Source organism: Henckelia pumila, chromosome 3 (genome assembly GCF_033568475.1).
Source record: "Henckelia pumila isolate YLH828 chromosome 3, ASM3356847v2, whole genome shotgun sequence".
NCBI lineage: Eukaryota > Viridiplantae > Streptophyta > Magnoliopsida > Lamiales > Gesneriaceae > Henckelia > Henckelia pumila.
In genome coordinates, this window is record NC_133122.1 from 56,059,644 (window position 1) to 56,131,732 (window position 72,089).

General features: G+C 37.4%; 3 protein-coding genes across 3 annotated transcripts; 2 read left to right on the plus strand and 1 right to left on the minus strand.

Moving 5' to 3' along the window:
* The first annotated feature begins 6,182 nt into the window (after positions 1 to 6,182).
* LOC140888754 (uncharacterized) lies at positions 6,183 to 7,466 on the plus strand. Its single transcript, XM_073296452.1, has one exon. It carries the CDS (start codon positions 6,183 to 6,185, stop codon positions 7,464 to 7,466), a length of 1,284 nt encoding a protein of 427 aa, XP_073152553.1.
* Positions 7,467 to 28,437: 20,971 nt separating this feature from the next.
* Positions 28,438 to 39,861, plus strand: LOC140888755 (uncharacterized). The gene has a single exon (XM_073296453.1). The coding sequence runs from the start codon at positions 28,438 to 28,440 to the stop codon at positions 39,859 to 39,861; it is 11,424 nt and encodes a 3,807-aa protein (XP_073152554.1).
* Positions 39,862 to 60,997: 21,136 nt separating this feature from the next.
* Positions 60,998 to 66,232, minus strand: LOC140890466 (cycloeucalenol cycloisomerase). The gene is made up of 8 exons (XM_073298262.1): positions 65,936 to 66,232; positions 65,688 to 65,833; positions 64,593 to 64,676; positions 64,338 to 64,379; positions 62,964 to 63,074; positions 62,689 to 62,880; positions 62,253 to 62,350; positions 60,998 to 61,389 (listed from the first exon to the last, which is right to left on the minus strand). Exons 1-8 carry the CDS (start codon positions 65,940 to 65,942, stop codon positions 61,206 to 61,208), a joined length of 864 nt encoding a protein of 287 aa, XP_073154363.1. The 5' UTR covers positions 65,943 to 66,232; the 3' UTR covers positions 60,998 to 61,205.
* Positions 66,233 to 72,089: the final 5,857 nt, after the last annotated feature.

A 72,089-nucleotide genomic window follows, 5' to 3' on the forward strand; every position in this document is an offset into this window, starting at 1 on the left:
GGTGTACGACAACGGCGTCCATAAAGAGCCTCAAATGGTGCCATGCCAATGCTGCGATAAAAACTATTGTTGTAGGCGAACTCCACCAAAGGTAAATGATCATGCCACGCTGGACCAAAATCCATCACCGCCGCGCGAAGCATATCCTATAGAGTACGGATAGTCCTCTTCGATTGTCCATCAGCCTCTGGATGATAAGCCGTACTCAAGCTCAAAGTAGTACCAAGGGCTCGCTGGAAACTACCCCAAAATCTCGAGGTGAACCTCAGATCTCTATCGCTGACAATGCTTAATGGAATCCCATGCAATCGCACAATCTCCTGCACATAAAATTGTGCCATCCTATCAAAGGTGTAATCGCGGTTATAGGGAAGAAAATGCGCTGATTTCGACAACCGATCCACGACAACCCAAATAGCATTGCAATTCCTGGAAGACATAGGCAAGTGGGTGACAAAGTCCATCGTCACATGCTCCCACTTCCATTCAGGAATCTCTAAGCTGTGAAGTAACCCTCCGGGTCGTCTAAACTCTGCCTTGACTTGTTGGCACACAAGGCATCGAAATACGAACTGATAAACGCTGCGCTTCATCCCTTTTCACCAAAATCGAGTGCGAAGATCCTTGTACATCTTCATGCTGCCGGGATGTACAGAGAATTGACTGCGGTGAGCTTGCGATAAGATGTCATCCCTCAAAGTAGAATCCTCGGGTACCACAACTCAACCAGAAAGACACAACAGACCGTCTCCTTGCAGATGAAAACCAGAAGTGTTATCACCCTCAGCCAGTCGGGCCAACTTCTGAGTCTTCAGATCAGAATTCTGAGCTTCCCGGATTCGTATGTATAGCGCTGGCTCTGCTAGCATAGAAGAGACACGAATCCCTTGTTGTTCTTTCTTATGACGGAAAGTGAATCCCAAAGAACAACACTCCTCCACTGCCTTCGAAATCGAACTGGTACGAAGGGAACTCACATAAACTTTGCGACTAAGTGCATCAGCGACGGGATTTGAAGAACCTGGATGGTACTTGATCTCACAATCGTAATCCTTCAACAGATCCATCCAACGACGCTGCCGCATGTTCAACTCAGCCTGAGTGAACAGATACTTCAAACTCTTATGATCGGTGAAGATCTCAAATCGTTCTCCGTACAAATAGTGACGTCATATCTTAAGAGTAAAGACAATGGCTGCAAGCTCTAAATCATGTACGGGATAGTTCTCCTCGTGAATCTTCAATTGTCTGGAGGCATAAGCAATCACGTGGCCATTCTGAGTCAACACACACCCCAAACCTGGAGAGAAGCATCAGTGAAGACTACAAAACCACCTGATCCAGACGGTAAAGCAAGAACTGGAGCTGTCTTCAGACGACGTCTCAACTCACAAAAACTATCTTCACAAGCATCAGACCAGACGAAAGAAACGTCTTTCTTCGTCAACTGAGTCAAAGGCTTAGCTATCTGAGAAAAATTTTCCACAAAACGACGATAGTATCCGGCTAAACCAAGGAAAATACGAATCTCAGAAGCTGTAGTCGGTCGTGACCAATTCAAAATAGCTTCTGTCTTGCTAGGATCAACAGATACGCCCTTTTGAGAAATGACATGACCAAGGAACACTACTCGGTCAATCCAGAAGTCACACTTACTCAGCTTCGCGTACAATTGTCTCTCCCTCAAGACCTGCAGTACAGTATAGAGATGGTAGGCATGCTCATCCATGCTGCGAGAGTACACCAAAATGTCATCGATGAACACCACCACGAACTTATCCAGAAATTCGCGGAAAACTCTGTTCATCAGATCCATAAAAACAGCTGGAGCATTCGTCAAACCAAACGGCATCACTAGGAACTCATAGTGTCCATACCGCGTACGAAATGCTGTCTTAGGAACATCCTCTTGTCGAACTCGCAACTGATGATACCCAGACCAAAGATCAATCTTCGAATAGAAAGAAGTACCCTGCAACTGATCAAAGAGATCATCTATCCGCGGAAGAGGATACTTATTCTTCACTGTCTCTTGATTCAATTGGCGGTAATCGATACACAACCGCATTGAACCATCCTTCTTCTTGACAAATAGTACTGGGGCTCCCCATGGCGAAACGCTAGGTCTAATATAACCCTTATCAAGAAGATCTTGCAATTGCTTATGCAGCTCTTTCATTTCTGACGGTGCCAATCGGTAAGGAGTTCTGGAAATCGGTGCTGTCCCTGACACTAACTCAATGCCAAACTCAATCTCCCTAACTGGTGGCAAACCTGGAATCTCTTCCGGAAATACATCTGGAAAGTCTCGAACCACTGGTATCTCCTGGATATCTGGCTCTCCTAAGGATGCTTCAATGGCGTAGATAAGGTAGCCTTCCTCGCCAGACTCTAAAGCACGCCGGTCCTTCAGAGCTGAAACCACTGGCATCGGGGGTCGCGCTCCCTCACCATAGAAATACCATGACTCGTCATCCTCTGGACGAAACTGGACAAACCTCTGATAGCAATCCACTATCGCTCGGTAGGTAGTCAATAAATCTATCCCAATGATGCAATCGAAATCCTCCATCGCTAGAATCATTAGGTTAGCACTAAGCTGATGTCCCTCAAAATCCAAAACACAACCCCCAACTAGACGCTTGGCTAAAACCTCGCTCCCCATAGGAGTAGAAACCACTAGCAACACGCCTAAAGGATTAAATGACAATCTATACTTCTTAGCGAAACGTGCTGAGACAAAAGAATGCGATGCGCCGGTATCAATTAAAAAACATGTAGGAAAACCACATAAACTACAGATACCTGCAATCATCCGATCGCTGTCAGCCTCTGCCTGCTCCTGGTTAAGCGCAAAGACCTGACCCTGGGTACGTGGCCTCAAAGAAGAATGACCCCGAGAAGGAGTCTGAGTAGGCTGTCTCTGAGACTGCTGCGGATGCTGGCGCTGCTGCGAATACTGCTGCTGGAAAGGTGGCTACTGATACTGAGGTGGTTGAACGGATGCCTGAGAACCTCCAGATCCACTCGCTGCCCCAATCAGCATAGGACAATCTCTCTTCATGTGACCCTCCTGGCCACACTGGAAACATGCAGTGGCCGATCGACCACACTGCCCTGGCGGATGTCTGCGTCAACACTGAATACACCGGTTCGGTCTCTGTCCACCAAAACGATGCACTCCACCAGATCTAGAAGAAGAAGAAGAAGTACCTCCTGGCTTCTTGAAGGACTGTCCTCTCGGACCCAAAGGACTAGAGCTCGCTGGCCTGGAAGAAGAAGAGTAAAGTCCCCTGTTCCTCCGAATACTGTCCTCGGCCTAGCGACAACGGTTCACCAAATCCTCGTAAGTCCCATCGCCGCCCACAGCAACCATACGATGAATGTCAGGATTTAAACCCTGAAGGAAATGATCAAACTTCGCCATAGAACTATCAGCAATATGAGGACAAAAGGGTAGCAGATCAAAGAACTTCTGCTGGTACTCCTCGATCGTCATCGTCCCCTGTCGCAAACTCAACAACTCGCTGGCTTTCGCCTGACGAAGAGCTGGAGGAAAATAAAATCTCTGATAAGCAGTACGAAACTCAACCCAAGTAGCTGCACCTCTAGCTGCTATGAACGGTGCGAAAGTAGATCTCCACCACTTCCTCGCTCTGCCCTCAAGCATAAAGGCAAGAATCTCCATCCTATCCTCAGCCGTGCAACGGAACTCCTGGAAGCACTGCTCCATCCTCTCCATCCAATCCTCCGCCTCTTCGGCTGTCTCACCACCCATCAAAGGCTTCGGTCTAACTTTCTTGAATCTACGCATGCTTACTTGCTTGCGCTCCTCGGGCTGTCCCCGACGTCTACGATCATCTGGATCGCCCCAACGACCGCCGTCTACGCTACCGTGACTCTCGTCATAATCTGTCATCTGTTACATAAGAACAGATAATTACTTAATCTGCTTTACGATATTCCCAGTGCAATGCGTCACTATGATACCAAAAATGTAGTGACCCAACCCGGATCCACTAACAAATCAGAGTTATAGTAAAAGCGCACGCAATAAAAGCTTAAAGCGTAAAGTGCGGATAATTAAAATACAACAAATCCAATCGGCAGAATACAACCAATGTTATCACAATTGTATAAATACTGTCATACAACCAAATCGAAGGTTCAGGGTAAATAAATCCCTATCCTCTACAACTTCGCACTCCCCAAGCTCAATCCTGCTGAGAGCTGCCTGGACCGTCCAGCCTCAAACCTGCCCTGCTACAAGGTACACAATACCCAACCACGGGGGCGTGAGCTAGAACGCTCAATACGAAGCAATGATATAAATACAAATATACGCACACAGATGATTTAAAACTCACATGAAAACACTTGCTCATGGTGCCGAGAATATACAGCACCGGCTAGAGAGCTACTCCGCGGGGTACTCATATATTCCATATCAGGGCTGAGCCAACCCTATCCTGACCCGAATCCAAAACAGGATACGATTCCCATATGGAAACTGTCATACCTGACTCGAGTCCAAAATGAGATCATCGTTCCCTATGGAGACTGTCAATAACTCACATCTCTCCGGATGCAGTCATACGTAAAATCATGTATGTGCTAAGGCGGTAAAAAATGCTAAAACATGATAAAATATATAGCACATACTCATGAAACATATAAGCAAATATATCATGCCGGCTATCTCGGTCAGTACTTACGTACCTCTAACACTGCTGGTCAAACCTAGCTCTGCTGGCCTAGACTCCAAGCCTATTAGTCCAGTCTACTAGCTACTACAATGCAAATATCCATGCATCAACAATTAAGCTCTAAAAGCCTTAACTAAACTATTGCATACTCCTAAATATTTTTAGGATGCCAAAGCTATACCTGCGTCCGTCGTTAGCCCTTTGCTGACGATAGCCTCAAAACTAGGCCGTAGCTCCGCGACGACGTCTAGATCACTAAGCCACTTCCGGATTCCCCGTAGGATGCCTAGATCTCCCTAGATCTGATTTAGAAGGCTTAGGATCAGAGAGAAGAGAGGAAATTGTTGTGAGAAATGAATTCTCGGGCCCTCTATTTATAGACAGCGTTCGGAACCTCCGATCCCAGTTCGGAACGTCCGATCACGATCGGAACCTCCGATCGCACCTTCGGAGCGTCTGATCGCTCAATATTACGTCAGCCATGATGTCAACTTGCTGATGTAAGCAATGACGTGTGCCCTGGTCCAGATCGGAGCTTCCGATCTTGCCGACGGAGCATCCGATCTCGATCGGAGCCTTCGATCCTGGCACGGAGCTTCCGATCCACTTCGGATCGTCCGAACTCCTCTTCGGACCGTCCGATCCTTCTGAACCAATTAAACTAATTCGAGTGCTCTGAATCCATTTCTGAAGTTCGTTATCCCAACAGGAACTTACTTAATCATGTTTTTACTTAATCTATACATGATCACGTGATTAATTACTCATTTAATCACTAATCAGAAATGCGGGTTACTATAGTTAAAATTTTTATGTTCAAGTTTTGAGGCTGGTCACTGTATATTATTTAATGGTTTGCTTGGATTTAACAGAGAATATGCTCGATATACATTACTTTACCAGTTGTGAGTTGTCAAGATGTCGATTAGTAGAAATCACTAACAAGTATCACTCCCAAAGTTATCTTTATTTTTTATTTTCTGTCCATTTCAGGATGATAGCTGTATTGAATCAGTCCTTAAATTTGTTAGAAACGTGTAGGCTATAAATTGTAATCTTGTTTCCAAATGATTGACAGAGCCTTGATTTATTCTACTTGTAGTAACCTATGCAATTATTTGTTTCTATTTAAATGAATATGCTGCTCAATTAGTGAAATAGAAGATGGATTATTTGTTGTGTGTTCCCTGAAATTGCCAATGATATGTATAAAAATCAGAATCAGAAAATACTAAAGCTCTTTAAGATGTTTTAAAGAGTACTAAAATGTTTTTCTTTTGTGCATAATCAAATATCGATGTTGATTATCATCAGCTTGAAAATATACATATTAACATTATATATTTTATTCTCTATAGTGTTACTTACTAAAAGAATGGACAGAGAATGGATGTCAAAGTCTTGGTTATCATTAGCTTGAAAATATACATATTAACATTATATATTTTATTCTCTATAGTGTTACTTACTAAAAGAATGGACAAAGAATGGATGTCAAAGTCTCGGTTATCAAGTGAATATGAGCATGGAGTAGAGTCTTTCTTGAAATTTGCAATAAAAAATGCCGAGGATCGGGAAGCAATATCTTGTCCGTGTACAAAATGTGGTAATCTGAAGAAGAAAAAGATAGAGACTATAAGGTCACACATGTATTCTAATGGTATAGATTTGACATATCATACTTGGATATGGCATGGTGAAAGGTCTGCGATGAAGAACTCAAATAATGATCGTGATCAAGAAAGGGAAGATGTACCAAATTTTGACGCCAAGGAACCAATAGATATGGTACATGCTGCATTTGATAGTTATGCTGAGAATCCAACCACATTCAAAAATCTACTTGAAGATGCTGAGAAACCTTTATATCCTGAATGCAGTAAATTTACAAGGTTATCTGCAGTTGTAAAATTATTCAACTTGAAAGCCAAATATAGTTGGAGTGACAAAAGTTGCACCGACCTACTCAATTTGTTAGGAGAAATGCTTCCAGATGACAACGAATTGCCTTTATCTTTCTACGATGCAAAGAAAAGCTTTTGTGCATTAGGGATTACTTATGAGAAAATCCATGCTTGTCCTAATGATTGCATCTTATACCGGAAGGAGTATGAGGATATGAACAGTTGTCCTACTTGTGGGATGTCAAGGTGGAAGATGGGCCAAAAAGATACGATAAAGGAAAGAGTTCCTGCAAAGGTTCTATGGTACTTCCCTCCAATTCCGAGATTTGTACGAATGTTTCGGAATAAGGAGTTTTCCAAGGAGCTGACTTGGCATGCTGATAAAAGACTTAATGACGGATACTTACGCCATCCAACTGATGCACCTTCTTGGAAATTAGTAGATCACACGTGGCCAAATTTTGTTGCCGATTCAAGAAATCTTAGATTGGCCATTTCAGCTGACGGGATCAATCCCCATGGTATGATGAGTTCTACATATAGTTGTTGGCCAGTTTTAATGATCACTTACAATCTTCCCCCGTGGTTGTGTATGAAGAGAAAATTTATGATTCTCACAATGTTTATTTCTGGTCCCAAACAACCAAGAAATGATATCGATGTTTACTTAGCACCTCTAATCGATGACTTGAAATTCCTATGGGATACAGGTGTTGAAGCATATGATGAATATAGACAAGAAACCTTCTCGCTCAGAGCTATCTTGCTGTGGACCATCAATGACTTTCCTGCATATGGAAACATGTCAGGATGTATTGTGAAAGGATATCACGCATGTCCGATTTGTGGTGAATAAACATATTCAACAAGGTTGAAACATAGAAGGAAAATGTCGTACACAGGCCATAGAAGGTTTCTACCTGCAAATCATCCTTATCGAAGGCAAAGAAAGGCATTTAATGGGGACCAAGAGTTCAACCCTGCACCCAAACCATTGAGTGGCGATGAAGTGTTAAAAAAAGTCGATGGAATTCATTGTCATTGGGGGAAAATGAGAAAGAAGATTCAGTCCACGAAAGATGATGTAAAACCATCCTTCAAAAAGAAATCAATTTTCTTTAAACTTGAGTATTGGAAACATCTATATGTTAGACATGTTCTTGATGTGATGCATATAGAAAAGAACGTCTGTGAAAGTCTTCTCGGTACGTTGCTTGACATTCCGGAAAAAACAAAGGATGGAATTGCAGCTAGATTAGACCTTGCTGAAATGAATTTGAGGACAGATTTGGCTCCAGTGATGGGGGAGAAGAAATCTTTTCTGCCAGCAGCATGTTATACACTTACAAAAGATGAGAAAAGAAAGATTTTGAATTCTTTGTCTGGAATGCAATGACCTACATGTTACTCATCCAACGTTAAAAACTTTGTTTCGATGAAGGACTTGAAACTTGTTGGCCTTAAGTCACACGACTACCACACTTTAATGCAGCAATTACTTCCAGTGGCCATACGTGGTGTCTTGCCCAAACATTTTAGAGACTCTATCACTCGTTTGTGCTTCTTCTTCAATGATCTATGTAATAAAGTGATGGATCCCTCAAAGTTGGATGAGTTGCAGAGAGAGATTGTGATCATATTGTGTTTACTTGAAAAGTATTTTTCACCTTCGTTTTTTGACATAATGATTCATTTAACAGTTCAGCTTGTGCGAGAGGTGAAATTATGTGGCCCATTTTGGTATAGGTACATGTATCCCTTTGAAAGATACATGAAGATTTTGAAAGGTTATGTGCGAAATCGCAATAGACCGGAAGGTTGCATGGCTGAATGTTATGTTGCTGAAGAGGCAGTTGAATTTTGCTCAGACTATCTTGGTAGTTTACACACAATTGGGATCCCTACAAGTCATCGACAAATAGAACTTACTAAACCTTTGTCGGCTGCAGTTGTGCAATCCATTACTGAGGATGAGTTGCAACAAGCACATCGTTATGTATTGGAAAATGATGTTGACACTGATCGCTATATCGAGTAATTTCTTCCACTTACTAATATGTTCATTAAGTTTTCTTAAATCTACATGTTAGCTTACTCTTAATAATAATTTGAATAGGGAACACATGGCATATTTGAATGCAAGATTTCCACAAAGGGCTAAGTCCAAGAGGTGGTTACAGGATGAGCATAACCGAACGTTTAGTACCTGGTTGCTTGATCGTGTGAGTTCATTAATTATCACAATTGGCGTACATTTATTATCATGACTGTGCATAAATAATAAGTTATCAGGTAAATGATATAGGTTGCACGTGTAGATGATCATTCTACTTATCAAGTATTCAAAAGATTAAAGTGGATGGCGCGTGGACCTTCCAAGCAAGTCTTAAAGTACTCTAGTTATTTGATTGATGGGGTTACTTATGCTACAAGAGAGCGTGATGATATGCGAGTTGTTCAAAACTCCGGAGTCAGCTTAGTTGCAAAGACAATGCAAGTTTCTAGTGCAAAGGATAAACATCCTATCGTGTCAGATATGGTTTTTTATGGAGTAATACAAGAAATATGGGTGGTTGATTACCACAAATTTCAAATTCCAATGTTTAAATGTAATTGGGTGGAGAATAGTAATGGTATCAAGGTAGATGATCTTGGATTCACGTTGGTCAACCTCCATAGAATTGGATACAAATCTGATTCATTTATTTTAGCGAGCCAAGCGAAGCAAGTTTTTTACATTGAAGCTCCTGAAGATCCTTTATGGAGTGTTGTACTTGCGACTCCAAGTAGGGAGTACTTTGAATACACAAAGGGTGAAGAGTTGGAAGAAACTGCAATGCATTATCAGTCTTCTAGCAGAGGGTTAGCACCAATGGATGTTGATGTTGCAGATGACAATGAACCATGCATTCGTGAAGACTGTGATGGGATTTGGGTTGAAAATAATTAAGTACTTAAGTTTCACATTTGAGATGAGTTTGTAAAAAATTTACATTGATATGTTATTTACGCTTTGAAGATGCTTGTTTGACATTGTTAGTTATGATCAGATATTTTTTGACATTCAGTAATCGAACAATGGAAAATTAGTAGTTTTTGGATATTGAGAGTACTTCTATCTTACATGAATTGTTCTTGTTTTTTTTGTTGTTGCCTATATTTCTTTCTTATTTCTAGACAATGCATTTATTTGTGATTATATAATGTATCTAAAAGTTTACAGGAAAGAGTTCGACAACTAGCGAATACTTATCAGTGCTTGTATTTGCTATAGGTTTTGGCTTCTGAAAAGCTGTTGGAGAACAAATATAAAGCTGCCCAACGAAGCAAAGCAGTTCCTGATTAGCGTCTGCTGTTTCAAGGTTTTTTCTACTTTTTTGGGGCTAAATCTGGTTTGAACTGTAAAGCTTACAGCTTACATTTTGTTCTGAACTTTTTAGTACTTTGAAGCAAGCTTTGGTAGATGATCTCAATCCCGTTGGAACTGCTTTCGTTGTCCTTGTTCCGGATCATCTTGAGTTGATAAAATGCTTAATTTGTTGGTTTTTGGAATTCTGAACCCGATTCTGTTGTTTTTTCTCGTTTTTAGGTCTATTTCTCGTCTGTTTTATGTATATGTTAATTCGAAGGGATATTTATTTCTTGAGTTGATGAATTTTCAGGATTTTTCTTTTTAATTTTGTCTTTCTTGTGTTTGATTTGCGTAAACACCTGGGCTTAAGCGATGATCGATTCAGGGAGATGCTTTTGTGAAGCGGTGATTTAGATTTTAGCCTGTCCTATAAATTTGGCTGCAGGTTTCCATACTACTGGCATTCTGTTTTTTAAGTTATGTACACCTTCATGAAACAGGAATAAGTTATGACACAAAGTAGAACTTGTATAACAGTATAATACCTCTTGATGCAGGTTTTTGGCTGTGAACATCTAACGGTTTTCATGAGAAGTGTTAATTTTAAATTGCTAATGACATTGTCTCTGCACTTTTCTCTTCATGTATGCATCATAATATAGGAATAAAAGTGTTATAGTTTCCAACATTGTTTGAGTTTTTCGATCCCATGGACATTTCTCAGCCTCAATCTTGTTCTTAGTGACCGAGAATTCGATAATTCATGATAAGAAATTTAGAGGTTGCTCTAAGATTGTTCAATTGCATATACAGTGGCTCTCAATTCAGCAATCAAACAAATTATTTCGTTTAGTGCCTCAATGTTGATACAGTGGCTCTCAATTCAGCAATCAAACAAATTAGATTCTATTAACTTCAGTCTTGTTAAAACCTTTTGTTAGAATCACTCACTTTGCTAATGGCAGATTAAATTTTTTCCAGAATCAGATTAGTGAAGTTGGTTCTGCCCTCTACAATTGCAAACAATAAATATTAGTGAAAGAAGCAAAAATGGGAAAGGGCAAAGAGAAAGTAGAATATGCTGCCACTATAGAAGACGCAAAGTTGGGCAAGGGTAAAGAGAAAGTAGAATATGCTGCCACTAGAGAGAGTTGGTGTGGTAACACTGGGTTGGATTCTGCTGACACCGACACCACTAGAACTCCTAGAGGTCGCACAAAAATGGATAGTCTTGCAATACAAAGAGTTAAAGGAATTAAAAAGGATGTTGCATTCAACAAACTGGGACAACCAGTTGGAGAAGCTGCTATTGGAATGCAGAGTTACATTGGCATGGTTGCACGGGAAAAGGTCAAAATTTCTTACAAGACATGGAAGCAAGTTCCAATAGATGTTAAAGAATTGATATGGGATTCGGTTAATGTAAGTACTTTATCATGTATTAAAATATAGGATATATTTAATATTATTATGTTATTAAATCTTTCTAATGTATTCCCGCTTTTGTTATTTGTAGTTGTCATATAATGTTGACGCAAAGTGGAAGAAGGGCTGTTTGAGATCAGCAAACAGTAAGTGGCATCAATACAAAGCCCATCTTACTCAGACGTTTATTTTAGGCAAGCTTGATAAACCTGAGGAGTTGTATGAGCCACCTGCTGGTCATGGTATACCAAAAGATGATTGGAGTGTGTTTGTCATCAGTCGTATGTCTGGAGACTTCATTGTAAGATTCTTTATTATTTATAATTTGTACATAATCAACCAAAAGTCATTCTTTAACTATTATTCAAATTTGATTTGTCGCATATTTGAAATGACTAGAAACTAAGTGAGCAACAAAAAGATAGAAGAAAACAAAACGTATATCCTCATCGGCTTTCACGCAAGGAATATGCACGATTTGTGTCTGAAATAGTAAGTATTTCTTTACAAACCATCCAAATTATTCACATACAATTTATTCACATGTGTTACTGTATTTTTCTTGCTTGTAGGCGGCTGAATTAGGTGACGATGATGACATTAACAGGGCTATTATGTGGAAGGAAGGACGAGCCAACAAAGCAGGAGACTTTGAAGGGGAGGATTTGACGCAAAGAGTACAAAAGATTGTAAGTGAATTCACATTTTAGAAAATCAGCATGCTTTTTGAAATGACAATTGTTTTAGTAATTATTCTTTTAATTTGCATGACAGGATGATTATATCCAACAAAAAAGAGATGGTGTGCTGAGAATTGAAGGGACAAAAGAGGATATCCTTACATAAAGCACTTGAGACCAAAGAATATGATGGGCATGTGAGGGGGATTGGAGGTCATGTCACTCCAACCTTATATTTCAATGCTGGCAGAACATTGAAGAGCAGTGGAGTTCCCACAGATGTACTCGAGGAGCATGAAAGGAAGTTGATGGAAGAAAATAGAATAATTTCAGAACAAGGTGCACATTTACAAAGACTTGAGGAAATGATGCATAACATGGGTGCACGCGACATTTTAATGGATGACAAAGGCAGTTGCTCAGTGAAAAATCAAGTTAACCAAGCCAAGATAGAAGACAATGATTATGAAGACGTGCTGATTTTGAGCAAAGCCGATGCTTTACAGGTATGACAGTAGTTTGAGTCATATTAAATAGATATAATAAAACTTATTGACATGTCTATTTGTCTTTTTTAGGGTAAATCAGCTTCATTTACTTTGGAATCTAGCACAAATATTGTTGCTTATGGTACAATTATTTGTGTTGATCCTCAAAAGTTGCTTCATGGGGTTCCATTACCAAAGAATTTCTACCGAGTCTCTATTGATGTAGTAGTTGATAAATCAGCGCCTTTGCCATTTCCTATTGCAAATGAATGTGAAGTAGTGGGTGATGCTCTTGGAACCCATGTGGCTTGGCCACAACACTTGATAGTGGAGCAAGATAAGGTATATGTGATATTGTAACTTTATTCATTATTCAACCTATCTAACTTGTATTTATTTACAATTAATAGAAGCCTCGAAAGAAGGATTTGGTACCACCCAAAGAGAAACATGATGTGTCACCTTCTGTCCCAATGTCACTACATATGATGTATTGTTATAGCAAGCATGCTTTGGGTGAAGGAAGATTTATATCACTGCGTTTAGATCGTGAGGTGTTCGATGATGATTGTGTAATTCTTTTGCACTGTGAGGACATTGATGGTTTGTATCATGTTGGGCCAATATCAGGCAATTGTGTAATTGCCTATATATGGTAAGTTTTTTGGTTTTAAGCTAAGTAATACATCAACTTCATATTTTTGCTTACATTCATTTTTATTTTATTATATTTACAATGAAAGGTATCTTTACAAAAAAATGTTGGGAGATAACAAGGAAGGAAAATTCATATTTGTGAATCCACACAGAATCTCGGATATGGGAGAAACTACACACGACAAAAAGAGTAAGCTTGAAAGGTTGAACCAAAGGGCGAGTGCTTTAGCAGATAGACTGAGTGGTGCATCGGTTGATCAACTAGTTTTGGCGCCATGTAATATCGGGTAAGTAAAAATTTAAATATCAATTTGGCTGCTTTATTTCGATTATTTATTGAATTAGAAGCACTAATTATGTTATTTTTGCGTAGCTATCATTGGATTCTCACTGTTATTCAACCATACAAGGATGTTATTTATGTGTTGGATTCCTTAAGTCACCGCATTCGTGATGATGATTGGAAATATATAGTGGAAATGTGAGTTCATATTTATTTATTTTTATCAAATATTTATTTCACTCATACAAAAACTCATATATCAAGTATATTGAAGGGCCTTGCGATTGTTTAACTCAAACAAAAGAAGGAAGGGTAGAAAAAATCCTATGTGGGTAGTAGTACAGGTATGCATAATTTATGTTTAATATATTATGTTTAAATATCTAAATTTGTCACCAAAAATTTTTCTCTACTACCATAGGGTCGTCGGCAGCCAGATGCAAAACAATGTGGTCTTTATGTGATGAGATATATGAGACAAATTATTCAAGAAGTTGAGAATATCGAGAACGTTTCACTACGATCATTATTAATCTTTCTTAACTCAAATAATTACAACTAAATTGTTTTAAATTTGCAAAGTTATTGTTATATGATTTTTTATTAACATAATATATGTGACAGTTCTAAAAAGGTGAGTACTCGTTAGAAGAAATTAAAAAGGTGCTTTCAGAGTTGTCAGAATGTATACAAGAACACGTTTATGAATAGGTATGCACATGTATTTTGTGTCTTGAATAATGCAACAACTATCATAATGCATGGATGCATTGAATTAATTAATGCAACTGAATATCCCTATATTTCCATAGAATCCAAAAACTTGACACTGATCACTCACAGCAGCCCACCTCATAGTTGAAGTTCCACTACCTGTTAGAAGCATTTGTTGCCAACTTGCCATGATTTTTGGTTCCACGATTAGTTCTAGACTTGGGAAGTTTCAGTCTTCCTTCTCTTTTTCCACAGAGAAAGGAATTACAAAGAGACCATGATGGATACTGAGATTTAAAGGCTGAACTACCCCATTAATTTATAAAAGTCTTAATTTTTCTAACATAAATTGAAATGGATAATGTGTGATGAACTGTAAATTGTATGTTACTGTTTCTCGCCACATGAAGTTACTGTTAAAAAAAGATATGTACAAGAAGTTGGTATCCTAAGAAATAAAGGGAATTAGCTTTTTCAAGTCAATCTGTGTGTAGGCTTAAGGTCAAAAGTATATGTACAAGTGTTTATACACAGAAAGAAGAGACCGGGAGACATCATCATTTGAATGCGAATAACGATTTAATCTATAGTTTCAAGATATAACCAAAATTTATATGTTTATATATGTATCCTTGTTCGATCATGCTCGAGTATATATGTAAGGCCCAAAAATATTAAATTATTAATTATGGAATTTGAGAATTAAATTTCATATTATGGGCTAATATTGATTTGAGAAGCTAAGGAAATTATAGAATTAATTTCCGAGTCGAGAATATTTAATTTGAGAATTTATGGATTTTGAGAATTAAATTTCGAGAATTCTTAAATTAAAAGAATAAATATTCAAATTGAATATTTATGGAATTTGAAATTAAATTCCACGTTTCGGAAATTAATATGATTGATTTTGACGATGCAAATCGATCAGAGACTGAATTGGAATTATCGACGTTTTGAGGACTAAAGTGCAAAAGACCGGGATTATTTAATTAATCCGAATTTATTTAATTTTAATCCGAGTATATTTAATTTGGAAATATTTAGAGTTTCGATTTAAATTCTAATATTCTTAAATTATTTTGGATTGAAATTGAATTAAAAAGACGGCCGAGGACTGAATTGCAATTAATGAAGACTTGAGGACTATATTGTAATTTCTAAATACTTATCCGAGTTTTATGTGAAATGAGCAGTCATGATACGTGTATTCATATTATTAAGAGTCAGAAAGTTGGCGATTTTATGAGCAAAGAGCTGGAGCCGAAACCTCTTTCATTTTCTTTGATTTCGATTTCTTCAAATCGTCGTAACTTTTGATCCGCTCGTCCGATTTCAATTCCGATAGATGTTCTGGAATCCTTGCAACGAGGCCTTCAATTTGATGTAAGGTTTATGATGTCTTGAATAGGTTTTGAAATTCGAATATGGACAGAGATCAGAACGTGATTTTAGTTTTGATGAACATACATGTTTATTCATCCGATATTGAAACCGACTTGATGATTTGATGTTGAATGAACTTAAGCATGAATTCCAGCATGTATCTTACAAATTCTAGCTGCTAGTGTAATGAGTTGAGTGCTGTTCTTGAATTGAATAGCCGAATTCTTTGGATTAAAGTTATATTCGAGGTCGATATTTCGTCGGTTACCGATTTTCAGTCGTTATGCCGTCGATTGATGTTTTGAAACCGTTTTTGATAGTCTACAATTGAGCCAATGATCTGAAGATCATATACTGATTTTGTTGGATGATAATCTGTACATTTCAAACATGTTACGAGCTCAATCAATTCAAGAGGTCGGATTGTGAACCGAGGAAGTTTGCTTGCGGTTTGAATGAGTTGTTTGATAATAGATTGATGTTTTGATAGCCAATAATTGAACCGAGATGTTCATTGAGATGTTGCTGATGTTGTAGCATCTTTATTCTTCAATTTCAGATTATTTTGAAGTCTATTGACTCGAGAACCTGGACTTCGTTGAAAGAAGAAAAGAAGAAGGTTTGAAATGATGTTTCTTGACGATTGATTGATGATTCTGAATCGAGTTTGAAATGAATGAATAGAACGAAGTTTGATATGATTGTTTTGATGCTATGTTTCAGATTTGAAGCGTTCAAAACAGATGAAATACAAAGGTATAATACGATATCGAGATTCAGGACTATGATACTCAGGATTTATGAATCTTGAGTACTCCGCCAAATCACATACTGATTATGTTTTCTTTTGATTGAGAACTTGTTATTGTTTTGATGTTGTCGATCCATCCCAGGTAGTGGATCTTTAATTTTGAGTCGATATGATTTTGATATGATGATGATACGAATTGATTCTATGCCAAGGTCGGAGGGCGACTTTATTTTCGAATCCGGAATGATTTTGATAGATGGATATCCATGTCAAGATCGAATACGAATCTTGATGGTAACGATGATTTATGAATCAATTCTGAAGCGAGATATGCGTTATTTTTACTCTATTCTTGAGTTGATATGTTTAGGGTTGATATGAATTTATTTAACGCATGTATATGTCGATTATACTGAGAATAATTTCTCACCGGAGTTTATCCGGCTGTTGTTTTGTTTTGTATGTGTGCATTGCAACAGGAGGGGCAGGAGCATGGTTGAGACGACCTTGATAGCTCGGGAGAGAGATGTAGCAAGTGTGGACTCGGGTTGTAGGTTGAACGAATGATACTTTGATAGCATAGAACTTGATATGAACTTGTGTTTAGAAGCTCACCTTTGAAGATGACGTGTAGCTTACTGTTTCATATCTTTATGCTATTTATTGGATGTAATAAGCTTATGTTATAATGCATGAAACTTGTTATATGATTATATGCATGTTCTCAGATTTTATAACATGCTTAGACTTGATTTGAATGATGAAATATACTTTGGATTTAGTTTTGACAGCAAAAACTCAGCTGCAGAATTCAAGCAAATAATGGCTCGCTCGATCGGGAAAAAGTTACCGATCGAGCGAGGCCTGTTTTTCAAGGGTAGTGAATCTGATTTTCTTGCTCGCTCGATCGGTTGCTTTTTCCCGATCGAGCAAGGTTTTTTGTGCTGCAGACCCGAGACTTTTGATTTGATGTTCGCTTGATCGGTAGCTTTTTCCCGATCGAGCGAGGCTCGGGAAATTTTTAATTTTTTTTTATGCTCTTGATTTATTATTCTTTAATTGTTTGATTAATTGTTTAATTAATCATTAGTTGCCCTAAAACGAGATTAGCAACCCGAGGTCCTCACAACAGGTGGTATCAGAGCGTAATTTGTAAATTCTTAAATTTCTTACTGATTTGTAAGTAAATTTCTGAATTTCTTATTGATTTTAGTATAAGATTTTACCCGGGTGATGTAAGCACCCAGAAATGAATAGAACAGTGTTCTTTGGGTGACGTAAGCACCCCAGAATGATAAAATGATATGGCCAGACTGAACAGAGACTGAACAGAAATATGTGGTCAGATTGAACAGAATAGTAGTTGCTTAGCTGAATGAAGTATCTCTGAATTAAATAGAATAAAATATCAGTGAATGAATAGATGTATTGCAGGTAGAAGGTGCCCTGAAGAACTAATCAGTTGTTCAGATATTGGGAAGATACAGATGAATGATGTATCAGATTGACTATCTAGCAACTTCAAGACCTAGCACCTAGCTGATAGATTTTGATGAAGAAATTCTGACTGAATAGAGGTATATTTATTTGTTGGTAAGTGCTTCAAATAGAATTTGATTTAATGGTTCTTTGCCACAACAAATAAAAATGATGAGAAAAGAAGAATATACCAACTAGAAGCAGAACAATTTGAATATTGAAGTATGCTTTGTTAGGTTCAAGCCTATTACAATTCTTTGAATTGTCGATGATGATGAAGCAGCTCAAGATTGAGTTGTTTAATTATGGCTTGAATTCGAAGATTATGTCTGAATAAATATTGATGACTAAAACATTTTGTAAAAGACATAGACAGAGCAAAGAGAATCGAAACTGAATGAGAATTAGAAGGAAGGGAAATTGTATTAGACCATAGTGTGTGAGATATGCACAACTTTAGTTACAATTTCTATTCCAAGACAGATATGAAGTGAACATTATGAAACTAGTCTCTACCTCTAGCGAACCAAGACCGATTGGTCTAGGTCTGAATGCAGAATATGTCCGAGATGACTACATTTATTGTTGAGAAAGATATCTGAACAATCAGTGCAAAGACATTTCAAGCCGAGGTGCTTGTTTATGTTAGAAGCAAATCCGATTTAGAGATGATTTGAATGACGAATAGTTCCAGAAGTATACAGAGGATCAGAATGAAATTGCAGGTAACAGATTTATTTTGTTTTAATCTGTTTAAGATTGGTACAATAGATATATGATAGCTAAAAGCATATTATATTTTCATCTCTGTATCAGAAAAGAGAAATTGTGAATTGAACTGACGAATGGAACTACTGAATTGATGAAATGAGATTGCACATGATTTTGCTTCAAAGAAATGGAACTGAATATGATTGTGTTAGTTTTGAGATATCTGTTTAGGTGGCATGATAGACGATGATACAATAACCTAATACAGATTATCAGAAGACTGATGAAAAGAAGCGATTAAATTAGATCGGCAAGAACATAAGGTGCATCTGAATATGATGATATGATAAGGGATCAAGAATTTCAGATTCTTTGAGTTTGGATTGATATATTATGTTGATTACAAAAATATTTCAAAATAAATATATTCGATGCACTAGATATGTTCAAGATCTAAATTAGCATTGATAGATATGCTAATGAATTAGATAGATCGAGGAATAAAGATAACAGGAATATTCCAGTAAGATTAAGTTGTGAACTGGAATTCAATAGTGAATGTAGGAATGGATGAATTTGTGAATTCCCGACTTGATGATATTATGAAATGGATGCTGAAGAGATGATGAATTGAATACTGCTTTTGAGGTTTATAAAATCGATGATGATAAGAAAATCAGTTACAGTAGAGTTTTTCTTTGATTATGCTGAATCGATTACATCAAATGGAAATATGATTCTTGAAATATTTGATATTGAGGATTCATGGCGCCTGAATTATTTCACTCATTTGGAGTTATGAGATGAAAGTGAGTTGTTTTCACTGTGCAGAGTTTGTTATCCAGAAGTTTTGATTTTTGGATGACCTTGATTGAGGGATTTTCTCAATCTTGATTTATTTTTTTTATTTTGAGAATTATTGATTCTTTGATGGTTATTTCAGCGTATTTCGAGATTTTTGACTCGTAACTGATAGACGAATTAGATTTTGATCCATGATTTTTGGGTTAGATGATATGAATTGTTGGTTTTTGGAGATAGAAATGAGGAATGAAATAGGCATTCAATAAATTGATTTCAGAATTCTGTGTTTTCTGATTTGAATATGCAGATGAATATGTCACCAATCAGAATGATTTTTTGATTGTATGTAAGTCAGAAATGTTCAAAAGATGAATGAACCACAGAAAGTAAACCGAAGCGATGAAAATTCGGTGAAGAATGCCAGATGGAAGTATGAATTGAATCCTCAGATCAGAAAATATGAATGCTTTTGTGACTAATATTATGATTGTGCTTGATAATTCCGAAAAGAGATATCAGAATTTAAATAATGGCACAACGATGAATTTCATATTCACCAATAATTGTTTTATCAGAAGATAAAGCAAATAGATGTCACAAAAGTAGTATGTTTTCAAAGCTAAACGTATGGAGAGTTTCTGATGAAATTGTAAATCATTGACCAGATGAGTTCATTGATAGTTTAGAAACTCTAAAATCTGAACGAGATTAGGATTTGAAAGAATAGATTTCGAAACTACCAAGATGAAGCAGTGTAGATGATGTGAACAGATGGTAGTTATGATCTGATTGCTTGAAGTTGTTGAATAAGATGATCTGTCTGTATGAAAAAATCACTGAATTGTGATCAGAATTGTTGAGAGATGTTATAGTAAGCCAAGAAGTATGGTTTCAAATTGAGACATTAGGTTTACTAGTGTATGATAATACAGACAATCGGAAGGATCTGAGTACTTTTTGATGTGAAAGTACATAGGTTATCTTTGAATTGAAGAATGATCATAGCAGATGAACGAATTTTGAGAATGAAGTATATCTGACATGATATCGATTATCAACAACTCTGAATAATTTGATGTCTGTGAATACAGTATATTATTCCTTGATGAATAAATAGTCCGAATAGATTAATCAGATTTTCAGAATACGCTGCTTAAGCTGTGATATAGAGAGCTGTTAGCTATTCTGACGATAATGATATGATGAAATAACAGGAATGAGTACAATCTCGTGTCATGAGAAAGACGTTAGATTAGTTGATCGAATTGTGGCATTGATTGATCGATGTTCTGAGTGTTTGGTTATATATGATTACATTATACCATTCTCTAATCGATAAATTATCCGAGTCGATTGTTGAGAATATTCTCAGAACGTTAATACCTGATTCGGTATTAATTGAGTTGAAGTATTGCCACTGAATAATTATGATTCCTGTAACAGCTATCGAATCGAGATTGAGATTAGATGATTTGATGATATGAGGAGAAAGAAATCAGTTTTCTTTGTGTTGATATGACCTTAAAGAAGTAACCGATATCAAATCAGATCAGATGTGTTTTGAGATACACAAAGATTATGAGTATGAATCTGTATGAAATGAGAACAGAGATGAAGAAACAGAGTTAATAATTGAATGATAGATATAACGTTGAACGTTGACACTGATGAGGTAAACGAAAAAGTTATTCTTGATATATTTTTTATGCAGAGCATGGAATGATATAGATCATAGAGCATAGAATGCTCTAGAAAAGAACAAGTCGTCACTAATGCTGAATTTCACTGACTGAGATGTCAGACCGAATTGATGATTTGATTGACAGATTTATTCTTTTCAGATTATTATGATGAATATGATTTATTCCACATATTTAAGGAAAGGAAATATCAGTTAGATGTTTTCCTATGTACTGTAATTAGATGAATTAGATATTGAAGAGATTCTGAGTTCAGTCGAATATTCGACATATCCTCGAGTTAGGATAAAACAACTCAGAGAGTATTCGTTTCAGTGCATTAAAGTACAAGAGAATAGAAGCAGATTCAAAGAACTAATCTGAGTCGAGATGATAAGATGAGATACGAAGATCCAAGTTGGATGATTGAAGTACGAATTACTTCAGATAATCATTCAGTTTATCAGACTTGATATTTTGATGGACTACGATTTCGAGGACGAAATCATTCCTTAGAGGGGAGAAATTGTAAGGCCCGAAAATATTAAATTATTAATTATGGGATTTGAGAATTAAATTTCATATTATGGGCTAATATTGATTTGAGAAGCTAAGGAAATTATAGAATTAATTTCCGAGTCGAGAATATTTAATTTGAGAATTTATGGATTTTGAGAATTAAATTCCGAGAATTCTTAAATTAAAAGAATAAATATTCGAATTGAATATTTATGGAATTTGAAATTAAATTCCACGTTTCGGAAATTAATATGATTGATTTTGACGATGCAAATCGATCAGATACTGAATTGGAATTATCGACGTTTTGAGGACTAAAGTGCAAAAGGCCGGGATTATTTAATTAATCCGGATTTATTTAATTTTAATCCGAGTATATTTAATTTGGGAATATTTAGAGTTTCGATTTAAATTCTAATATTCTTAAATTATTTTGGATTGAAATTGAATTAAAAAGATGGCCGAGGACTGAATTGCAATTAATGAAGACTTGAGGACTATATTGCAATTTCTAAATACTTATCCGAGTTTTATGTGAAATGAGCAGTCATGATACGTGTATTCATATTATTAAGAGTCAGAAAGTTGGCGATTTTATGAGCAAAGAGCTGGAGCCGAAACCTCTTTCATTTTCTTTGATTTCGATTTCTTCAAATCGCCGTAACTTTTGATCCGCTCGTCCGATTTTAATTCCGAAAGATGTTCTGAAATCCTTGCAACGAGGCCTTAGATTTGATGTAAGGTTATGATGTCTTGAATAGGTTTTGAAATTCGAATATGGACAGAGATCAGAACGTGATTTTAGTTTTGATGTTCATACATGTTTATTCATCCGATATTGAAACCGACTTGATGATTTGATGTTGAATGAACTTAAGCATGAATTCCAGCATGTATCTTACGAATTCTAGCTGCTGGTGTAATGAGTTGAGTGTTTTTCTTGAATTGAATAGCCGAATGCTTTGGATTAAAGTTATATTCGAAGTCGATATTTCGTCGATTACCGATTTTAAGTCGTTATGCCGTCGATTGATGTTTTGAAACCGTTTTTGATAATCTACGATTGAGCCAATGATCTGAAGATCATATACTGATTTTGTTAGATGATAATCTGTACATTTCAAACATGTTACGAGCTCAATCAACTCAAGAGGTCGGATTGTGAACCGAGGAAGTTTGCTTGCGGTTTGAATGAGTTGTTTGATAATAGATTGATGTTTTGATAGCCGATAATTGAACCGAGATGTTCATTGAGATGTTGCTAATGTTGTAGCATCTTTATTCTTCAATTTCAGATTATTTTGAAGTCTATTGACTCGAGAACCTGGACTTCGTTGAAAGAAGAAAAGAAGAAGGTTTGAAATGATGTTTCTTGACGATTGATTGATGATTCTGAATCGAGTTTGAAATGAATGAATAGAACGAAGTTTGATATGATTGTTTTGATGCTATGTTTCAGATTTGAAGCGTTCAAAACAGACGAAATACGAAGGTATAAGACGATATCGAGATTCAGGACTATGATACTCAGGATTTATGAATCTTGAATACTCCGCCAAATCACATACTGATTATGTTTTCTTTTGATTGAGAACTTGTTATTGTTTTGATGTTGTCGATCCATCCCAAGTAGTGGATCTTTAATTTTGAGTCGATATGATTTTGATATGATGATGATACGAATTGATTCTATGCCAAGGTCGGAGGGCGACTTTATTTTCGAATCCGGAATAATTTTGATAGATGGATATCCATGTCAAGATCGGATACGAATCTTGATGGCAACGATGATTTATGAATCAATTCTGAAGCGAGATATGCGTTATTTTTACTCTATTCTTGAGCTGATATGTTTAGGGTTGATATGAATTTATTTAACGCATGTATATGTCGATTATACTGAGAATAATTTCTCACCGGAGTTTATCCGGCTGTTGTTTTGTTTTGTATGTGTGCATTGCAACAGGAGGGGCAGGAGCATGGTTGAGACGACCTTGATAGCTCGGGAGAGAGATGTAGCAAGTGTGGACTCGGGTTGTAGGTTGAACGAATGATACTTTGATAGCATAGAACTTGATATAAACTTGTGTTTAGAATCTCACCTTTGAAGATGACGTGTAGCTTACTGTTTCATATCTTTATGCTATTTATTGGATGTAATAAGCTTATGTTATAATGCATGAAACTTGTTATATGATTATATGCATGTTCTCAGATTTTATAACATGCTTAGACTTGATTTGAATGATGAAATATACTTTGGATTTAGTTTTGACAGCAAAAACTCAGCTGCAGAATTCGAGCAAATAATGGCTCGCTCGATCGGGAAAAAATTACCGATCGAGCGAGGCCTGTTTTTCAAGGGCAGTGAATCTGATTTTCTTGCTCGCTCGATCGGTTGCTTTTTCCCGATCGAGCGAGGCTTTTTGTGCTGCAGACCTGAGACTTTTGATTTGATGCTCGCTCGATCGGTAGCTTTTTCCCGATCGAGCGAGGCTCGGGAAATTTTAAATTTTTTTTTATGCTCTTGATTTATTATTCTTTAATTGTTTGATTAATTATTTAATTAATCATTAGTTGCCCTAAAATGAGATTAGCAACCCAAGGTCCTCACAATATATGTGCATGTGGAGTGGCTAGCTCTGAAATATAGAGAATTAATAATCATGAGTTGCTGCGCATGCATGATATACGTATGATATATGATATATATGAACTGATGAATATGGGATATATGGGCTTTGCAAAGATTTATAATATTTGTTTGCAAAGGAAGTTAACATCATTAACAGCGTGAAAAACTTCATGTGACTTTGCTATAATTAATGTTCCAGCACCAGTTTTATATGTATATTTATATATTTGTGTATAATTTGAAGAACATGGTCTCTTTGGACAGGCCTGCAGCAGGCTTATCTTTTGAATCATCATTGAGTTTCTTCTTGTTTTTGGTCATGATTGACTAAAGGGTCCAATAATATTCCCAATAATAAAATGTAAAAATATTATTAATGTGTGATGAACTGTAAATTTACATAAAAATGAAAGCAACCCATGTTATGAGGTTTACATTTGTTAGTCTAGCTATTTTCTGTTTCATGATGTTTGATATGCTTCCACTGTGTTGTCATTTATAAATTTATGGTTAGATTTATATGGTTTGATATGATGTGTTATATTTAACATGTGTTATCTAATGTTGTATTTCAGAAGTCTGGTTCTTACTGGTGGCGGAGATCGTCTGGTTCTTACTGGTGGCGGAGATCGTCGCTAACTGTGGTCGCATTCAGAAAAATTGCATTGTTAGGAACAATTTTCTTTCAATATTGCAGCACCATCTTTGTGGGGATAGCTAGCGTTAAATGCTTGTTGATACCTTGCAATTTCAATATATTGCAGCACAATGACTCTATACTTTTTTATGAGAATATTTTGCCACAGATTTGCAATTTCATGTATTTTAATAGTGTTATTTATATAGAAATTTAAATTTGAAAAATAAAATCGAAAACAACGTTCTTAACGACAACGTTTTTTATTGGTTATTTTGGCACAAATTAACAACAAAGCACAATGATTTTTTAAGCAACCTCTGCCAAGCACAAAGATTTTTTACACGGAGAAAGCGTTGTCGTAGTTTCAATCTACAATGCTTTTTATGCGTAGTCATTTCTACAAACAACAACGCTTTTGCAGCGTTGTCTTTTATATAATCTACAACGCTTTTAAGCGTTGTGGTATACTAGAAAATACAACGCTTAAAAGCGTTGTAGATTGTATAAAAGACAACGCTGCAAAAGCGTTGTTGTTTGTAGAAATCACAACGCATATAAAGCGTTGTGGATTGAAGCTACGACAACGCTTCCTCAGTGTACTAAAGCGTTGTAATTTCAAAATACCACAACGCTTTTAATAGATACGACAACGCTTTTTAAGCGTTGTTGTATCCAAATACCACAACGCTTTTTAAGCATTGTCTTTTCCGAAAACCACAACGCTTATTCCGCGTTGTCTTTGAGCGTGGTCTTTTATAACACTGGCTACGACAACTCTTTTTCGGGGACATTAACAACGCGAAAAAAGCGTTGTCTTTGGCCGTTTTTCTTGCAATAATCAATATCTCATGCAATATATTGACTAATTGAATAGATTCACAAAATTTGTAGTTCTTATTTTATATCATCAAAATAATTTATGTGAATCAAAACACATGCTAGAGTTTTCCAAAATTTAGTTTAAACAAAAATAAAAACTTAATTTACAAAAAAAAAAAAATTAGTTCAATAAATAAATAAAATGACTTGAAGTTAGTCATAAATCAACTTATTGACATCATCATGCATAGGCTACCATCAATCCATCATCATCGTTGCCCAATATAGATGATGGTTAAATTCATTGGGTTTAACATTTATTTTTCTTTTTCGATTGATAGTGTTGCGATCTTACTATCGCACATTCATAATTGTCAATCAATAGCCTATGCAGTTCATCATTGAACATAAAGTCGCTATTCATAAAAATAGTGAAAAATAATATATCATGCTTCTTCTAGAGCATTAATAACAAATATATGATTTGAATCGATATATCATGCTTATTCATAAAAATAGTGAAAAATAATATATCTTTAATAATATTTTCTTATGAATATTGACAATTTTATATCATATATCGATATTTTTTGAGAAATTGTACTAAATTTCTCAATTCATAAGATTCTCAACAACCAAAAGGGCATTACATTATATTCTTCGAGAATATTTCTAAATTTTGGATCTTATTTTAATATTATTCATGAATATTATCAAATCTTGAATCTTTTTATCAATATTTCAATATTGATACAATCTTGCATCCTTTTATTCATATGCCAATTTCTTCAATGATATTTTTAGATATTTGATATCATATCAGATATCATTCATGATTTCTTCACTTTCTCAATATACGAAATCATATATCATATCTTTATCGTGAATTTATTCAGATTCTCAATATATTATATTATAACTATAAATCTCTTTAGATTCTCAATATATTTCAGATCTTAATCTTGAATATCTCAATATTCAATATATTATATCATGAATTCATAAATATCTTTCAAATTTCAAAATTATAATCATGAATCTCTCAAAATTCTCAATATATTATATCATGATCATCATGAATTTCTTCAAATTCTTAATATAAAATCATGTTGTGCTACTCTATAGCCATCAACATATTCATGATATTTCATGGGCACCAATATATCAATTGTTTTTATTGTGCGCTACTTCGAGAGCACCAATGAATATCTCTTTGTGCTACTTCCAGAGCACCAATGAATATCTCTCATAAATTTGAGTATTGACAACATGTTGTGCTATTCCAATAACATCAATAAAATGAGAATTATTTTTATTCTCAGTTGGTTACACCATCGTGCTGATAACGTGTTATAAATCATAATAAAAATAGAGAGATGAGTAGAGAGAATTAATGAGAGGAGAAAGAATCATATGCAAATTCATTGAACTCAATCACCACTATTTATAGGAAAAAATTACAAGATACAAATCTGTACAAATATTATCTTTACATATTTATTTTGATCACATATTTTTAATAAGGTAATCATCTACAATAATAATATATTTATAACAATATCTATATATATAGATATATATGTCAAGCAATGCATAGCACGTATACGTTTACTTTCCAATCAATTCTCTAATCAGTTAGTGGCATCCCACGACTCCATTTTGATATTTTGGTGTTCAATATGCTAAAAGTTATATATATATATATATATATATATATATATATATATATATATACCAAATGGTATATATCAGCCTACTGCTCTTAAAATGACTTTATTTTATGAACAATATTATAAATAATAATTCAATATGTACGTATTTTGTGTACACATGCATGCTAAACACGATTAATGCATGTTTAATTACTTATTATACATGATCTTGCTCCAAAAAAAAAACTTATACATCGATCGTTTATAAATTAAATATGGTATGTTAGTTAAATACGAAAGCAAACAAAACAAAAATGGTACATTATATGTAATTTTAATTAGTCAACCGAATACGTAAAGGTGTTGACTTACAAAAAAAGACATCATTATTATTTTTATATATTATTCTCCATTTCAACCTAGGAAGTGCATGCATTCATGACTTGTTTTAATAAGCTGAGTCAACGAACCGTATAGTCATGCAAGTTGAAATATAATTTCATTATCTTTATATTCTAACTTGGTATTAATTATTGTGAGTTACTTCCCAACTTTAAACCTCACATGTATCTTCAATATATTACTGCAACACACATTAACGTGCTTCAAACATTCTATCTATATAAAACCAAAAAATTAAAAAAAATAAAAGATTAATAAGTAAGAATTTGAAGATAAATGGCTCCAATCATTTATAAATTTATTGACTTAATTACTTTTAAGGTTTTTATATTATCACGATTACATTATTTTAATATGATTTATGTTAGTAATAAAGTTTAGAATGTGTATGATGTATCTGACTTTAGCCTGCAGATAAAGATTTCCAACTCAATACACTACAAATAATTCAAATAAAATAAATTGAGTGCCAACTCATGAGCACATTTTCCCAAAACTACAATTTAGTTTGTTCAATTGATATGTCGTTCTTTTACATGCAACTTGTGGATCTTGACCTCTTCTTACCAAACATGATTGGACATAGTGGAATACCATTATATCCGATCCTGTCAAAATACAACAAACAAAATAATTGTTTGCATAAACAAACAACTCGTACGTGTATAATATGTGATTTCTATATAATGGGTTTGCCATAGAATCAATAAAAACACATTTGATTAGGTTCATAGGTTTAGGGTCGATCGAAATGGCTACTATGTGGCCTAATTTCATCTTATTCTTCATACTTTGTGTTTTTGCAACAAACATAGTATCCATAAAGAAAGATGATAATGAGAATTTTCCAACATCAACGCTTTATGAAGATCAATCTTCTCCACCTCAATCGCCATCACCTCCACCGTCTTATGAAGTTCAATCTCCTCCACCATCATCGCCATCACCGCCACCGCAATCTCAATCACCACCACCGCCTTATGAAGATCAATCTCCTCCACCACCATCGCCATCACCTCAGCCGCCATCTCAATCACCTCCACCGCCATATGAAGATCAATCTCCTCCACCACCATCCCCATCACCGCCACCACCATCTCAATCACCTCCACCTCCTTATGAAGATCAATATCCTCCACCATCATCGCCATCACCGCCACCACCATCTCAATCACCTCCACCGTCTTATGAAGATCAATCTCCTCCACCACCATCGCCATCACCGCCACCGCCAACTCAATCACCTCCACCGCCTTATGAAGATCAATCTCCTCCACCACCATCGCCATCACTGCCACCGCCATCTCAATCACCTCCACCGCCTTATGAAGATCAATCTTCTCCACCACCATCGCCATCACCGCCACAGCCATCTCAATCAACTCCACCTCCTTATGAAGATCAGTCCCCACCACCGCCATCCCCATCACCGCCACCGTCATCTCAATCACCTCCACCGCCTTATGAAGATCAATCACCTCCACCGCCTTCGCCATCACCGCCACCTCCATCTCAATCACCTCCACCGCCTTACGAAGATCAATCTCCTCCACCACCATCACCATCACCGCCACAACCATCTCAATCACCTCCACCGCCTTATGAAGAACAATCTCCTCCACCACCATCGCCATCACCGCCACCGCTACCGCCATCACAATCACCACCACCGCCTTATGAAGATCAATCTCCTCCACCACTATCTCCATCACCGCCACCTATATCTCAATCACCTCCACCGCCTTATGAAGATCAATCTCCTCCACCACCATCGCCATCACCGCCACCACCATCTCAATCACCTCTACCGCCTTATGAAGATCAATCTCATCCACCACCGTCGCCATCACCGCCACCACCATCTCAATCACCTCCACCTCCATATGAAGATCAATCTCCTCCACCACCCCCGCCATCACCGCCACCACCATCTCAATCACCTCCATCGCCTTATGAAGATCAATCTCCTCCACCACCATCGCCATCACCGCCACCGCTATCTCTATCACCTCCACCATCTTATGAAGATCAATCTCCTCCACCACCATCGCCATCACCGCCACCTCTATCTCAATCACCTCCACCGTCTTATGAAGATCAATCTCCTCCACCACCATCCTCATCACCGTCACCGCCATCTCAATCACCTCCACCGACTTATGAAGATCAATTTCCTCCACCACCATCGCCATCACCGCCACCGCCATCTCAATCACCTCCACCGCCTAATGAAGATCAATCTCCACCACCACCATCGCCATCACCGCCACCGCCATCTCAACCACCTCCACCGTCTTATGAAGATCAATCTCCTCCACCACCATCGCCATCACCGCCACCGCCCCCGCCATCTCAATCACCTCCACCTCCTTATGAAGATCAATCCCCTCCACCACCATCCCCATCACCGCCACCTCCACCACCATCGCCATCACCGCCACCGCCACTGCCACCGCCATCTCAATCACCTCCACCTCCTTATGAAGATCAATCCCTTCCACCACCATCCCCATCACCGCCACCGCCATCTCAATCACCTCCACCACCTTATGAAGATCAATCACCTACACCGCCTTCACCATCACCGCCACCTCCATCTCAATCACCTCCACCGCCTTTCGAAGATCAATCTCCTCCACCACCATCGCCATCACCGCCACCACCATCTCAATCACCTCCACCGCCTTATGAAGATCAATCTCCTCCACCGCCATCGCCATCACCGCCACCGCCATCTCAATCACCTCCACCGCCTTATGAAGATCAATCTCCTCCACCACCATCGCCATCATCGCCACCGCCATCACAATCACCACCGCCGCCTTATGAAGATCAATCTCTTCCACCACCATCTCCATCACCTCCACCGCCATCTCAATCACCTCCACCGCCATATGAAAATCAATCTCCTCAACCACCATCCCCATCATCGCCACCCACATCTCAATCACCTCCACCGCCTTATGAAGATCAATCTCCTCCACCACCACCACCATCGCCATCACCGCCACCACCATCACAATCACCTCCACCGCCTTATGAAGATCAATCTCCACCACCACCGTCGCCATCACCGCCACCACCATCTCAATCACCTCCACCTCCATATGAAAATCAATCTCCTCCACCACCCCCGCCATCACCGCCACCACCATCTCAATCACCTCCATCGCCTTATGAAGATCAATCTCCTCCACCGCCATCGCCATCACCGCCCCCGCCACCACAATCTCAATCACCTCCACAGCCTTATGAAGATCAATCTCCTCCACCACCATCCCCATCACCGCCACCGCCATCTCAATCACCTCCACCGCCTTATGAAGATCAATCTCCTTCACCACCATCTTCATCACCACCACCGTCATCTCAATCACCTCCACCGCCTTATGAAGATCAATCTCCTCCACCACCATTGCCATCACCGCCACCGCCATCTCAATCAACTCCACCGCCTTATGAAGATCAATCTCCTCCACCACCATCGCCATCACAATCACCACCACCGCCTGATGAAGTTCAATCTCCTCCACCACCATCCCCATCACCGCCACCGCCATCTCAATCACCTTCACCGCCTTACGAAGATCAATCTCCTCCACCACCATCGCCATCACCGCCACCGCCATCTCAATCACCTCCACCGACTTATGAAGATCAATCTCCTCCACCACCATCGCCATCACAATCACCACCACCGCCTGATGAAGTTCAATCTCATCCACCACCATCTCTATCACCTCCACCGCCATATGAAAATCAATCTCCTCCACCACCATCCCCATCACTGCCACCCACATCTCAATTACCTCCACCGCCTTATGAAGATCAATCTCCTCCACCACCATCGCCATCACCGCCACCACCATCTCAATCACCTCCTCCGCCTTATGAAGATCAATCTCCTCCACCACCGTCTCCATCACCGCCACCACCATCTCTATCACCTCCATCTCTATATGAAGATCAATCTCCTCCACAACCACCGCCATCACCGCCACCACCATCTCAATCACCTTCACCACCTTATGAAGACCAATCTCCTCCACCACCATCGCCATCACCGCCACCGCCATCTCAATCACCTCCACCGCCTTATGAAGATCAATCTCCTCCACCACCATCCCCATCACCGCCACCGTCATATCAATCACCTCCCCCGCCTTATGAAGATCAATCTCCTCCACCACCTTCGCTATCACCGCCACCGCCATCTCAATCACCTCCACCGACTTATGAAGATCAATCTCCTCCACCACCATCGCCATCACCGCCACCGCCATCTCAATCACCTTCGCCGCCTTATGAAGATCAATCTCCACCACCACCATCGCCATCACCGCCACCGCCATCTCAATCACCTCCACCGCCTTATGAAGATCAATCTCCTCCACCACCATCGCCATCACCGCCACCGCCACCGCCCCCGCCATCTCAATCACCTCCACCTCCTTATGAAGATAAATCCCCTCCACCACCATCCCCATCACCGCCACCTCCACCACGATCGCCATCACCGCCACCGCCACTGCCATCTCAATCACCTCCACCTCCTTATGAAGATCAATCCCCTCCACCACCATCCTCATCACCGCCACCGCCATCTCAATCACCTCCACCACCTTATGAAGATCAATCACCTTCACCACCATCGTCATCACCGCCACCGCCGCCTCTATCTCAATCACCTCCACCGCCATTCGAATATCAATCTCCTCCACCACCATCGCCATCACCACCACCACCATCTCAATCACCTCCACCGCCTTATGAAGATCAATCTCCTCCACCGCCATCGCCATCACCGCCACCGCCATCTCAATCACCTCCACCGCCTTATGAAGATCAATCTCTTCCACCACCATCGCCATCACCGCCACCGCCATCACAATCACCACCGCCGCCTTATGAAGATCAATCTCTTCCACCACCATCTCCATCACCTCCACCGCCATCTCAATCACCTCCACCGCCATATGAAAATCAATCTCCTCAACCACCATCCCCATCATCGCCACCCACATCTCAATCACCTCCACCGCCTTATGAAGATCAATCTCCTCCACCACCACCACCATCGCCATCACCGCCACCACCATCACAATCACCTCCACCTCCTTATGAAGATCAATCTCCTCCATCACTGTCGCCATCAGTGCCACCACAATCTCAATCACCTCCACCTCCATATGGAGATCAATCTCCTCCACCACCCCCGCCATCATCACCACCACCATCTCAATCACCTCCACTGCCTTATGAAGATCAATCTCCTCCACCACCATCGCCATCACCGCCCCCGCCACCGCCATCTCAATCACCTCCACCGCCTTATGAAGATCAATTTCCTACATCACCATTTCCATCACCGCCACCGCCATCTCAATCACCTCCACCACCTTATGAAGACCAATCTCCTTCACCACCATCGTCATCACCGCCACCGTCATCTCAATCACCTCCACCGCCTTATGAAGATCAATATCCTCCACCATCATCGCCATCACCGCCATCACCATCTCAATCACCTCCACCGTCTTATGAAGATCAATCTCCTCCACCACCATCGCCATCACCGCCACCGCCATCTCAATCACCTCCACCGCCTTATGAAGATCAATCTCCTCCACCACCATCGTCATCACAATCACCACCACCGCCTGATGAAGTTCAATCTCCTCCACCACCATCTCCATCACCGCCACCGCCATCTCAATCACCTTCACCGCCTTACGAAGATCAATCTCCTCCACCACCATCGCCATCACCGCCACCGCCATCTCAATCACCTCCACCGATTTATGAAGATCAATCTCCTCCACCACCATCGCCATCACAATCACCACCACTGCCTGATGAAGTTCAATCTCCTCCACCACCATCTCCATCACCACCACCGCCATATGAAAATCAATCTCCTCCACCACCATCCCCATCACCGCCACCCACATCTCAATCACCTCCACCGCCTTATGAGGATCAATCTCCTCCACCACCATCGCCATCACCGCCACCACCATCTCAATCACCTCCTCCGCCTTATGAAGATCAATCTCCTCCACCACCATCGCCATCACCGCCACCACCATCTCTATCACCTCCACCTCCATATGAAGATCAATCTCCTCCACAACCACCGCCATCACCGCCACCACCATCTCAATCACCTTCACCGCCTTATGAAGACCAATCTCCTCCACCACCATTGCCATCACCGCCACAGCCATCTCAATCACCTCCATCGCCTTATGAAGATCAATCTCCTCCACCACCATCCCCATCTCCGCCACCGTCATATCAATCACCTCCACCGCCTTATGAAGATCAATCTCCTCCACCTCCTTCGCCATCACCGCCACCGCCATCTCAATCACCTCCACCGCCTTATGAAGATCAATCTCCTACACCACCATCGCCATCACCGCCACCGCCATCTCAATCACCTCCACCGCCTTATGAAGATCAATCTCTACCACCACCACCACCATCGCCATCATCGTCACCGCCACCATCATCTCAATCACCTCCACCGCCTTATAAAAATCAATCTCCTCCACCACCATCGCCATCACCGCCACCCCTATCTCAATTACCTCCACTGCCTTATGAAGATCAATTTTCACCACCACCATCTCCATCACCGCCACCCCCATCTCAATCACCTCAAACGCCTTATGAAGATCAATCTCCTCCACCACCATCTCCATCACCGCCAACTCTTTCTCAATCACCTCCACCGCCTTATGAAGATCAATCTCCTCCACCACCATCACCATCACCGCCACTGCCATCTCAATCACCTCCATCGCCTTATGAAGATCAATCTCCTCCACCACCATCGCCATCGCCACCGACATCTCAATCACCTCCACCTCTTTATGATGATCAATCCCCTCTACCACCATCGCCATCACCTTCATCCCCATCTCAATCGCCTTCACCGTCTTATGAAGATCAATCTCCCCCACCACCATCGCCTTCACCGCCTCCCCCATCTCAATCAACTCCACCACCTTATGAAGATCAATCTCCTCCACCACCATCTCCATCACCGCCACCACCATCTCAATCACCTCCACCTCCATATGAAGATCAATCTCCTACACCACCACCGCCATCACCGCCAACACCATCTCAATCACCTCCACCGCCTTATGAAGATCAATCTTCTCCACCAACATCGCCATCACCGCCACCGCCATCTCAATCACCTCCACCGCCTTATGAAGATCAATCTCTTCCACCACCATCGCCATCACCGCCACCGCCATCTCAATCACCTCCACCGCCTTATGAAGATCAATCTCTTCCACCACCATCGCCATCACCGCCCCTGTCATCACAATCACCTCCACCGCCTTATGAAGATCAATCTCCTCCTCCACCGTCACAATCACCGCCACAAGCATCTCAATCACCGCCACCGCTTTATGAAGATCAATCTCCTCCACCACCACCGCCATCATCGCCATCACCATCTCAATCAACTCTACCGCCTTATAAATATCAATCTCCTCCACCACCATCGTCATCACCGCCACTTCCATCTCAATCACCTCCACCGCCTTATGAAGATCAATCTCTTCCACCGCCATCCCCATCACCGCCACCAACATCTCAATCACCTCCACCGCCTTATGAAGATCAATCTCCTCCACCACCACCACCATCGCCATTACCGCCACTGCCATATCAATCACCTCCACCGCCTTATAAAGATCAATCTCCTCCACCACCATCGTCATCACCGCCACTGCCATCACAATCACCTCCACCGCCTTATAAAGATCAATCTCCTCCACCACTGTTACCATCACCTCCAACACCATCTCAATCACCGCCACTGCCTTATGAATATCAATCTCCTCCACCACCACCGCCATCAACGCCACCATCACCGCCACCACCATCTCAATCAACTCCACCGCCTTATGATTATCAATCTCCTCCACCACAATCGCCATCACCGCCACCGCCATCTCAATCACCTCCACCTTCATATGAAGATCAATCTCCTCCACCACCACCGCCATCACCGCCACCACCATCTCAATCACCTCCACCGCCTTATGAAGATCAATCTCCTCCACCACCTGCGCCATCACTGCCACCACCATCTCAATCACCTCCTCCTCCTTATGAAGATCAATCTCCTCCACCACCGTCCCCATCACTGCCACCAACATCTCAATCACCGCAACCGCCTTATGAAGATCAATCTCCTCCACCACCATCGCAATCACCGCCACCACCATCTCAATCAACTCCACCGCCTTATGAATATCAATCTCCTCCACCACCATCGCCATCACCGCCACCGCCCTGTCAATCACCTCCACCGCCTTATGAAGATCAATATTCTCCACCACCTTCGCCATCACCACCACCACCATATCAACCACCTCAATCGCCTTATGAAAATCAATCTCCTCCACCACCTGCGCCATCACCGCCTCCACCATCTCAATCACCTCCACCTCCATATGAAGATCAATCTCCTCCACCACAACCTCCATCTCAATCACCTCCGCCGCCTTATGAAGATCAATCTTCTCCACCACCATCTCCATCACCGCCACCTCCATCTCAATCACCTCCACCGCCTTATGAAGATCAATCTTCTCCACCACCATCGCCATCACCGACACCGCCATCACAATCACCGACACCGCCTTATGAAGATCAATCTCCTCCACCACCATCGCCATCACCGACACCGCCATCTCAATCACCTCCACCGCCTTATGAAGATCAATCTCTTCCACCACCATCTCCATCCCCGCCACCGTCATCTCAATCACATCCACCGCTTTATGAAGATCAATCTACTCCACCACCATCGCCATCACCGCCACCGCCACAATCACCTTCACCACTTTATGAAAATCAATCTCCTTCACCACCATCGACATCACCGCCACCGCCATCTCAATCACTTCCACAGCCTTATGAAAATCAATATCCTCCACCACCATCGTCATCACCGCCACCTCCATCTCAATCACCTCCACCACCATCGTCATCACCGCCACCTCCATCTCAATCACCACCACCACCTTATGAATATCAATCTCCACCACCACCATCGCCATCACCACCACCGCCATCTCTATCACCTCCACCGCCTTATGAAGATCAATCTCCTCCAACACCATCGCCATCACCGCCACCGCCATCTCAATCACCTCCACCGCATTATGAAGATCAATCTCCTTCACCACCATCGCCATCACCGCCACCCCCATCTCAATCACCTCCACCGCATTATGAAGATCAATCTCCTCCACCACCATCGCCATCACCGCCACTACCATCTCAATCACCTCCACCTCCATATGAAGATCAATCTCTGCCACAACCACCTCCATCACCGCCACCACCATCTCAATCACCTCCACCGCCTTATGAAGATCAATCTCCTCCACCATTGTCTCCATCACCGCCACCGTCATCTCAATCACCTCCACCGCCTTATGAAGATCAATCTCCTTCACCATCATCGTCATCACCGCCACCCCCATCTCAATCACCTCCACAGCTATATGAATATCAATATCCTCCACCACCATCGCCATCACCTCCACCACCATCTCAATCACCTCCACCATCTTATGAAAATCAATCTCCTCCACCACCGTCGTCATCACCGTCACCGCCATCTCAATCACCTCCACCGCCTTATGAAGATCATTCTCCTCCACCACCATCGCCAACATCGCCACCGCCATCTCAATCATCTCCATCGCCTTATGAAGACCAATCTCCTCCACCATTATCTCAATCACCGCCACCGCCATCTCAATTACCTCGACCGCCTTATAAAGATCAATCTCCTCCACCACTATCGCCATCACCTCCACCGCTATCTCAATCACCTCCACATCCATATGAAGATCAATATCCTCCACCACCATTGCCATCACCGCCACCACCATATCAATCACCTCCTCCGTCTTATGAAGATCAATATCCTCCCCTTACATCACCATCACCGCCACCACCATCTCAATCACCTACATCTTCTTATGAAGATCATTCTTCTCCACCATCATCGCCATCACCCCCACCCCTATATCATTCACCTCCTCCGCCTTATGAAGATCAATCTCCTCCATTACCATCGCCACCACCGCCACCACTATCTCAATCACCTCCACCATTTTATGTAGATCAATCTCCTCCACCACCATCGCCAACAACGCCACCACCATCTCAATCACCACCACCGCCTTATGAAGATCAAAATCCTCCACCACCAACGTTGTCACCCCCACCACCATCTCAATCACCTCCACCATTTTATGAAGATCAATCTCCTCCACCACCACCGCCACCACCATATGTTAACGAATCACCGCCATCACTATTTCAGTCACCTCCACCGCCTTATGATGATCAATCTCCTCCACCACCATTGTCATCACCGTCATCACCTTATGTAGACAAATCACCTCCTCCGTCACCACCATCTCAATCTCCTCCACCGCCTTTTGTATATGAATCTCCACCCCCTCCATTACCACCACCTTCAATGTCTTATGAAGATCATTCTCCTGCACCACCATTGCTATCACCGCCAACACCTTATATTAACGAATCACCGCCACCACCATATCAATCACCTCAACCATCTTATGAAAATCAATCTCCTCCACCACCATCACCATTACCGCCACTACCTTATCTGGATGAATCCTCCCCACCACCATATACGTCACCTTCACCACATTTTGAAGATCAATCTCCTCCACCCCTATCTCCATCAGTGCCACCACCTTATATTAATGAATCACCGCCACCACCATCTCAGTCACCGCCATCGCATTATGAAGATCAATCTCCACCACCACCGCCACCATCATATTTTAACAAATCACCGCCACCACTATCTCAGACACCTCCACCTCTTTATGAAGATCAATCTCCTCCACCACCATTGTCATCACCGTCATCACCATATGTAGACAAATCACCTCCAACACCACCACCATCTCAATCTCCTCCACCGCCTTTTGTATATGAATCTCCACCCCCACCATCACCACCACGTTCAATGCCTTATGTAGATCATTCTCCTCCACCACCATCACACTTAATTTCATTATCACCTCCTCACATGTACAAATCACCTCCCTTGCCATCCTTGTCACCACCATCACCACCACCACCACCATATGTAAATAAATTCTCACCTCCACCTCCTTATATATACAAGTCACCATCTGCACATTCTCTATCACCGCCACCTCCTCATTTATATAAATATCCATACTTACCTCCTCATTTACCTAACATTTATAAATTTCCACCTTCGCCATTGCGATCGCCCTTGCCTCCTTATATTTACGAGTCTCTACCACCTTCTCTCAAACCATTGACTCCTCCTTTTTTTAACAAATCACCACCACGAACATTCTCTTCACCCTCACCTCCTTATATTTACATGTCACACCGAACACCTTATAAGACTCCATCTCCACCATTTCGATCACTATCACCTCCTTACGTTTACAAGTCTTCACCGCATCTATCTGCATCACCTCCACCTCTCTTTGTTTACAAAAAATCCCCACCACCATCATTTTCATCTCCGCCACCTTATCAATATAAGTCACCACCACCACGACCACCATCACCACCCCCTCCAATTCCTTACATATATAAATCGCCGTCGCGCTCTTCATCCTCTCCTCCACATCCTTTTGTATTCAAAACACCTTCATCCAAATCATTTACTTCTCCTTCTATTTACAAATCATCGCCACCACCATTGTCGCCACCCTCACCTCCTTACGTTTTCATGTCACCCTCACTAACTCATACATATAAGACTCCACCTCAACCATTTCGATCACTATCATCTCCTTACATTTACAAGTCTCCACTACCTCTAGCTACATCACCACCACCTCATTACATTTACAAATCACCCCCACCACCGTCATATTCATCTCCACCACCTTATCAATATAAGTTGCCACCACCACCAACACCACCATCTCATCCACCTCCCTGCATATATAAACTGCCACAACCGTCACACTCTCCCCCACCTCATTTTGTATTCAAATCACTACCACTTGCATCACCACGGGCACCATCCCAGACACCTCCACCAAATTCTTACTACAAATCTTCACCTCCACCATTTCGGTATAAAAATTACCCATTGTAATCTAATTTTGATTTGTAAGCTTCGCATTTATCCATTTTAATCAATTTGTTTCATTCTTGGTCAAACTTCTCATTATTTTCGTATTGTCCCATTCATCTTGGCTAATAAATATTTGACAAAAAAATAAAATTTGGCGTTTTAGATTTATTTTTTCATTTTATTATCATGTATTCACATCAGTGCTATCTTATTTCATTTGTATTTTTTAACCTGTATTTTGTAACATATCTTTTAATCATCCATGTATTGGAAAATAGATTTGCAGTATGCTTATAATATAGTTAAAGGCTTATACATTTAATGTGTTTATAAGGTGAATGCTATGTTTCATTGTGTTTTTATTTCATCCTCGTAAAGCTACCGTGTGTGTATTACCGACTCGTCAAACTCAAATGTTTGAAATCAAATTAAACTTATTAGATTTTATGTGACGCAGATGAATTAGAATCTCATTGTATATTTTTAAAAAATGTGATCAAATATGTGTGTGTGTGTGTGTAACTGTATAACTCTAGATTTATATTATTTTATATATGACTCATTTTCATAGTATATTATTTGGTGAACTTGTAATATGATTTTGGAAATTGAATTGTCTCTTTTAAAAATCGAGACCACAAAGCATGAGAACATTAAGGAATAAGTTTTATTTCTTACATAATTAACAGACATTGTTATTCACAATCTAAGTTTTGTTAACCACACTCTATCTTAATTGTTTTTTTTAAATAAAATTTACAGATTAACCTTTATGACACTTACTAATTTTGGTAATGCACCCGGTTAGAATTTCAATCAATGCTTTTCCATTTTATGCATATAGTTCCGACGATAGTCTATAATCTTAATTTCGATGTGAAATTTATATATTTAAGTTTGGTATTCAAATGTCTTTGATTTATTTGCTAATTAATTATCAGGTATATTTTTTGTTTATTTTTTTGTTTTATGGTATCGTTTGATTGACAGTAATTCTAGATGTTTTCAAATTACATAGCAAATGGAATCAAATTTTACATTATTTTAACAATTTGATGTCAATGGACAGATGTTAATCGTTCTTCAATGACATCAAATTAACTAATTCAGTGATAAGTTATTGCACATAAGTTGTTTGATAAATTGCCAACGTGATAAATTATGTTATGCATTAATTTTGAATGAAATGTAACGTCAAATATTGAAAGCATTGGTAAGTTTAAATTTCATTGTGAAGAATCACCGCGGTCCTTATTTATAATATTTTTCTTTATTTTCTAATTATAATTGCCTTAGTACAGATGTTGGGTTGGTTGGATTTGCGTTCAAATGTAAATTACTAATTGATTTGAGTTGGTATTGTTTTTGTATGTTCGAATATAATGTTGTCAATTCTCTATCTTATGATTTCTTAGGATGAAGATAGTTAAAACTTTCATGTGGCTTGTAAAATTCAATGTTTGACAGTTTAATTTTTTAAAAAAAAACTTGGTTGAAGTTTAGCTTTGACTAAGCAAATTGTATCGCTTGCACTCTGTGAGGACCTCAGTATTAATCATCTAATCAAGAATAATCATTCAATCAATAATAAAAATCGAGGCAGAAAACAAGTAAATTTATTTAAAGGGGCCCCGCTCGAGCGAGGAAAGTTCTGCCTCAAAAAAACAAAACCCCTCGCTCGAGCGTTAAAAATCCTCCGCTCGAGCGAGACCAACTCTAAACCAAAACCAGAAACTGCTCTCACTCTCCAATTCCAACTCAGAATCCAACTCAAACATATATATAATGTGGGGCCTCGGGTTGTTAATCTCAAATCTTAAGGGGCAATTAATAAATAAGCATCATTAATATAATATGGAAAGAATAAGGATCAAGAAATTTTATTTTTTTTTTTCAAAAAGGGGTGTGCGCGGGCGGTCAAAAATTGCCGCGCGGGCGCCCCTGTTTTTTTCCAAAATAGTAGGCTGAACACCAGGCTGCGCGCGGGCGGTAGTTTTATGTCGCGCGGGCGCATCCTGGGCAGAAAGCCTGCTCTGTTCTTTTGTCAGCAACTTTGATCCTTTCAATCAATTTCAATCCATCAAATTCAAGTCTAGAACATGTAGATTAACATATAACCAGATCTAAACATATTCATAAGGAAATCGATACATCAACTAGAAGATTAAAGTCTAGCAAAAGTTACAATTTACATATGTTGTTCACTCACAACTCAATACCAGCTACTTCAACTTTTTTCAACATTCATGCTAGAACTTAAATACCTCGATTCAACTAGAAACAACCCGAGTCCACATCTAATCTTCACCCATGAGCTACTATCGTCGTTCTTGACTAGCTCCTGCCCCATCTGTTGTCATGCACACATACAAAACAAGACAATAACCGGATAAACTCCGGTAAGAAATCAATCTCAGTATAACCAACATATAGAAAGCGTTAAATAAATTATATCGACTCTATTTAAACTCGACTCAACAAATAGAGTAAATTAACGCTTCGCATAAGAACTTATTCATATAACTTCGAGGCCATCAAGATTCATAAATGATCTTGACATGGATATCCATCTATCATAGTCATTCTAGGCTAGAAAATAAGGTTAACCGCAACCTTGGCATAGAATCAATTCAATATACTATCATACCGACTCAAACTTAAAGATCCACTACATGTGATGGATCGTCAACATCAAACATAAATCAAAACATATCAAGTATGTGGTTTTTGTGGGCCAACTCAAGAATAGTCGTTCTTTGAGTTTCAAAGTCCCTAACTTGCGATGTCGTCATTATACCTTCGAATATCTCGGTTCTAAATTCTTCAATCTGAAATATAACAATCAAAATACTCATATCAAACTTCATTCAAGCTTATTATATCAGAAACGAATCAAAACCATCAATAGATCGTCAACCAATATCATTTCAAATCTCAACTTCTTCTTATTCGATTCAACTCGGAGTCTTGTATCATTAGCCTTCAAACTCAACTGAAACTGAAGAATAAAAATGCTATAACATTCATAACATCTAGATAAAGACTTCAGCTCAGGTAGAGGCTATCAAAACAGTCTAAAAACTCGATTCAACAGCGTAGTAATTGAAAATCGGTAGCCGACGAAATATCTCAAAATTAAATCTAACTTCAACTCAACTGATACTTATATTTAATTCAATAACCAGAATTTAAATCTTCATACTAACCACTTAACATATCAAATACAAGCTGGAATCATGCTTCAACATAAATAACATAAGCTCATCAATCCGGTTTCGATATATAATCGCGTATACGTTGAAGAATAAGATCATAACATCAAAATCTGATCTCTGCCATCTACTGATTTTGAAATTCATCAAAAACATCATAATACTTACACGAGATTGAAGCCCTTGTTGCAAGGATTCCATAACAATTTACGGAATCGAAATCGGATAAACGGAGCAAAAGTTACGGCAATTTGAAAATTATGAAATCAAACCAAAAACGAAGAAAATCGACTTCTCTGCTCAAAGTTCTGAATTCCTTAGACAATAACACGTATTCATGTTGAGTAATAGAATTAAAAATCGGATAACTTCAATAGAAATTGCAATTTAGTCCCTCATACTTCAAAAATTTCAATTCAGTCATCGGCCTTCTTTTTAATTCAATTTCAATCCAAAATAATTTAAGAATATTAGAATTTAAATCAAAACTCTAAGTATTCCCAAATTAAATATACTTGGATTAAAATTAAATAAATTCGGATTAATATTAATTAATCTCGGGTCTTATATTTCTCCCCCACTAAGGCATGAGTTCGTCCTCGAATTCATAAACAGTATAGACATGCAATTTGTAAGCACATAAGAATAAAGAATAACTGAAAACTGAATAAGAACTCACATCAATGGAATAGATAAGAAAATCGTTGCTTCATATCCTCTTCGACTTCCCACGTCGCTTCTTCAACTCCGTGCCGATTCTATTGAATCTTCACCAATGGAATGGTTTTATTTCGAAGTTGCTTTGTCTTCCTATCAAGAATCTGCATAGGTTGCTCGAAATAACTAAGAGTGTCATCTAACTCAGCTTCATCAGATCGAATCACATGAGACGTATCAGATATATACTTCCGCAACATCGATACATGAAAGACATCATGTATTCCAGATAAAGACACAGGAAGAGCGAGTCGATAAGCTAGATTGTCTATCCTCTCGAGAATCTCATACGGCCCAATATATCATGGAGATAACTTTCCTCGTTTGCCAAATCGGATTGCGCCCCTGAACGGTGAAATCTTCAGAAACACTCTATCTCCCTGATCAAAAGATAACGGCCTTCGTCGTATATTTGCATATCTGGCTTGTCTATGCTGCGTTGTTCTCATTCTCTGCTGTATCAGCTTCACTTTCTCAGTCATCTGTCTGATCAAATTTGGCTCTAATTCAGGTTCCTCATAAACATCATCCCAATACAGTGGCGATCGGCACTTCTTTCCATATAACGCTTCAAATGGAGCCATCTCGATACTCTTCTGATAACTATTGTTATAATAAAATTCTACGAGTGGTATAGAATCTTGTCATGTATTACCAAAATCCAATACTACAACTCTCAGCATATTCTCAAGCGTCTGAATAGTTCGTTCAGATTGACCGTCAGTTTGAGGATGGTAAGCAGTACTCAAATATAAGCGCGTACCTAGAGCTTCCTGTAGGCTATACCAAAAGTGTGAAGTATTCTTCTTGGATCTCGGTCAAAAACTATTGACTTTGGCACACCGTGTAGTCTTACCACTTCTCGAATATAGAGATCTGACATTTGATCATGACGATAAGTCATTCGGTAAGGAATAAAGCACGCAGATTTTGTCAATCTGTCGATGATCACCCAAACAGCATCGCATCCTCGAGATGATCGTGGCAACTTCGTTACAAAGTCCATGGAAATGTGGTCCCATTTCCATTCAGGAATCGATAAACTCTGTAATAGGCCACCTGGTTTCTTTCTTTCAGCCTTCACCAGTTGGCAATTTAGACATTTGGATACAAATTCAGTCACATCAGACTTAATTTGTTTCCACCAATACTGACTCTTCAAGTCTTTGTACATCTTTCTGCCTCCAGGGTGAATACTGAATCGACTATAATGGGCTTCTTTCAAAATCTTTTGTCTCAAGTCTGTAACATTGGGAACCACTATTCGGTTATTCACATACAATATATCATCGTCACTAACTTTGTACTCAGATTGATGTCCTGATCGGATCATTTCAATTGATTTCTGCACATTCTAATCGGCTTTCTGCGCTTCTTTGATACGAATCAGTAATTCTGGCTCAGCACTGATTGCATATACTCTCATCGGCCTTATATCTGTCTCAAATACATACCCAGAAATACAACAATCTTCAATCAAATTAGATACACCTACCGTAGACAAGGATAAAGCACATACCTTTCTACTCATGGCATCCGCTGCTGCATTAGATTTTCCCGGATAGTATTTGATTTCACAGTCAAAATCCTTCAATAAATCAAGTCATCGTCGTTGTCTCATATTTAATTCGAATTGTGAGAACAGATACTTCAAACTTTTGTGATCAGAAAATATTTCAAACTTCTCGCCGTATAAGTAATGTCTCCAGATCTTCAATGCAAAGACGATTGCAGCCAATTCAAGATCACGAATCAGATACCTGACTTCATGTGGTTTCAGTTGTCGAGAAGCATAAGCGACAACATGTCCTTTCTGCATTAAAATACATCCCAAACCCTGGTGAGAAGCATCACAATAAACAACAAAATCACCAGTACCTGTAGGGATTATCAAAATCGGTGCTGTAGTCAATCTCTTCTTTAGTTCGATAAAACTCCTTTCACATGCCTCAGACCAAATAAATGATGCATTCTTCTGTGTAAGCTGTGTAATAGGCTTCGCTATCGAGGAAAAATCTTAAATGAATCGACGGTAATAACCAGCTAAGCCCATAAAACTTTGAATTTCTGGCACAGATGTCGGTCTCTGCCAACTGATCACAGCTTCTACCTTACTCGGATCAACCGAAATGCCATCTCCTGAAATTATATGACCAAGAAAAACAACTCTTTGCAACCAAAACTCACATTTGGATAACTTGGCATACAATTTCTCTTCTCTTAATGTTCTCAGTACAATTCGGAGATGATCAACATGTTTACACATATTCTTAGAGTATATCAAAATATCATCGATAAAGATAATCAAAAAGTCATCTAAATATCTTTTAAATACTCTATTCATCAATCCCATAAAAATTGCTTGTGCATTCGTTAGACCAAAAGGTATGACTATGAATTCATAATGGTCATACCTGGTTCTAAATGCAGTCATAGGAATGTCCTCGTCTCTAACCCTCAACTAATGATAACCGAATCGTAGATCAATCTTCGAATATACCGACAATCTCTGCAATTGATCAAATAAATCATCGATACGAGGTAAAGGATAACGATTCTTTACCGTTGCTTTGTTCAATTGCCGGTAGTCAATACATAATTTCATCGATCCGTCCTTCTTTCTAACAAATAATACTGGAGCACCCCATGGGGACACACTCGATCTGATATATCCTTTGGCCAACAAATCTTCGAGCTGGTCTTTCAGTTCTTTCAGTTCAATCTGTGCCATTCGGTAAGGTGCTTTCGATATCGGCTGTGTACCTGGCATCAATTCAATACCAAAGTCTACCTCTCTGTACGGTGGCAATCCCGGAATCTCGTCAGGGAATACATCTGCAAACTCATTCACCACTGGTAAATCAGTCAATTTCGGACTAGTTTTCAGCACATCAACTGCATAGATCAGAAATCTCTCTGCTCCCTTCTGTAAAAAATCAGTCATAGAAATAACAGATATCAAGGAAATTTTAGATCTAGCACCCTTACCATAAAATTTCCATTCGTCAGCCATCACTGGTCTGAACCTCACTATCTTTTGAAAACAGTCAACTGTAGTTCTGTACTTGGTTAACATATCAATACCGATTATACAGTCAAAATCAGATAAACCAAGAACGATGCAGTCAAGCTCAACTTCATTACCTTCGTACTGTTGTACACAGTTTCTAACAGACTTCACTGATACTATACCTTTTCCCAACGGTGAAGATATAGACACCACAGTAGCTAATGACTCAACAGGTAATGAATGCAATGCAACAAACTGCTCAGAAATGAAAGTATGCGACGCGCCATTATCAAATAAAACATACACAGGATAACCAGAAAGAGAACAGTTACCTGTAATTACATCGTCTGGTGCCGCTTGTGCTTATTCCTCTGTCAAAGAAAACACTCGTGCTTGTTGCCTTGGAGGTTGATTCACTGTCTGACCTCCTCCTCTTCCATGTGCTGCAGGCTGTGGTTGAAAGGAATGAACTGAAGACACTTGTCTTTCAGCCCGTGTTACTGATCTAGACGATCCAGTACCCTGAGCACCTTCTGAACCTCGCTGTGGACACACTCTCGCAAAATGTCCCATCTTGTTGCAAATGTGGCAGCTTCCAAACACACCTCGGCACTGCTCATTTGTATGTCGACCTCTACATTTTGTGCAATAAACATCTGACCTCTGTCCAGCTCTAGACTGTCGGAAACTACCTTAACTAGAAGAGCTACTACCACCTGATTTCTTAAATTGTTTGCTCTTACCCTTGAAGAAACTCTTCTTTCCACTACTGCTACCTCCAGCTTCAAATCGAGGTGGCGGTGGAATCTGTGGTTGTTCTTGTTGTTGTTTCATAGGTTGGGGAACAAACTGAGCTCCTCTTTGTTTCAGTATTCCTGCTTCTGCACCCTTTGCACGATTCAGAGCATCAGCAAAGGTACTGGGTCTTTCCGAATTTACAAGAGTAAACACATCTGGATTCAAGCCATTTATAAATTGATCGGCTTGAGCTTCGTCATTAGCAGCAACGTATGGAGCAAACTTCATCAAACTCGTAAATTTTGCAACATAATCTTCGATATTCATCTGGACCTGTTGCAAACTTGCAAATTCCGCTCCTTTGTCCTTCCGATAAGACACAGGAAAGAAACGCTGATAGAAATCAGTTCGAAATATAGACCAGGTAATAACAGTACCTTGATTTTTCAACGCTCTCTTCGTCGCTATCCACCAACTCTTGGCAAGGCCATGTAATTGATGAATTACCAGTCTCACACGACGATCATCTGTATAATCAGGGGACTCGAATAACTGCTCAATATCTTCCAGCCAATTCTCGCAATCCACAGCATTCTCAGTTACTTGCAATTTCGGTGGTTTGAATGACTGGAATCATTTCAGAAGTTTCTCTATCGGATTAGCATCACTAAACTCATCAGTAGAAGTACTACCCTGTCCATGTTCAGTTGCTGTCACTGGGACCTGTGCAGCATTCGTCTGTTCAGGTTGATTCATGGCCAATGTCTGTCTAGCTCTCGGTGCTGGTCGGGGAGGCATATCTGATACTCAAACATATTAGTGTACAGTTCAATCTCAGATAGAACAAGTCTGTTTCAGTCCACAATGCCTTCTTAAAAGATCGAATATGATTCAGTCTTAAGCATACATGCTTCCAATCATATCAGATAACAGATAGCATGCAATTCTTAAAGATGTAAAACAAGTCAGATAATAAACATGCTTCAAGAATAACAAAATCAGAATAAAAGACTCGATCTACCCCGCTCATCTATTCTTAATCCGAGAAACTTAAGCTCTGATACCACCTGTTGTGGGGCCTCGGGTTGCTAATCTCAAATCTTAAGGGAAAATTAATGAATAAGCATCATTAATATAATAAGGAAAGAATAAGGATCAAGAAATTATTTTTTTTTTCAAAAAGGGGTGCGAGCGGGCGGTCAAAAAATGCCGCGCGGGCGCCCCTGTTTTTTTCCAAAATAGTAGGCTGAGCACCAGGCTGCGCGCGGGCGGTAGTTTTATGTCGCGCGGGCGCATCCTGGGCAGAAAGCCTGCTCTGTTCTTTTGTCAGAAACTTTGATCCTTTCAATCAATTCCAATCCATCAAATTCAAGTCTAGAACATGTAGATTAACATATAACCAGATCTAAACATATTCATAAGGAAATCGATACATCAACTAGAAGATTAAAGTCTAGCAAAAGTTACAATTTACATATGTTGTTCACTCACAACTCAATACCAGCTACTTCAAGTTTTTTCAACATTCATGCTAGAACTTAAACACCTCGATTCAGCTAGAAACAACCCGAGCCCACATCTAATCTTCACCCATGAGCTACTATCGTCATCCTTGACTAGCTCATGCCCCATCTGTTGTCATGCACACATATAAAACAAGACAACAACTGGATAAACTCCGGTGAGAAATCAATCTCAGTATAACCAACATATAGAAAGCGTTAAATAAATCATATCGACTCTATTTAAACTCGACTCAACAAATAGAGTAAATTAACGTTTCGCATAAGAACTGATTCATATAACTTCGAGGCCATCAAGATTCATAAATGATCTTGACATGGATATCCATCTATCGTAGTCATTCTGGGCTAGAAAATAAGATTAACCGCAATCTTGGCATAGAATCAATTCAATATACTATCATACCGACTCAAACTTAAAGATCCACTACCTGAGATGGATCAACAACATCAAACATAAATTAAAACATATCAAGTATGTGGTTTTTGCGGGCCAACTCAAGAATAGTCGTTCTTTGAGTTTCAAAGTCCCTAACTTGCGATGTCGTCATTATACCTTTGAATATCTCGGTTCTGAATTCTTCAATCTTAAATATAACAATCAAAATACTCATATCAAACTTCATTCAAGCTTATTATATCAGAAACGAATCAAAACCATCAATAGATTGTCAACCAATCTCATTTCAAACCTCAACTTCTTCTTATTCGATTCAACTCGGCGTCTTGTATCATTAGCCTTCAAACTCAACTGAAACTGAAGAATAAAAATTCTATAACATTCATAACATCTAGATAAAGACTTCAGCTCAGGTAGAGGATATCAAAACAGTCTAAAAACTCGATTCAACAGCGTAGCGACTGAAAATCGGTAACCGACGAAATATCTCAAAATTAAATCTAACTTCAACTCAACTGATACTTATATTCAATTCAATAAACAGCATTTAAATCTTCATACTAACCACTTAACATATCAAATACAAGCTGGAATCATGCTTCAACATAAATAACATAAGTTCATCAATCCGGTTTCGATATATAATCGCGTATACGTTGAAGAATAAGATCATAACATCAAAATCTGATCTCTGCCATCTACTGATTTTGAAATTCATCAAAAACATCATAATACTTACACGATATCGAAGCCCTTGTCGCAAGGATTCCAGAACAATTTACGGAATCAAAATCGAATAACCGGAGCAAAAGTTACGGCAATTCGAAAATTATGAAATCAAACCAAAAACGAAGAAAATCGACTTCTCTGCTCAAAGTTCTGAATTCCTTAGAGTAATAGAACTAAAAATTGGATAACTTCAATAGAAATTTCAATTTAGTCCCTCATACTTCAAAAATTGCAATTCAGTCCTCGGCCTTCTTTTTAATTCAATTTCAATCCAAAATAATTTAAGAATATTAGAATTTAAATCAAAACTCTAAGTATTCCCAAATTAAATATACTCGGATTAAAATCAAATAAATTTGGATTAATATTAATTAATCCCGAGCCTTACATATAACATCTTAATCCAACATGATACCAAAACATAAAGGTCTAGAGTTGTACAACATTCAAATCGGTAGAATATGCATCGGCTCTAGGTATTACAAAACGAAATACAATACAAGATACAAAGCGAATACGAAATACAATCGATTCTAAAACCAAGTCCTCACTTCTATCATTCCCAACTCGATCTTATCATGCTGCCTCTGACTCGATCCTGTCTCACCTGTTACCAAGCACACATACAAAACAAAACAATAGTCGAATAACTCCGGTGAGAATAACATTCCCAATAAAAGCAATCAGACATGCAATATCAACAATTATATCAAACATGATATAACGACAAGAAAGATAAGTAATTTCAAGTAGTATATAAACAACATGAAATAACAACTACTCAATTCAAAATGCAATAAAATGCAATGCATGTCTTCGGGGTTCAAGATTACCTAAATCAGATAATCAAAGGGAATTTCGTTCTTCGGTTGGGATCCCGAGGTCAAGATATCACCACAACTCGCCGACTCCCTCAATCAAGGTGAATGCGGTATATCTTGCTTCCTCTAGACTTTGGAGCACTATAAGGAGTTATTTTTATCTCGGCCATTGGAATAAATCATCGACCAATGCCACTCGATTATAATCTCCAAAATGTCTAATTTGCTATGAAATCAAGTCATTCAGCTCAAGATGAATGCATGTGAAACTCGTAATACATTCAAGTAATTCAACTAATTGCACGTAATCAATCAAAACAAATAATCATGCAAGTATGTGATTTAGGGACTCGAGAATCCATCAGAACTCGAGTATTTGTCCATTTTCGATTCGATGTCGACTTTTACCTTTTCTTCGATTCGATGTAGCTTTCAATCTGAACCAGCTACAACAACAAGAATTCCAGTCAAAATTCCATTCAATCGTAATTCAACTATTAAGGTAAAATCGTTATCGATTCTCGATCAATTCTTCGACAATTCGAATCCTGCTAACCCTGAACTCAACAGTCTTCAACCAAATCTGTACGGAGATATAAAAGGATCCAATATCAATCAATCCAATCCAATCCAATCAAATCCCAAAAACTCAAACAAACTCCCAAAATTCTGAAATCTCAAACCGGCGGCATAACGACTATAATTCAACTAACCGAAAATCACAACATCAAAATATCAATCCAATTCAACTCCTAATATTTTAAATCCAACAAAACAATTCAAATATCAACAATTCTTAAAACCCTTATTTTCGAATAATACTTCAAAAATAATAACAATTTCGAACGTCGTTCTTTTTCTGATCCGACTTCGAATAAACGGTATACGCTAGCTCAAGAACAACATATCCGAAAATAATCAAATTCTGACAACACCTCAAAATCAAAACATGCTGGATCGTAATAAAATTTACGGTAGAAAGGAGCTCTTGCAACCGTGATCACAAATATAACGAGGTTTTGTTTGTTTCATTTACAGCCTCCATATTTGAACCCGTTTGGCATTGCATCATTGTAACCAACTCTGGCTCATACATCACACAATATTCCATGGGAAAGTTTTTGCATTTCTCTGTGGATAAAAAATTAATTTTATTCTCTTCAAGACAGTATACGAGTCTTAATTTGGTTGGATGAACATTTCCAAATTGTTTATTTTTTGAATCTTGACTCATTTTTTTCAATGATTACTAAGCTTTGAATATTATTATAGACTAATATCATATGTAATCTATTTTTCATGAAAAGAAACAAATATGCAATATGATTTTTTGTCTCGTAATTGTCACCATAACGTCGTATTTATAATGTACGTGATTTTTTTTTTTATGAAACTGCTATTGTGTGCATATGATCAATAGCAACTTGAACGATAATTAATGAAACATTAACTTGTGCTTTAAAATTTTGGTTAGTAGAGTCCAGTTCTGAAAATTTTAAATTATTAATAAAATTTAATTTAATATTTTTGGGTAATTTTTTATTAATATTAACGATTAAAATATAAATTATTAATTATTTATTTAATATTTTGAATTAATTTAATTTTAATTGAGTACTTTTATAAATATTTAATTAATATTAAAAAAATTAGTAAAGATATTTTGTTCATTACAACACAATTCACAAGATTAATCCATCATTTTAAAATCAAATCAAACGTCATATAATTTTTCATGATATACTATTTATCCTTATCTTTCATTTTCTTATTGCTCTTATTATTTATTTTTTATTTATATCATACCACGAATGAAGCGGTACCTTAAATTTTTAAAACAACAAACTCGTGAATATTAAAAATATTAGCATTTTCAAGAATTTATTTAGCTAGCAACTGTCTCGCATTATCGTAACTATGAAAACCTAACACGTACGATGCGTGTTCTATAAAATAAATAAAAAATTAAATTAAAATTTATTAATTTTTTAAATTAAAATGATAGGACAAAAAAAGACAAAAATATTATTTTAAAAATTTGGTCAATTTTTTATATTTGTTAGTCTTATCAATCATTCATTTTATAAAAAGATAAAATAATTTTAATATAAAATATTCAAAATGTAATAAGAATTATATAAATACACTCTTGATAGTATGAGTACTAAAATTTAAATAATTAAAAGACATCAATGTTATATATATATTAAGTATATTGTTATTATTTTACAAAAAAATAAGTTTGTAAACAATTTTTTTCCAAACACTTCAACCTTATCTTGTATTAAATTCATCAAACACTCTCCACTTTTGATTCTCTCCCATTTTGTAAAACCGATCATTTGTTGTTTTTTATCAGAAATTATAGTTAATGATATTTCTCTACAAAGCAGAGATAATTATGCACATCAACAATCACTCTCCTAATCATTATATTTCTTGAAATTAATTGGAATCGAATCCGTCACCTTGACTCCGATACCAATTGTAGGACTGATCGTTTTCATTTACCAAAAGTTATAGTTGGCGGTAAATCCAATACTTAGAGCCCGTTTGGATACAATAGCATTTTGGTTTAAAAATATTTTTTAAGTTGGCTTTAAAAAGTGTTTTTTAAGTAAAAATTATAATAATTTTGTGTTTGGATAAATAAATTAAACACACTGCTTTTAATTTGAATTATTAGAAAATCACTTGAAAAACTATAAACATGAGCTTTTAAGAATGCACTTAGGGAATGTTTGAAAAAGCTTTTGCTTATTTCCAAGTGATTCTTCTCGAGTTTATTTTAAAGTTGATGAGAAGAAACGATATAGACTATTTGGAGATAAAGTCTAAAACTAACATAAGCTAACGTTTGAGTGTTTGGTACAAAATTATTTTCAAGCTTTGTTAGGATCGGGAATGTGTTTAGAGAAAAAATTTCTCTAAAACACTCCAAATAATGTGACCGATCTTGATATCGTTACCTATATATACAAGATCAAATTTATCGACACTTAAAAAATGGTCTAAAAAAAGTAGTGCGGAAAAAGGTACCATAGAGTTTTATAAATCTTTATACTCAAACAAAGCAAGGAAACAATACGGTGGATATCATTAAGGTAAATGATACAATATATATGGAAGTTTGAATGCGAAATTGTAAGGATCAGATGTGTGTGTAGAGTGAGGGTGAATACACAGTCACACCAAAAATTTCTTCTACAAATGAATTCAGTTGGGTTGACAGCTGAACTCTGTCTTTCTCAACTGTGAATATTAGTTCACTAACAAAGTTTGTACGGAATAAAGTCAACTGACATATTAGAACAATATATAATGGCTATAAAGAAAGATCTACTGAAAGTAAATCTGCAAGAGTTTGTTTATGGATGTTCAAAGACTTAAAAACTCCTAAGACACCCCTTTTTCTACTCATTGGAAAGATATCATTAGAAGGTTTTGAATGTTACAATACCTTGCAAAATATCAGTTTAGTTTGGACTTAGACACTACCAAACCGAAACTCTTAGTTTCCCAACGGAATAAATACAGTGCACGACTAATTTGAAATACAGTGATTTACATTTGAAAACTTAGCACAATATGATCATTGAATGATCAAATATAAAACTTGTAACATGTGTTTTAATTATTTGATCAGTTTATCTTGAGAGAATATCAGTCAATTTGAATCCTTATAGATTGCTTGAAAATTCTCGAGTGTTGAAGCCCTTTTCTCAACTGATCTTGATATTTTATTTATTGACAAACTCTGCAACTATCACTAATTTCAAAGTTGATTTGCTTCCAAAATAGTAGTCGTTCTTTTGTATTGTAGTCCATGTCATCATTCTTGACAATAGTATGAGGTAGTGCACCTGAATACCTCCAATTTAGCTATTTGAAATGTACGGATGGAGACTATCCCGCAACTAGGGGCACACCCCTGCTGCAGCTCCACAGCCTCGAGCACGGCTCCACTACACAAGCACTGCCCCGCTACTATGTCAGACGCTGTCTGACTATGCTAAAAATTTATTCCCTACTCCAACTCTAAAATAAGAATACCCAAAGCCCTAAAATAGATCCACGCGGGCGAAGGAGAGAAAATCGGTGCGATTGTGAAATGAGCCCCTCGGCCTCATTTTATAGAAAAGGGTTTGGACCGTCCGAACTCTGCATGCGTGACAAGTGTCACCTGAAAGCACATCGGACCATCCGATCGGAACTTCGGATCGTCTGATCCCGATATTACGTCATTCATGACGTCACTCCTTCGGAAACTTGGTCGGACAACTGTTCGGACCGTCCGATCCTGGACTTCGGATCGTCCGAACTCAACTTCCAGACAATCAAATAATTTTCTTATCTTATCTTATCTGAGGAAGATCGAACCGTCCGATCCTAGTTCAGAGCGTCCAAACTCCGCCCATCCGAACTGCAACAGGCCCTCCGAACTCAGCTACTTCGGACCATCCGATCCTAGGTTCGGAGCCTCCGATCCTAGGTTCGGAGCCTCCGATCCTACCTAAGTCTCAGAACCTTTCCGGCTATTTTTCAAGTGTTCCGGATCCATTTCTGGACTCCGTTAACCCATTTGGAATCTCCTTAATCATTTTTTACTTAATATAAACATGATCGTACGATTAATTACTCATTAATCGTTAATTATGGATACAGGCTACTACATTTACAGTTGGGATGATCTGTCATATGATATTTCAGTTTTTTGATAAACCCCTCAATCAAGCTCCATGGCGGACGGATTTTGTAATGGATGAACGAATTGCTCTCTTCTTCTTTCTTAGTTCAACCAAGTAGATTTAATCATGGGATTATAATTCATTTTCACAGACGGAGCCAATTGATGCGTTCAAAAATTTCACATCAAATAAATTACCTCGAACCGGTAATCAACGAACCAATTTCTTCAATAAACCGAGCCGAATGATCCCAAAATATTTTTGTGTATCAAAGAAAACATGTGAGATGGTTCGCCCGAAGGCGAAGCCACTCCGAAGCTCAAGTCAGTATAGGATTCAGTAAAAAAGATGTATGAAAATTGCAAGATATATCAAACATGTAAAAGACGTGTAAAAACATAAATAAGATGTGCATAAAAAGAGTGAGAGGCATTATGTAAAAAATACAACCTACATTAATAGGGGTTAGAGATCTCTTATTTATAGGAAGAGAGTCTCAGTTCATGTAGAATTTTAATGTATAATACAACTAGATTTTTGCATATTCATGCAATATTATGATATATCTCTAAAATATAAATAAAGATATGATAGAATTTTTATCATATCATCATATTATAATAATTAAGTCACAAAATAAAGTATTATATATTTGTGAAATAAGCATTGATTATGTTGATTTTCTTCAAAAGTAAATGCTCGAAACTTGGGTTTAGGATTTTTAGTTGGGAGCTTCAGATTTTATTTGAAAGATATAAAGAATAACGAAACTTGAATTTTGAGTTTATTAATTATTTGATCGTATGGTGAAATTTTTGGAATTATGAATACAATTGTGTACTATATAGCATAGGATAGTGCACATTGAACTTGTACAAATTGAAATCAGTCGAAGGATTGTGGTTGAAATTTACATATAGATTTTGATCTATTATAAATTCGAAGATTTCAAGATATATCATGACTTGAGCAGTTAGTACTGATGTTGTAAATTAATAAAGATCAAAAACTTTAATAAATAAAATTGGTGGATTTTTCGAATTGGGATGTGATGGAGGTTGAAGTTTTATATCATGTTAAGCTTATAAATCAAGTTATAGTCAATTTGATCGAAAAATTATAATCGAAAAAAAATCAAACTCGAGATCTGTTATATATCTGACAAGCCAGAAAATGAGCCTGAAAGTGAGCTTGTTAACAAGCCTGCTTAACGAGCTCACTTAACGAGTCTGAGCTTCTTTAACGAGCCTGCTAACGGGTCTTGCTTAACGAGCCCGAAAACGAGCTCAGAGCTCACTAACGAGCCTGAAAATGAGCTCTCTAACGAGCCTGCTTAACGAGCCGAACTCGATCCAGACTCATTTAATAAGATAAACGAGTCGAACCCGAGCCGACCTCGAGCTTTTATATATACTAAACGAGCCGAGCCCGAGCCTTATGATAAAATCTCGGATCGAGCTCGATCCCTTATTTCTGTCAAACGAGCCAAGACCGAGCCCGAGCCTGATGATGTTCGGCTCGGCTCGGCTCGGCTCATTTACATCTCTATCTCTCACTATCTATAAATAGTTCAAGTCCTCTTATTATTAAGGTATGCACTCTATATTCACATGCTCTAGTTCTCTAGAAATTTATTGGACAAATATTGACTTGAGCGTCGTAGTGTCTCCGCCGAGCAACCCCCGGTGCCACTCACTTTGCTTTGTGATGAAGGTAACAACCCACGAAGTTCGGTCTTTGGAACATTTTGAGTATTAATTCGGCTATCCAGATCTCCACAAGTTACCCAGATTTTCTCCAATCGGGTAATATTAATTTTTTGCTACATCAATAGGTACTGTGAATATTGTGTTGTTTTCTGATTCTGGGTCTTTAGGAGACAGTTAGTCTCTATATTAGACTTTAGAGACTGATTCCGTAAATCAGTCGATCTCTATATTAGAGACCGATTTTTTTATGTGAGTCTCTAAATTAGAAAATGATATGATTCAATCGGTCTCTAATTTAGCGACCCATTATTATTTGGTCTCTAATTTAGAGACTGAAAATAAATATTCGGTATGAAATATAGAGACCACAAGTTAAATTTCGGTCTCTATTTTAGAGACTGAAACTGTAATGTCGGTCACTAATTTAAAGACCGATTCGTGGCCTCGGTCTCAAATTAGCGACCAAGATTACTAATACCGATCTAATCAGTCTATAATTATAAGTAGAGACTTTTTTTGGTCTCTAATCTGCGTTTTTCTTATAGTGTTATATATATAATTTTCTATGAAAGATTAAATCTTTATAAGTCCTCTTCATCGAGTCTTCAAACATATATATTCCACAAAAACCCCATTAAACAACCCATTTCTTTCACTCTCTTTGAGCCCAAAATTTGGGCCTCTTCTCCTTTCTTTCTCAAATTAAAATAATCATACAAACTTTCAAGACAGCTTTCGCATGCAAATTAAGATCATAATTTCTCTTTTTGTGAGTATTTTTTTCATGTGAAATATTGTATTAATATATTGTATTAATTATAAGTATTTGACTTCTTGTTGCCCCACGTACGTATATATTTATCCCCCTATATAATTAATGGGATTATTAATGGAATTTGTTATCATGTAAATTCTATATTTTTTTCCGGCTTTCACATTACAATTGATTACTACAATCCAAGAATATACCTTTGACTCTTGGACCAAGGACTTACATATAGTCAAAGTCCAGAAAATATAACTCGATATATCATTGATATTTTAACTATATATTATTTAGCATCAAGGCAGTTTTCTTGTTTTCAGTGGGTTATTGATGTTTTAATTTGCACAATATTATGAAATTATATTTTATCATAGACAGTTACGTTTCATAATAATAATAAACAACAAAGCTACTTATATATTATCACAATCTATAAATTGGATACAATATTCGAAAATTTAATTCTTTAAAAAAAAAAAAAAGAAACTGTCCGTACAGAAAGGATCTTCTTAAAGACCCTGTTTATTCACAAATACAAAAGGACCAAACATGCAAAGCTAAAAAAGTAAATAATATCGGAAAATTATTCATCAAATACCATGCTTAATTAAGTTTCTTACGATGGCATTAATTAATAGTAGGGTGGGGGTGGAGGTGAGTAATAGTAATATGGTGGTGGTGGTGGTGACTTAGATGGTGGTGGTGGTGACTTAGATGGTGGTGGAGGTGATTTGTAAATGTATGGTGGTGGTGGTGACGGGGATGGTGGCGGCGGAGACTTGTAAATGTACGGAAGTGGCGGAGAAGGTGGAGGCGACTTGTAAACATAGGGAGGCGGTGGTGACGGAGAAGGTGGAGGCGGTGACTTGTATACATATGGAGGTGGAGGTGATGGAGATGGTGGAGGTGGTGACTTGTAAACATAGGGAGGCGGTGGTGACGGAGAAGGTGGAGGCGGTGACTTGTATACATATGGAGGTGGAGGTGATGGAGATGGTGGAGGTGGTGACTTGTAAACGTATGGAGGTGGTGGCGACGGAGACGGTGGAGGTGGTGATTTGTAAATGTAAGGAGGTGGTGGGGATGGGGATGGTGGCGGCGGAGATTTGTAAACATATGGAGGTGGAGGCGGCGACTTATAGACATACGGAGGTGGAGGGGAAGGGGATGGCGGAGGTGGAGGTGGAGATTTATAGATGTATGGTGGCCAATGAGGAAAGAATGGGGGGTGCACCCACGGCTTTGGCCAACCTGCAAAGTGGTCGACGTCTGACTTATCTGCACTACTAACAGCTACCAAGTAAGCCATGGCTAGCATGCAGATCATGACTTGGCGCATTGCCGCCGGAGTTTCCATTTTCCGGCCAACTTAACTTGGAGATATTGATTACTTTAATTATATTTGCTGGTTGAGGGAGGGATATGCAGGCCTTATATAGTGAGTGATATGATATCAATCAATGGCATGCAGTTATTATTGAAACCGACTTCAATTATTTTTAAGCTAAGGGAAATATAACAGGCTGGCTAGCTATGTAATTGTAACCTTCCAGTCAACTAATCATCCAAATTTGAAATTCAGCCAACGCTTTCTCACACACTCACTGTTATATATATATATACATATTATTTAAAGTCATTATCAGTTATCTATTCATTAATGGTCCTCAAATTATCTATACCAAATTTAAACTTTTAACAAAAATACCATATTATACTTTAACAAAAGATTCATTCGAAACAATTAAAATACAGTTTGATGAGATTTAAAATCAAAATACACTTAAGTATTCATTCTTAACCAATCGAAATGATTATAAATAGCCCAACTGCTGGTGATCAAATTATATGTCCAAGAATTCAATTCTTTGTTCTAATTAATTAGTCTTTGAATTGAGAGGCGCGCAGGGTAGGGAAAATAAGGCCTAAAATAATTGGGAGCTAATAAATGGAATTAATTTGTTGTCATAAGCGCGTTTTGCTAGGACAAATTTTCTTCTGTGTGAAATATATGTGTAACAAATTGTAATATTTTATAGTATGCTTTTTTTTTTCTTATTTTCTTCTTCTTATGACTATGATAACGTATTTGACGTGTTAAATTGGAATTTACTTACACGGCTAAGTAGCTGGCTAGCTAGTCGGTGGAGTTTTGTTTAAAAATATATATATGCAAATTGCTTTTGAATCAACATGAAAATGATCATGATTTGGTGTCGGGTAATTTATTATTATATTCCAATTATTATTCTGTGACGAAGAATTTAACTCCTATATAGGTTCACAATTATATCCTAAAATAAATAAAGAATTGTCTTCTTTAATGATTTAATAATGAATTACTCTGTTTATATTTCAATCATATATCGAAATGATTAGTTTTTTGCACATAATAAGAGTAGACGTTGAAGTAAAATGTCCTTTTATATTAAATATTACGCATTGGGATAATCTAGTATTTTATTCTACATTGTTTCATGTATCTCGAGTGTTCATTAATATATAAAAGATTTTATTCATCTATCAACAATATAATGTATACACGTAAAATCTGATTTTATGCGTGATTAGGGGAGTGAGTGTGGCTCATTTCATATTCATTTACATTCTTCCCCATCCCGTCGATGTCAGAAAAATAATGGTCTCATTTGTATATTTTGTTGTGATTCAAACGAAACTGCCGAAATTCTTGAACAAACAAGTTTGTTTTGTTTCCAATTTTCTTGCTATATTTATTTCATTTTTTTTTTAAATGTGAACAGGGTGAGTGAAGACGACTTATCCCTCTTGATAAATAATAATGTATCAAAAACAAGAAATGTTCACATTTGAACAACGTCCACAGTTTGAAACTCATTAATTACATGAAATTTTTTATTCAGATTAGAGGGGAAAAAGGAACTCGTACAAATGGTAAGCACAAATTTGATGTACTCTTAAACGGGGAATTTGCTCAGTTAATAAAGTTACAACAAGTCTGAAACATAACACCTCCAAAGAGAGCAGCCAGATGAAAGAGCTCGGGTTGGAGAAGTAGTCGGCCACGCATGGCCTAGGCATTTACTGGAAACCAAGGCAATCCAGGTTGAGAGCATTGTTTGGAATCTGGAATTGGCACTATAGGTCCGAGAAATATGCGCCACAAGTCCAGTATAATGGTGACAAGCATCGCAGCACCTAAAGCATCGATGGCTACACGAGGCAAATCCCATGGATCGCCAGGTTTCTCGTCGATTCTGCTCATCGCATAAGAGTCCCATTAGACAAACAGTCGAGGTTAAAAACAAGAAGTTTCAAAGCTCCCATCTTCACTTGTAAGTAAGAGAATTATGAATGTTTTTACAGTTTCGGCTTCTAAGGAAGTGTCTGAAAACCATTTTCTCACTAGTTTGACCTCATGGAAGATGAGATGATAATTGTTTTATGGCTGCAAAACAGATATAATTCATCCGGAACTAATATTCAAAACAAACAAAGACACGGTTACTAGTTTAGCTAATGCTTAGCCGATACATCAAACGTGTGATTTGCTAGCTCCGGTAACAAGTCAGGGATCACTTTTCCCAAAAGCTCAAACACACGTGTGAAAATAATTTTATATTTGAATAGAAAGAATAGTAGAAGAATTAGAAATTATGGCAGTAGACAAAGGTATCCTGGCAACTATAACATTTACTTGGGACAGTCAAAAAGGTCATGGTCTTCTGCAACAACTTGATTCTGGGGACATGCTATTATTCACCGAACCTCAATTGTAAAAATGATAGTAGAAGTCATAAGATCAATATCTTATTCTCTGGCTCGTGGACTTGATGTTTGAGTCACATCATTTGGTACCTAAATTATTCTTATGTCAACATTCCATTTTCAACAAACATGGCTATTCCATAAGTTTTATTTCACACATACAGGCCAGAAAACCAAACTGGTTTTTTGTTTCTTGTCCCCTGTACCTCATCTTCTTTTCAATACCTACCAAAATCAAATGTTACACACAAAAAAAAAAAAAAAGAACAACACACATTGAGAGAGAGAGAGAGAGAGAGAGAGAGAGAGAGAGAGAGAGAGAGAAGAAATTGATCTTGAATAAAATATTTACCTCAAAAACATAGGGAAGCTAACAAAAAAGTATATCGCGTAAAACAACGAACCCACTTTGTACATGGATGCTCGGTCCACAAATTCGTAATATGGAAACTGCATGCATAAAAGCAGGAGATTTAAATTAACAGGCGTGTCGCCACTGATTCCAATTAATAAAATATTAGGCGGCAAATTAACACCAACACAGTCGTGGATCCAACCATCAGGGAGAAAGGGGGCCAAATGGACAAGGGGTCAGATAGGGTGACCGGATGGGATGATGAAATTTGCAGTTATAGAGAAAATCCAAATAAATGGTTTCAAAAATTTTATTTCACGAGGGGATGATCGCAGCCCCCGCCTCCTGATGAACCCACACACACCAATACAACATCAACAGTTCTGACCAAGGAAAAAAGGATGCATCTTTGCAATCCATATATTTCACTCACATTGGAAATAGCTACAGTCTCCAGATATGCTATAAAGTATGAAAGAGCCAGAATCCAGGCTGCTTTGAAAAGCAACTGTGTTTTCTCGGGCAAGTGAGCAATTGAATGCTGGATCCTACGAAGTGTCATATTTGATGACACATGGTAGAACAAGAAGCATACATGTGTGAGAAGGAAAGTGGTGTGAGGTACCTGCATAGAGTTGATTTTACAATCAATTCTGAATAACTACAAAATAATGAAGAATGAAAACAAGATCGATAGTGTCGGCTCACATTGTTCATTTTCCATGAGGGGAACGTATACGAGGCGCCGAGAACGGTGAAAAAATAGTGGGTCCAAAAATAATTTCCAACATAACTGAAAAGTATGACCCAGAGATTAGCCTGACAGAACAAAAAAAATTGCTGTTTAGTAACCTAAAATAACATAAACAAACATTGTTGTTTATTTCCAAAAAAAAAAAAAAATCATTGTTTTTAGAATTGGTAGCCACAATTTAGGAGAGGTCAAATGACTAGTAAAAAGATTGCAATAAAACTTGGTCTAAACAATCAAATACTAGTTTGTCGAATTGTACAAGCTGCATGGCAGCAAACGTTTATTGAATCAGAAAGCCAGAGTGGTATCTTTGGTCTTATCATTTTGATTTTACAAAAATAGTCAAATTGATTTATCTATGTTAGATGGGTTTCAAATATGAACTTGATTATTTTGGCATATTTCAATTAAATCCACTGAAACAACAATCTTTTTCATACGAAAATCTATTAAAATTTTATCTTTTATCATTCTCTTCAGATTTTGATCTAATCAAGTCACCAACACAGAGAACAAACATTTTGCAGCACAACGAGTCTGAACAGATAATTTCAAATAAACACAATGCACGGGTGACACAGCTAGTATAAGAAATTCACAAGGTTTCTTTTTTAGCAAAGCAGTAGTTTTTCTCATAAGAAACCTTCAGCAGGAAAAAAAATCCTTAACTTGTGAAAGAGCTTGAAACACAGGCTTTAATTCATCCAGATGAGATTCATAAATCGATTTGAAAGAACTAATTCCAGAATTTCATTCACATTAATAAAAATTGGGGTTGACTATGAATTGCATTGTGGTTTTATGAACAATTAGTCATATTCGTGTTTAATTAGGCACCTTCTGAGAGAATTATTATGTATATTGACAGTGCTCATGTATGTTGATGATGTTTTAATTCTTGATTATGTTGAATAAGAAAAGGCAAATTTAGCCAGAATATGAGAAAAAATCATAAAATCGCTACATGTAGACTTGAGAGAAGAAATCCCCCACGAAACAGAGAGAAGAAGAAAATGTCGACCAATAGCAGGAACAGAACTGTGTTCGTTCACAGTTTGAATCGTGCTCGAGTGAAATGGAGGCTTTGATTCAAGTAGGATACTCTCTACTGATATATCGCATCCTTGTTAGTCCCATCTTTTCCATAGATCAAATTAGAACTTGACATTCTCTACTTATAAATTGCATGAAATTGATCAGCAGTTCTATTACCCTGTCTCATTGATATTTATGTGGAATGGTTGACACATAATACAAAGATAACGATTTAGAACTTCACAAGAGTGTGATGGAAGAAATTTTGGAACTCAGAAATGAGTAATACTTACTTTTACCCAATAACGATCCTTCCAGCATAAACTGCCATCAGCCTGTAAGAGTTGAGGAAAAACAAAATGTTCCGCTCATTAACTATTTAAAAAGGCAACCAAATTCCCTGTTTTTACACCCCAAAAAAAAAAATTACTGCCAATGGATCAGGAAAATGAACTTTGAGCACTAATGGCATTTCAAAATCGAGTTCAAACAATTCCGTGCAATCAAAATAAATTGATCTAATCACAGGGGATCGGCCTTCTATTTACCTTCCCAACTAGGATCATTGGTATAATGAAAGCGGGGAGCGCTGAAACAAGTCCCAGAAATAGGTATTCCCACTCGGTGAAATTCTGACAAAAAGAATAGGAGTATTAATACAAACAGTATGTCCGAGATCTCAAGCTCTAGTGCGTCTTACAGCACCACCAGTATGCAAACTATAGATCCGAATTATCGAGAAAATAGTTGAAAGAGCAACAAGACTACACACTCAGCTTAATAGCTTACTGCTTTATATCCAATTCAAACAATCCAAGAAAAATATTTGTAGACCATGGATTTCAACCAAATGTAACCACATAGAAGTGACATGGACAATCATTTAATTGACTGAATCGCACATGGATGAATAGTGATCTACCAATCTGTAACAGAGCATATATAGCATAAAATATTTTTGGCCTGAACAGAGGATTGCCAGATCAAGTTGGTATACATCATGTGACACTCCCAAAAGTTATCACAAAATTGAAAAGGAACAGAACTTCCACTGAGGGATAACTATTGATCAACAAAAATAGTATAAGAGGAAGTATACCTTTTAACTTAACAATGAACAGTGATATCTCTTTTAAATATATTCGGTTGAACTATAATTTATAGATCCAAAACTCGAAGTTCAAAGGAATGGATGGCTGATGCAAAGTGAACTGATTGCAGTTACATCATCCAAGATAATAACGAATGAAAGCAAGGTAATAAGTAGCTGATACCAATGGTCAATGTACAATGAACAAGGCATGGTCAATGTACAATGAACAAGCCATGAGTAGATCAAGCTTCGTCACTGTTGCGTAACTTAGTGCTAAGATGACTTTTCAAGAACAAGTCAATTATAGAATCTTGAAATCCTAAAACTCATTATAGTACTTAAATCAATCCAACACTACCAAATCCACTCCCCGAAAACAGTTCCCTAGAATACTGATTTCCGATTCATATAGGAATAGTTATTATTTTCCTCGGATACGATAGTTAAATCCACATCGTAGACTAAGAGTGAGTATATCAGCAACGATTTTACTTAGAAATGGACAAAAACAACAGATAATTAACTTTACTGCATATGTAGGCTAAGTTACCTCATAAAGTTTGTAGGGTACAACAATGCCAAGACAAAGAGTGAGCCAGAAAGGAGTGTAGAGAAGGAAAAATACTTCCCCCCATCTCTTGCTGGGGTCTTGAGCCAACCAAAGATTTGAACTGGAGCTACAACCCACTTCAGCACCTGCAAATTTCACCCAAATAATCAAGTCCCGTGAATTAAAAATACAAACTTTGGGGTATAGAGATTAAAAAGATTGTGTCTTCGGTGACAATGGCACATCACCTCCCATTTCGTTTCTGATGATTGGATGCAGATACAAAGAGTGTCGGAGCTATTTCTCACTGGATTTCAATTAGTCGCTAAAAAGTGAACAAGAAAAGTACTTTCTATCAAAGATTTGTCCTTTACGGCTGGACGCAGGAAATATACAAGAACTGAGCCACCAAAGGAGATTGGAAAAGAAGAGGAATTAAAAGGACGAAGAACTGGGGCGGATAATGGAAACAAACAGGGACCGGAGAGTTAATCGGGTCGGGCTTCTAGGTCCGAATATGTTGTGCAAGATCCTTTTACTGCAGAAATTAGTCAATCACAATTCGCAACTGAGTTCCAAATTCAAACTCATCTACTTTGGTTTGTGTTTTCGCACAAATTAATAAAATATTTAGAAAAAATATTTAATAAAATAAGATAATTGTATAAATTGCTAATGATATTAATTTAATAGATATAAATTAATAAAAGAGTATGAAAGTCGTTTGAGAATAAAAATTGATAAACTATATTGTTTTTGAAGCTTATGGCCAAATCTAGTTTTGCCAAATAATAATTTTGTGGTGGTTTATCAGTTACATGTTATTCTATTGTGTATCTTCTTATTTAAGATGTAGCACAAGCACAACTCCACCTCTATTTACATTGCCCGATTAGTAGACCTCTAAACTAAATACAGACATAGGTTTAGAGTAGAAGGATACATATGGATTGATGGTTTTAAAAAAAAAAAAAAATCTTGCAAAATTGATGGTTTTTCAATAGGGAACAGAAGTACATGAGCACCACAAAATATGAGCGCTAAGATACCGAAATGTGAATAGAAAAGTGGGTATCACAATCCAATACAATATAAAGATGGGTAGCATCGTAGGTTATTAATGTGTGTGTCCCATTATATTATATTATATTATTGTTGTCGTCCGTAGAAAGGTTCCCCCGTGGATCATCCAAATATGGGCTCACTAATTGGGGTTTTTTATTAAATTAATATAAAATAAATAAATATTAATTAAAATAAGGACAACTTGTAGATAACTCCCTAAATCAAACATAAGTTTCAATTTACTCTCTATATTTGTCTTTCCAAAAATGTCCTTGTCTTTATTTTAATCATTATTATTTCTTGAATTATCAAATGTGGAATCAGATTCAAAATCTGATTCACTTGATTCATCAAGATAATAAATATTTTCATCGTCGGATGAAAATTCAATTGTTTCTACTTGATAGAATCCAATAGTATATATTTTTTCAAGAAGTTTAACTTTATTTTTTTTTCGTTTCGTTTTGGACATTCATTTGCATAATGACCTTCTTCATTGCACAACCAACATGTGCAGTTCTTTCCTTTACCTTTTAGGCAAGGTGGTTTTTTGTTATCAAATTTTTTAAAAAAATTTCTTTTATAAGGTTTTCTAAAAAAATTCCTTTTAAATTTCTTTTTCTTATAGGGAATAAATTTTCTATTAAAAGATTTATAAGATTTATTAAATTTATTCTGTTTCTGTCGTTTTAAATGTTTGTATGACATGTTTGTTTTGCAACCGTATTCCTTTACTGTGAATTCCATTTTGTCACAACAAAGTTTATTGTTTTGTTTGTAAGATCTTAATATTCTTTTATTTAATGTTACTTCATGACATTTCTTTGTTATAACATCTTTAATGAATTTAATAGCTTCTCCTAGTGTTTTGGCATAAGCGCTAGTTAAGAATTCATCTTTACTATTTATTGGTATATTAGGTATTTTATTAAAAATACTTAATTTATAATGTTTTTTTTTATCAGCATCTATTAACTGATAATAGTTTATTTCATAATCACATATAAATTCTTCTAGATAACATAAATTGCATAGTTTAATACTATCTAGAATAAAAATTGCTCTATTTTGTTCTATGTTCTTAGCTACCAGATTAGCATCATTATTAGAAACTTCTAAAAATTCTTGGTACAAGACATCAACAAATAGTTCGAAATATCAATGTCCTGTCATTCCTTGTGGTAGATTAGTAATTACTAGGTTTTCAGCCCAAGTTCTTACTGCTTCTACCAATGTCATTTTTATTATCCCATGAGTTAAAACTTGAATATTCTCACTTTTGTCTAATAATGGTGTTAATTGAATTTGTACTGATAGTTCATTTGCCCAATGATCTATCTTTGATTTTTTTTCTTTGGCTGTTGAACAACCTAAATCTAAGATATTTTGTTTCACAAATCCTGATGTTTTTGATTCTCTAAGAATATCTCTAACATCTTTATAAGATCCAGAGTATTGGTCTCTGTTATATTTAAATTCTTCATCATCTCTTCCACCACTACCTTCTACATTCGTTCGTAGATTTAATCGTGGTCTAGAATCATCTTCAGATTCTGATTCTGAAATATCCATATCTCTGTATTGTTCTGATTCCTGATGTGAATGATATAATTCTTCTGTATTTACTTCTATTTGTTCAAAATCAGATGAGTCTGTTTCACTAAACATCTCCATACTTATGTTTGCCATAACTAAGGGGATTTCTATACCATGATTCAATTTTGAATGGTGGTTCTTCTTCCATTTTCCTTTTTCCTTTATCTATTGGAAGAACTTCTTTAAGATAGTTTAATATTTCATTACTATGTCTTTTCTGTTCAATTATTAATCTAGTCGTTGCTAAATCAATATATTCTTTGAAATTCTTCTCTAATTCTTGTATTGATAGATTGATCTTATTGATATTATTTTCTAAATCTCCTAGATCTTTTTCTAATTTTATTAAGGATGTCATTGCGATGAGGTTGATTCATTAACAATAGCTTGTTTAATTTTAAGAATATTTTGATTCATGGTTCCAATCTTTTCAAGAATATCTTCATCATTTCTAGCAAATGATAATGATCTTCTTGGTACAGACTGTTTTGTGATTTGGAGGTCATCTGAACTCCATCTTTTATAGGGATTTATTTCTTCAATAAATGCTTTTCGAGGGTGTTCAATTCTTATAATATTTTCAAACATTCTTTCAACAGAAATAGTTGGTTTTGTTGAAATTATTCCTGTTTGAGAATTATTACTTATTGCTAAACCGACAACATAGTTTATATTGATCGGATGGTTTCCTGTTAACATAAGATTATTTCTATAAAATTAACAATCTAATGTTAAAATGTCATTTATGTTTTTATCAAAAAGAGATATATTGTATTGTGGATAAATACAAAATTTCATCTTTTTGTAACATATGTTTCCTTCAATTTTTCCAAGGATAGAATCCTCAAAATTACGTATCCTTTTGTCACGAACTGTGATTTCAATTGGTGTATCTATTCCTTCTCGGTAGTGAGCTGATACTATTATTTCGATTCCTCTAATGTGAACATATTTCAGTTCAGATCGTTCTTTTTCACTGGCTTTTGCTATGATGGTATCAATATCTTGAGTTGTTAATAACTTCAGAGTATTAGACCTTGATTCGTTATTTATTTTACAAGATCGTTCTTTTGTACGAATCGAATAATAAATTAATTTTTTTCTAGGATTAATAAAATTTGAAATCTTGCTTAATATTCCTGGTTGGTCTATTAGATTTGTTTTTGAATTAGAAAACCCTGTTTTCTGTATCTCAGCAAACTTATTCTGATTAAATATAATATTCAAATTATACTCTTGGTTCTCTTCAGATTCATCAATCTGACTATTTTGATTTGGAATTGTTACTTCTGTCATTTTAACAGATGATAGAACTTCTTAATTTTCTTAAGGCTATTAAAAGCCTTTTTGTTGAATCTATCTGTTATATTTAAATTCTGAAAATATTCGAAACTATCAATTGAAGATTGACAATTTTTAAGTTGTTTCAAATTGTTTTCACAATTTTCTATATCAAAATTTATATTTTGAGAATATAAATTAAAGATATTCATTTTTGTATTTTCATACATTTTTCATTTAGTAAAAATTGTTACTTTTATTATTTTGTTTTTGTTGATCGGATTTCGATAACAAAGTTTGTTCTTATTCATAACATATTGTTATGTATTCAATTTCATCGTTTTCAGAAATTTGAATTATCATTTTCCAGTTGCTTGAAAAATGTTTTTTTATGATTTTTGAAATAAAAGGTTTGGAGATCTTTTATTTTATTCCATAATTGATCTATTTGACGTAAATCTTTTAGTAAGATTATTTTATCAAATAAATTTTTAATCTCAATATCTAAAGTTAATTCAGGCATTAATAATCTGCTTTATTTAACCTCGCTCTGATACCAGGTTGCGGAATTCTTCAAATTCTTATGAATTTACTCATTCATGGCTTTACAGATTTGATTTATTTATAACAGATAAATGTTTTCAGATTAGTTTGGTTCCATTCATAGGTTATAATTACAAATTTTATTTGATAAATTGATTCGAATATGGTTAAATCAGAAGTATTTAAATGATATTCATGAAATGTATCATATTCATGATCATATTCTATTTCAAACCAGTTTTTTATTATCAATCTTTCATTTCTTATAAAGGATGATGACATGATTAATGTATTTTGACTTATTTCTTTAAATTAAGGGCTGCAGGAGATTTAGGAAGGTTACCTTGTTTGAATGAATCTTGGTTTTGATCAGAGGCCAAATCCTTGCTTTCCGTTAACGATCACTTGATCAACTGGTACTTGCTCTATGGATCTCCAGGTTTACTCTAACCATGAATTTTCAATGGTTGGTTTCCAACCTTATCCTCCTTACGCCCTGCTTGTTTAGTTATTAGCCATAAGACTTATTTTTGTTTCTGATTTTATGTTTCTTAGTTTCTGATAGTTTTCATACGTCTTGTATGAACCAGATTGTAAAAAACTTGAGAAGAGAGAGATACTCAAACTTCACTTATTCATTTACAACACAAACATCTCCTTTTATAGGCGTGGAGAAACGCATACATTAGTAAAAATAAAGGAAGAGGGGGACCATACTACATAATGGAAAACAACTCATTTTACATCTGAGTGGATGCCTTTCACATGTGGTGTGGTCCACGATTTCATTTGTTTTTATATTGTATCACTTTCTGAATCACTGGTACATTCGGACCATTTCTTTATTGGTTTGTCTTCTTTGACAGCTGGTTTGTCCTCTTTGAAAGATGTTTCTTCTGTCTGAATGGGTTGAAAATGTCCACATTTGTGAGTGAAAATCATTGTTCTTAGTTTTTGACATAGCATTTGTTGGGTTTCTCGGGTCATGTCAACTCTTGCTTCATAGATTGGAGCTTCGAATTGAGCTAACATGGCTTATTCTTTCTTTTGGATTGTCTCCTTGTGTCCAGTGGTTAATAAAATTTTACTGGTTGCAAAATTTATTTTAACCTTTGAATTTCCATCAATCTTTCCTGTCTTTGAGATCATGTCAATCAATGTCTTTATTCTTATCTCAGGAAGTGTTGAGATATCCATTACTGGTTTCTCTTCATTTGATCCTTCGAATAAGAACTTGTCTTTTTGTTTTCGACATTGAATATATACCATTGGTTGATAGAATTTGTTATCATCCCAATCTGGAAGGGTTGAGTGAATACTCAATGTTAATACTGGATCGTCCTTAAAGACTGCTTTCTTGAACTGGATGATACTATTTCTCAATTGATATGGAAATAGTTCTATTTCTTGATTGTTGGGACTGACTTCCAATCCACTTAATAATCCATTTGAAAAGAATCTTTCGACTTCATGCGCTGGAGCACCTTGCAGTGTTCTTGCTCTTGATATGCTCTGTGTGTCACAAGTTTGTAGCCAAGATTCTGCAGATGGTTTGGCTATTCTTAAATAGTTTAGTGTTTCAAAAAATTCAGTCTTGAGTTTTTCTGGAAAATTTGTTTTTGTGATCGCAGATTGACCATCTTTCTTTCTCTTGCTTCAAGGGTACTTTTAAACGTCCTTTCTTTTTTTTCATTTTTCTCGGTGTTGGCTGTGACCACCGGTTCTTTCTTCTTTTCTTTTTCTTGGTTATCAGTGTTGGCTGTGACCACTGACTGTTTTTCATTCATCTCCATTATTTTGTTAAATGGAGTTGCTAACTTGATTGGAGTTTTTGGTGAGGATGATGATGATGATGTTGTCATCTTTTCTTTAATCCTCTGAATTTTTCCTTTTATATTCTTTTTTCTTTGTTGAAGA

What these genes read in the sequence shown, in the direction of transcription:
- LOC140888754 (XM_073296452.1), top strand. Translation starts at nt 6,183, where the DNA reads ATGGACAAAGAATGGATGTCAAAGTCTCGGTTATCAAGTGAATATGAG.
- LOC140888755 (XM_073296453.1), top strand. Translation starts at nt 28,438, where the DNA reads ATGGCTACTATGTGGCCTAATTTCATCTTATTCTTCATACTTTGTGTT.
- LOC140890466 (XM_073298262.1), bottom strand. An exon ending in AGGATCGTTATTGGGTAAAA is followed by an intron (nt 63,075 to 64,337) that starts GTAAGTATTACT and finishes TTGTTCTGTCAG; the next exon opens with GCTAATCTCTGGGTCATACT. An exon ending in AGACTGTAGCTATTTCCAAT is followed by an intron (nt 62,351 to 62,688) that starts GTGAGTGAAATA and finishes TTATGCATGCAG; the next exon opens with TTTCCATATTACGAATTTGT.